Below are 70,786 nucleotides of genomic sequence, written 5' to 3'. Positions count from 1 at the left end.
TAACATAGCATCTGCAAATAGTAATATTTTGACTTCTTTCTTTCAAATATGTATCTCTTTGACTTCCTTTTGTTGTCTGATTGTTCTGGTTACGACTTTGAGTGCTACATTGCATAAGTAAGGAGAGGGTGGGCAACCTTGTCTAGTCCCTGATTTTAGTGGGATTGCTTCAAGATTCTCTCTATTTAGTTTGATGTTAGTTACTGGTTTGCTGTATCTGGCTTTTACAATGTTTAGGTATGGGACTTGAATTCCTGTTCTTTCAAGGACTTTTATCATGAAGGGGTGTTGAATTTTGTCAAATATTTCCCAGCATCTAATGAAATTATCATGTGGTTTTTATCTTTCAGTTTGTTTATATAGTGTATTATGCTGATTGTTTTCCATATATTAAACCATCCCTGCATCCATGGAATGAAGCCTACTTGATCATGATGGATGATTGTTTTGATGTGCTCTTGGATTTGGTTTGCAAGAATTTTATTGAGTGTCTTTGTGTTGATATTCATAAGGGAAATTGGTCTGAAGTTCTCTTTCTTTGTCGGGTCTTTGTGTGGTGTAGGTATAAGAGTAATTGTGGCTTCATAGAAGTAATTCAGTAGTGCTCCATCTGTTTCAATTTCGTGGAATAGTTTGGATAGTATTGGTATGAGGTCTTCTATGAAGGTTTGATAGAATTCTGCACTGAACCCAACTGGACCTGGGCTCTTTTTGGTTGGGAGACTTTTAATGACTGCTTCTATTTCTTTAGGATTTATGGGGTTGTTTAAATGGTTTATTTTTTCCTGATTTAACTTTGGTACCTGGTATCTATCTAGGAAATTGTCCATTTCCTCCAGATTTTCAAGTTTTGTTGAATATAAGCTTTTGTAGTAGGATCTGATGATTTTTTGAATTTCCTCTGCCTCTGTTGTTAAGTCTCCCTTTCCATTTCTGATTTTGTTAATTTGGACACACTCTCTGTGTCTTCTGGTTAATCTGGCTAAGGGTTTATCTATCTTGTTGATTTTCTCAAGGAACCAGCTTGTGGTTCCGTTGATTCTTTGTATAGTGCTTTTTGTTTCTACTTGGTTGATTTCAGCTCTGAGTTTGATTATTCCCTGCCTTCTACTCCTCCTGGGTGTGTTTGCTTCTTTTTGTTCTAGAGCTTTTAGGTGTGCTGTCAAGCTGTTGATATATGCTCTCTCCTGTTTCTTTCTGCAGGTACTCAGAGCTATGAGTTTTCCTCTTAGCACAGCTTTCATTGTGTCCAATAAGTTTGGATATGTTGTACCTTCATTTTCATTAAATTCTAAGAAGTCTTTAATAACTGTCTTTATTTCTTCCTTGACCAGGTTATCATTGAATAGAGCATTATTTAACTTCCATGTATATGTGGGCATTCTTTCCTTATTGTTATGAAGACCAGCTTTAGCCCGTGCTGGTCTTATAGGATGCATGGGATTATTTCTATCTTTCTGTATCTGTTGTGGCGAGGCTATCTGCTATTTCTATCTGTTCTGTATCTGTTTTATGACCGATTATATGGTCAATTTTGGAGAAAGTGCCATGAAGTGGTGAGAAGAAGGTATATTTATTTGTTTTAGGGTAGAATGTTCTATAAATATCTGTTAATTCCATTTGGTTCATGACTTCTCTTAGTCCGTCTATGTCTCTGTTTAATTTCTGTTTCCATGATCTATGCATTGATGAGAGTGGGTTTTTGAAATCTCCTATTATTGTGTGAGGTGCAATGTGTGGTTTGAGCTTTGGTAAGGTTTCTTTTATGTATGTAGTTGCCATTTTATTTGGAGCATAGATATTTAGGATTGAGAGTTCATCTTGGTGGATTTTTCCTTTGATGAATATAAAGTGTCCTTCTGGTTGAAACTTTTGGTTGAAAATCGATTTTATCCAATATTAGAATGGCTAGTCCAGCTCGCTTCTTCAGACCATTTGCTTGGAAAGTTTTTTTCCAGCCTTTTTCTCTGAGGTAGTGTCAGTCTTTGTCTCTGAGGTGTGTTTCCTGTGGGCAGCAATATTTTGCGTCCTCATTGTGTATCCAGTTTGTTAATCTGTATCTTTTCATTGGGAATTGAGTCCATTGATGTTGAGAGAAAATAACGAATAGCGATTGTTAAGGAATAGTGATTGTTGCTTCCTGTTATATTCATGTTTGGATGTGAGATTATGTTTGTGGTTGTCTTCTCTTTTTTTTCTTACTTTTTCCTAGGGTGTAGCTTGCCTCCTTGTGTTGGGCTTTACCATTTATTATCCTTTTTAGGGCTGGATTTGTAGAAAGGTATTGTGTAAATTTGGTTTTGTCATGGAATATCTTGGTTTCTCCATCTATGTTAATTGAGAGTTTTGCTGGATAATGTAACCTGGGCTGGAATTTGTGTTCTCTTAAAGTCTGAATGGCATCTTTCCAAGATCTTCTGGCTTTCATAGTCTCTGGGGTAATGTCTGGTGTAATTCTGATAGGTCTGCCTTTATATGTTACTTGACCTTTTTCCCTTAGTGCTTTTAATACTCTTTCTTTGTTTTCTGCATTTGGTGTTTTGACTGTTATGAGATGGGAGGGGTTTCTTTTCTGGTCCAATCTATTTGGAGTTCTGTAGGCTTCTTGTATATTCATAGGCATCTCTTTCTTTAGGCTAGGGAAGTTTCGTTCTATGATTTTGTTGAAGATATTTACTGGTCCTTTGAGTTGGGAGTCTTCACTCTCTTCTATACCTATTATCCTTAGGTTTGATCTTCTCATTGTGTCCTGGATTTCCTGTATGTTTTGGGCCAGTATCTTTTTCCATTTTCCATTATCTTTGACACTTGTGTCGATGATTTCTATGGAATCTTCTACTCCTGAGATTCTCTCTTCTATCTCTTGCATTCTGTTGGTGATGGTTTTATCTGCAGCTCCTTGTCTCTTCCTTTGGTTTTCTATTTCCTGGGTTGTCTCCATTTGTGCTTTCTTTATTGCTTCTATTTCCATTTTTAATTCCTTCACCTGTTTGATTGTGTTTTCCTGTAATTCTTTCAGGAACTTTTGCATTTCCTCTCTACAGGCTTCTGCTTGTTTATTTGTGTTTTCCTGAATTTCTCTAAGGGAGTTCTTTATGTCTTACTTGAAGTCCTCCATCATCATGATCAAATGTGATTTTAAATCTAGATCTTGCTTTTCTGGTGTGTTTGGATATTCTGTGTTTGCTTTGGGGGGAGAATTGGGCTCTGATGATGCCATGTAGTCTTGGTTTCTGTGGCTTGGCTTCATGTGCTTGCCTTTTGCCATCATGTTGACTCTGGAGTTACCTTGTTCTGCCATTTCTGACAGTGGTTAGCCCATCCTATAGGCCTGTGTGTCAGGAGTACTGTAGACCCGTTTTCCTGTTCTATTTCAGTCAGTTATGTGAACAGAGTGTTCTGCTTTCATGTGTGTAGTTGTTCCTGTCTCCTGGTTTTCAGGTGTTCCTGTGAGTGTGTGTCCTGAGTCAACCAGACAGGTCACTTGGAGCAGAAATGTTGGTTTTACCTCTAGTCCCAGGTGTGGAGTTGCTTCTCAGAGCCGGGTTTCATCTATGCGTGAGGGCAGCCTCCAGAAGGGCCTGTCCCAACTTCACTTGGGCCCCTGTGCACAGGGGGCCCAGATGGCATTAGGCATTTTCCTCTAGAGTCAGAAATATGGGCAGACAGTAGTCTCCTCTGGCTTCCCAGGCATGCCTGTCCGTCTGAAGGTCTAGCTCTCCCTCCCATGGGATTTGGGTTCAGGGAGCTGTTTGACCGGGTCCCTTCAGATCCAGAGGGTATCTGGACCCCAGCGTTCAGTCTACCTGATCCTGATTTAACCTTGGTACCTGGTAGCTGTCTTGAAAATTGTCCATTTCCTACAGATTTTCCAGTTTTCTGTAATATAGTCTTTTTTTTGTTTTTTTGTTTTTTGTTTTTTTTTTTTTTTTTATTAACTTGAGTATTTCTTATTTACATTTCGAGTGTTATTCCCTTTCCCGGTTTCTGGGCAAACATCCCCCTTATCCCTCCCCCTTCCCTTCTTTATGGGTGTTCCCTTCCCCATCCTCCCCCCATTGCTGCCCTCCCCACAACAATCATGTTCACTGGGGGTTCAGTCTTAGCAGGACCCAGGGCTTCCCCTTCCACTGGTGCTCTTACTAGGATATTCATTGCTATCTATGAGGTCAGAGTCCAGGGTCAGTCCATGTATAGTCTTTAGGTAGTGGCTTAGTCCCTGGGAGCTCTGGTTTCTTGGCATTGTTGTACATATGTGTTCTCGAGCCCCTTCAAGCTCTTCCAGTTCTTTCTCTGATTCCTTCAACGGGGGTCCTATTCTCAATTCAGTGGTTTGCTGCTGGCATACGCCTCTGTGTTTGCTGTATTCTGGCTGTGTCTCTCGGGAGAGATCTACATCCGGCTCCTGTCCGCCTGCACTTCTTTGCTTCATCCATCTTGTCTAATTGGGTGGCTGTATATGTATGGGCCACATGTGGGGCAGGCTCCGAATGGGTGTTCCTTCAGTCTCTGTTTTAATCTTTGTCTCTCTCTTCCCTGCCAAGGGTATTCTTGTTCCCCTTTTAAAGAAGGAGTGAAGCATTCACATTTTGATCATCCGTCTTGAGTTTCATTTGTTCTAGGCATCTAGGGTTATCCAAGCATTTGGGCTAATAGCCACTTATCAATGAGTGCATACCATGTGTGTTTTTCTGTGATTGGGTTACCTCACTCAGGATGATATTTTCCAGTACCGACCATTTGCCTACGAATTTCATAAAGTCATTGTTTTTGATAGCTGAGTAATATTCCATTCTGTAGATGTACCACACTTTCTGTATCCATTCCTCTGTTGAAGGGCATCTGGGTTCTTTTCAGCTTCTGGCTATTATAAATAAGGCTGTGGTGAACATAGTGGAACACGTGTCTTTTTTATATGTTGGGGGATCTTTTGGGTATATGCCTAAGAGAGGTATAGCTGGATCCTCAGGCAGTTCAATGTCCAATTTTCTGAGGAACCTCCAGACTGATTTCCAGAATGGTTGTACCAGTCTGCAATCCCACCAACAATCAAGGAGTGTTCCTCTTTCTCTGCATCCTGGCCAGCATCTGTTGTCACCTGAGTTTTTGATGTTAGCCATTCTCACTAGTGTGAGGTGAAATCTCAGGGTTGTTTTGATTTGCATTTCCCTTATGACTAAAGATGTTGAACATTTCTTTAGGTGTTTCTGAGCCATTTGGCATTCCTCAGCTGTGAATTCTTTGTTTAGCTCTGAACCCCATTTTTTAATAGGGTTATTTGTCTCCCTGCGGTCTAACTTCTTGAGTTCTTTGTATATTTTGGATATAAGGCCTCTATCTGTTGTAGGATTGGTAAAGATCTTTTCCCAATCTGTTGGTTGCCATTTTGTCCTAACCACAGTGTCCTTTGCCTTACAGAAGCTTTGCAGTTTTATGAGATCCCATTTGTCGATTCTTGATCTTAGAGCATAAGCCATTGGTGTTTTGTTTAGGAAATTTTTTTCCAGTGCCCATGTGTTCCAGATGCTTCCCTAGTTTTTCTTCTATTAGTTTGAGTGTGTCTGGTTTGATGTGGAGGTCCTTGATCCACTTGGACTTAAGCTTTGTACAGGGTGATAAGCATGGATCGATCTGCATTCTTCTACATGTTGACCTCCAGTTGAACCAGCACCATTTGCTGAAAATGCTATCTTTTTTCCATTGGATGGTTTTGGTTCCTTTGTCAAAAATCAAGTGCCCATAGGTGTGTGGGTTCATTTCTGGGTCTTCAATTCTGTTCCATTGGTCTATCTGTCTGTCTCTGTACCAATACCATACAGTTTTTATCACTATTGCTCTGTAATACTGCTTGAGTTCAGGGATAGTGATTCCCCCTGAAGTCCTTTTATTGTTGAGTATAATTTTAGCTATCCTGGGTTTTTTGGTATTCCAGATGAATTTGCAAATTGTTCTGTCTAACTCTATGAAGATTTGGATTGGTATTTTGATGGGGATTGCATTGAATCTGTAGATCACTTTTGGGAAAATGGCCATTTTTACTATATTAATCCTGCCAATCAATGAGCATGGGAGATCTTTCCATCTTCTGAGGTCTTCTTCAATTTCTTTCTTCAGAGTCTTGAAGTTCTTATTGTACAGATCTTTTACTTGCTTGTTTAAAGTCACACCGAGGTACTTTATATTATTTGGGTCTATTATGAAGGGTGTCGTTTCCCTAATTTCTTTCTTGGCTTGTTTCTCTTTTGTGTAGAGGAAGGATACTGATTTATTTGAGTTAATTTTATACCCAGCCACTTTGCTGAAGTTGTTTATCAGCTTTAGTAGTTCTCTGGTGGAACTTTTGGGATCACTTAAATATACTATCATATCATCTACAAATAGTGATATTTTGACTTCTTCTTTTCCTATCTGTATCCCCTTGACCTCCTTTTGTTGTCTGATTGCTCTGGCTAGAACTTCAAGAACTATATTGAATAAGTAGGGAGAGAGTGGGCAGCCTTGTCTAGTCCCTGATTTTAGTGGGATTGCTTCAAGTTTCTCTCCATTTAGTTTAATGTTAGCAACTGGTTTGCTGTATATGGCTTTTACCATGTTTAGGTATGGGCCTTGAATTCCTATTCTTTGCAGGACTTTTATCATGAAGGGGTGTTGAATTTTGTCAAATGCTTTCTCAGCATCTAATGAAATGATCATGTGGTTTTGTTCTTTCAGTTTGTTTATATAATGGATCACGTTGATGGTTTTCCATCCCTGCATGCCTGGGATGAAGCCTACTTGATCATGGTGGATGATTGTTTTGATGTGCTCTTGGATTCGGTTTGCCAGAATTTTGTTGAGTATTTTTGCGTCGATATTCATAAGGGAAATTGGTCTGAAGTTCTCTTTCTTTGTTGGGTCTTTGTGTGGTTTAGGTATAAGAGTAATTGTGCCTTCGTAGAAGGTATTCGGTAGTGCTCCATCTGTTTCAATTTTGTGGAATAGTTTGGATAATATTAGTACGAGGTGTTCTATGAAGGTCTGATAGAATTCTGCACTAAACCCGTCTGGACCTGGGCTCTTTTTGGTTGGGAGACCTTTAATGACTGCTTCTATTTTCTTAGGACTTATGGGGTTGTTTAACTGGTTTATCTGTTCCTGATTTAACTTCAGTACCTGGTATCTGTCTAGGAAATTGTCCATTTCCTCCAGATTTTCAAGTTTTGTTGAATATAGGCTTTTATAGTAAGATCTGATGTTTTTTTGAATTTCCTCTGAATCTGTAGTTATGTCTCCCTTTTCATTTCTGATTTTGTTAATTTGGATACACTCTCTGTGTCTTCTCATTAGTCTGGCTAAGGGTTTATCTCTCTTGTTGATTTTCTCAAAGAACCAACTTTTGGTTCTGTTGATTCTTTCTATGGTCCTTTTTGTTTCTACTTGGTTGATTTCAGCTCTGAGTTTGATTATTTCCTGCCTTCTACTCCTCCTGGGTGTATTTGCTTCTTTTTGTTCTAGAGCTTTTAGGTGTCCTGTCAAGCTGTTGACATATGCTCTTTCCTGTTTCTTTCTGCAGGCACTTAGCGCTATGAGTTTTCCTCTTAGCACAGCTTTCATTGTGTCCCATAAGTTTGGGTATGTTGTACCTTCATTTTCATTAAATTTTAAGAAGTCTTTAATTTCTTTCTTTATTTCTTCCTTGACCAGGTTATCATTGAGTAGAGCATTGTTCAATTTCCATGTATATGTGGGCATTCTTCCCTTATTGTTATTGAAGACCAGTTTTAGGCCGTGGTGGTCCGATAGCACACATGGGATTATTTCTCCTTCTGTACCTGTTGAGGCCCATTTTTTGACCAATTATATGGTCAATTTTGGAGAAAGTACCACGAGGAGCTGAGAAGAAGGTATATCCTTTTGCTTTAGAATAGAATGTTCTATAAATATCTGTTAAGTCCATTTGGCTCATGACTTCTCTTAGTCTGTCTACGTCTCTGTTTAATTTCTGTTTCCATGATCTGTCCATTGATGAGAGTGGGGTGTTGAAATCTCCTACTATTATTGTGTGAGGTGCAATGTGTGTTTTGCGCTTTAGTAAGGTTTCTTTTACGTATGTAGGTGCCCTTGTATTTGGGGCATAGATATTTAGGCTTGAGAGTTAATCTTGGTGGATTTTTCCTTTGATGAATATGAAGTGTCCTTTCTTATCTTTTTTGATGAGTTTTAGTTGAAAATTGATTTTATTTGATATTAGAATGGCTACTCCAGCTTGCTTCTTCCGACCATTTGCTTGGAAAGTTGTTTTCCAGCCTTTCACTCTGAGGTAGTGTCTGTCTTTGTCTCTGAGGTGTGTTTCCTGTAGGCAGCAGAATGCAGGGTCCTCGTTGCATATCCAGTTTGTTAATCTATGTCTTTTTATTGGGGAGTTGAGGCCATTGATGTTGAGAGATATTAAGGAATACTGATTATTGCTTCCTGTTATATTCATATTTGGATGTGAGGTTATGTTTTTGTGCTTTTCTTCTCTTTGTTTTGTTGCCAAGACGATTAGTTTCTTGCTTCTTCTAGGTTATAGCTTGCCTCCTTATGTTGGGCTTTACCATTTATTATCCTTTGTAGTGCTGGATTTGTAGAAAGATATTGTGTAAATTTGGTTTTGTCATGGAATATCTTGGTTTCTCCATCTATATTAATTGAGAGTTTTGCAGGATACAGTAACCTGGGCTGACATTTGTGTTCTCATAGGGTCTGTATGACATCTGTCCAGGATCTTCTGGCTTTCATAGTTTCTGGCGAAAAGTCTGGTGTAATTCTGATAGGTCTGACTTTATATGTTACTTGACGTTTTTCCCTTACTGCTTTTAATATTCTTTCTTTATTTTGTGCGTTTGGTGTTTTGACTATTATGTGACAGGAGGTGTTTCTTTTCTGGTCCAATCTATTTGGAGTTCTGTAGGCTTCTTGTATGCCTACGGGTATCTCTTTTTTAGGTTAGGGAAGTTTTCTTCTATGATTTTGTTGAAGATATTTACTGGTCCTTTGAGCTGGGAGTCTTCACTCTCTTCTATACCTATTATCCTTAGGTTTGATCTTCTCATTGAGTCCTGGATTTTCTGTATGTTTTGGACCAGTAGCTTTTTCTGCTTTACATTATCTTTGACAGTTGAGTCAATGATTTCTATGGAATCTTCTGCTCCGGAGATTCTCTCTTCCATCTCTTGTATTCTGTTGGTGAAGCTCGTATCTACAGCTCCTTGTCTCTTCTTTTGGTTTTCTATATCCAGGGTTGTTTCCATGTGTTCTTTCTTGATTGCTTCTATTTCCATTTTTAATTCCTTCAACTGTTTGATTGTGTTTTCCTGGAATTCTTTCAGGGATTTTTGTGATTCTTCTCTGTAGGCTTCTACTTGTTCTCTAAGGGAGTTCTTCATGTCTTTCTTGAAGTCCTCCAGCATCATGATCAAATATGATTTTGAAACTAGATCTTGCTTTTCTGGTGTGTTTGGATATTCCGTGTTTGCTTTGGTGGGAGAATTGGGCTCTGATGATGTCATGTAGTCTTGGTTTCTGTTGCTTGGATTCCTGTGCTTGCCTCTCGCCATCAGATTATCTCTAGTATTACTCTGTTCTGCTATTTCTGACAGTGGCTAGACTGTCCTATAAGCCTGTGTGTCAGGAGTGCTGTAGACCTGTTTTCCTGTTTTCTTTCAGCCAGTTATGGGGACAGCGTGTTCTGCTTTCCGGCGTGTAGTTTTTCCTATCTACAGGTCTTCAGCTGTTCCTGTGGGCCTGTGTCTGGTGTTCACTAGGCAGGTCGCTAGGAGCAGGAAGGTTTGTCTTACCTGTGGTCCCGAGGCTCAAGTTTGCTCGTGGGGTGCTGCCTACGAGCTCTCCGCGGTGGCAGCAACCAGGAAGATCCACACCGCCCTTTCCGGGAGCCTCAGTGCACCAGGGTTCCAGATGGCGTTTGGTGTTTTCCTCTGGCGTCAGAGATGTGTGCAGAGTGCAGTCTCTTCTGGTTTCCCAGGCTTGTCTGCCTCTCTGAAGGTTTAGCTCTCCCTCCCACAGGATTTGGGTGCAGAGAACTGTTTATCCGGTCTGTCCTTTCAGGTTCTGGCGGTCTAATATAATCTTTTGTAGTAGAATTTGATGAGTTTTCGAATTTCTTCAGATTCTGTTTTTATGTCTCCCTTTTCATTTCTGATTTTATAGTCTTTTGTAGTAGAATTTGATGAGTTTTCGAATTTCTTCAGATTCTGTTTTTATGTCTCCCTTTTCATTTCTGATTTTGTTAATTTCAATAGTGTCTCTGTGCCCTCTGGTAAGTCGGGCTAAGGGTTTATCTATTTTGCTGATTTTCTTATAGAACCAGCTCATGGTTTTGTTGATTATTTGTATAGTTTTTTTTTTGTTTCTACTTGGTCTATTTTAGCCATGAGTTTGATTATTTTCTGTTGTCTACTCCTCTTGGGAGTATTTGCTTCTTTTTGTTCTAGAGCCTTTAGGCATAATGTCAAGCTGCTAGAGTATGCTCTCTCCAGTTTCTTTTTGTAGGCACTCAGAGCTATGAGATTTCCTCTTAGCACTAATTTCATTGTGTCCCATAAGTTTGGGTATGTTTTACATTCATTGTTACTAAATTCTGAAAAGTCTTTAATTTCTTTATTACTCCCTTGACCAAGTTATTATTGAGTAGGGCATTGTTCAAATTCTATGTATATGTTGGCTTTCTGTCATTTTTGTTGTTAGTGAAGATGAGCCTTAGTCCATGGTGATCTGAAAGGGTACTTGGGATTGTTTCAATCTTCTTGTATCTGTTGATGCCTGTTTTGTGACCGATTATATGGCCCATTTTGGAGAAGGTACCATGAGGTTCTGAGAAGGTATATGTTTTTGTTTTACGGTGAAATGGTCTATAGGTAACTGTTAAATCCAATTTGGTTCATAAATTCCCTTAGTTTCTCCATTTAGTTTGTTTAGTTAGTCTCTCTTTAGTTTGTTTCCATGATCTGTCCGTTGCTGAGAGTGGTGTCTTGAAGTCTCACATTATGATTGTGTGCTTTGAGCTTTAGTAAGGTTTCTTTTATGAATTTAGGTGGTCTTGCATTTGAAGCATAGATATTCAGGATTGAGAGTTCATCTTGGTGGATTTTTCCTTTGATGAATGTGAAGTGTCCTCCTTATCTTTTTTGACAACTTTTGGTTGAAAGTTGATTTTATTCAATATTGGAATGGCTACTCCCGCCTTTCTTGGGACCATTTACTTGTAAATTTGTTTTTCAGCTTTTTCATCTGAGGGAGTGTCTGTCTTTGACCCCGGAGAGTGTTCCTGGTATGCAGCAAAATTCTGGGTCCTCTTTACATATCCAGTATATTCATCTATATCCTTTTTATTGGGGGATTGATTCCACTGATGGTAAGAGATATTAAAGAGTAGTGAGCATTGTTTCCTGCTATTTTTGTTGTTAGAGTTGGAATTATGTTTGTGTCGCTCTCTTCTTTTGGGTTTGTTACAAGAATATTATCTTCTTGCTTTTTCACCATGTATTTCCCCTCCTTGTGTTGGAGTTTTCCATTTATTATCCTTTGTCAGGCTGTGTTTGTGGAAAGGTAATTTGGTTTTGTCATGGAATATCTTGGTTCCTCCATCTATGTTAATTGAGGGTTTTGCTGGATATAACAGCCTGGGTTGGCATTTGTGTTTTCTTTGGGTCTGTATGATCTCTGCCCAGGATCTTCTGGCTTTCATATTCTCTGTTGAGAAGTCTGGTGTAATTCTTATAGGTCTGCTTTTATATGTAACATGCCTTTTTCCCCTTACTGCTTTTAATATTTTTTCTTTCTTTTAAGCATTTGGTGTCTTGACTATTATATGACAGGAGTAATTTCTTTTCTGGTTCAATGTATTTGGAGTTCTGCAGGCTTCTTGTATGTTTATGTTCATCTCTTTCTTTAGGTTAGGGAAGTTTTCTTCTAAGATTTTGTTGAAGATATTTACTGGCCCTTTAAGTTAGGAACTTCACTCTCTTCTATACCTATTATCCTTAGGTTTGATCTTACCATTGTATCCTGGATTTCCTGTATGCTTTAGGCTAGGAGCTTTTTCAGTTTTACATTATCTTTGACAGTTATTCAGTGTTTTCTATGGTATCTTCTGCACCTGAGATTCTCTTTTCCATGTCTTATAATCTGTTGATGATGCTTGCATCTATGTCTCCTGATCTCTTTCCTAGATTTTTCTATCTCCAGGGTTGTCTCCCTTTGTGACTTCTTTATTGTTTCTATGTCCATTTTCAGATCCTATATGGTTTTGTTCAATTCCTTCACCTGTTTGGTTGTGTTTTCCTGTAATTCTTTAAGGGTTTTTTGTGTTTCCTCTTCAAAAGCTTCTACTTGTTTACCGGAGTTGTCCTGTATTTCTTTAAGGGAGTTATTTGTGTCCTTCTTAACGTCTTCTATCATCCTCATAAGTTGTGATTTTAAACCCAAATCTTGTTATTCTGGTGTGTTTAGATATCCAGTATTTATTGGTGGGAGAACTGGGCTCTGACAATGCCAAGTAGTCTTGGATTCTGTGGCTTATTTTCCTGGGCTTGGCTCTTGCCATCTGGTTGTCTCTTGTGTTACCTGGTCTTCTTGTACCTGACAAATCCTTGATAATCTTGTAGCCTGTGTGTCAACACTCCTGCAGACCATTTTTCTCCCACCAGGTTCTAGGTACAGATTGTTGTGTCACAGGGTCAGCTCTGGGTTCAGGTGGATCCTGTACCAGACTGCTCCTCAGTTCCTGTGACCAGAGGGCTCCAGGCGGGTTCCTCTTGGGCCAGGAATGTGAGCAGAAGTGGCAGTCTCCCCTGAGCTCTCAGGATTTTCAGAAAATTCAGTTCTCTTTACCAAGGGATTTGGCTACAGAGAGCTGTGGGACCGGGTCACCTTCGGGCACAGGCAGAAACCCTATTTTTTTTTCAACAGTCCAGGTGTTACCCACTCCTGGTCTACACTCCAACAGTTCCACATCCCATTCCTCCCCTCCACTGTCTCCAAGAGGATGCCCCACCCTTGCCTGGCATCCCCACTCCCTGGGGACTCAGGTCCCTCAGGGGTTATACTCATCTTCTCTGAGACCAGACCAGGCAATCCTCTGCTGTATATGTGTCATGGAACTTGGAACAACTGGTTTATGCTGCCTGGTTGGTGGCTTGGTGTCTGAGAGATCTCAGGGATCCAGTTTAATTGAGCCTTCTTGTCTTCCTATGGAGTACTGTCCTCCTCAGTTTCTTCCAGCCTTTCCCTAATTCAACATCAGTGGGCCCTGGTCTGTACATTGGTTGGGTATAAGAACCTGCATCTGTCTTCGTCAGCTGCTTGTTGGACTATGCTAGGCTCCTGTCTGAAAGCACATAATAGCATCAATAATAGTGTCAGGCTTAGGAGCCTCCCCTTGAGATGGCTCCCAAGTTAGGGTGGTTACTGGACCTCCTTTCCCTCATTCTCTTCTCCATTTTTGTTCCTGAAGTTCTTTTATATAGGAACAATTGTGGTCAGAAATTCTGACTGTGGGACAGCATCAGCATGCTTCCAATTGATGCCCTGTCTTTTGAATGGAAACTCTACATGTTCCTTCTCCCCTCTGTTGGGCATTTAGGCTCAGGTCTCTCCCTTTGAGTCCTGAGGGTCTCTAAACTTCCAGGTCTCTGGTATATTCTAGAGGGCTCCCACCACAAACCTATTCTTTCTGCTGGCTCTTGGAGCTTCTCTCCTATTCATGTCCCAACCCTCAATACTCATCATATTACCCCTTTCCCCTGCCCTTCCCTCTTTTACCTAGATCCCTCCCTCCCTCCCTCTGCCTCCTCAAAATTAAATGAATGATTCCTTAAAAATGTTTTAAACAAAAGCCAAAGGTAGAAAATCCTTAGTAACCATTGGTTGGGTCCTTGGGATAAGGCAAGTGTTGCCTGAAGGCATACAATGTTAGTCAGCAGAGAGGATAGATTTACAGAATGTCGACCTGTGCTGTATTGTATGTTGACAAATTGACAACAACAGACTAACTTCCCACTACAAAAATCAGTTGTATGTGAATTAAGTATGTGTGGTAGCCAATTCTCTTGTTATACTTTATTAGAAGATCTTATAAAAGCAACTTAATGGAGGGAAAATCATTTCCGTTCATGGCTTGAAAACTGTTTTAGCTTCATTTCTGTTGCTGTTATAAAATATTCTGACACACAAGAAAATGAAACTTAGGGGATACAGGGTTTATTTTAGCTCAGAATTTCAGGTTGCAGTCCATCAATGTGGGGAAGTCAAGGCAGGAACTTCAAGCAGCTGGTAAATCACAAGGGAAAAGAAAAGCCAATGCTATACTTAATTCACTTGTTTATTTTGCTTGTGCTCATCTTGATTTATGCAGTTTTATACAGTGCAGGACTCTCTGCCTTGGTCATGGTTCTTCCCACAGTAGACTGGTTCTTCCCACATTATTGAACCTGAGAAAGACGTTCACCCATAGACTAGCCCACAAGCCAACTGAATGCAGAAAATCCCTCATTGAGATCCTCTTTATAGGTGACTGTAGATGTTGGCAAGTTGACAAACCAACTCTCTCAAGGGCTAATGTTCATTGTGGTAGGGAAGACATAGAAACAGATGACTCCATGGGGGCAGGAGCTCAAGGCATGGCTCTTTACCTCCTTACATCTGGATGGAACAATATCTGAAAATGTGCATAAGACACAAATGGGCCAGGCTATAAATCTTAAGACCTTTCCGTCACATAGCGTCTTTCTCTAGCGAGGCTTTAGCCCCCCCCCCCCCCAACATTCTACAACCTTCAAATCCAGAGCCATGAACTGAAGACCAAGTGTTCAAATACATGAGCCTGTGGAGACATTTAGCAGCCAAACCATAGCACTCTGTCCCTGACTCTGAAAAAGCCCATAGCTCACAATTCAAAGGTTTGCATTTCACTTTAAAAGTCCCTGCGACTCAGCAGTCACAGTGCTGTACAAAAGCTCAAAGTCTCTTCTGGGACCCAAGACTATCTCTTAATTGTGATCTCTTATGAAAATTAAGCACCAAGTGATACACTTCTCACATACAAAGGTTCAGAGTAACTGTCCCTGTTCTGAAGGGAGATATTCGGGCTGCCTTAGTTTCATTTCTGTTGCTGTGATCAAATAGCCTTACAAAAAGCATCTTGAGAGGGAAATCATTTATTTGGCTTTACATTCCAAGTTACAGCCTTCCATTGAGGGAATGGACTTAGGGTAATCACATCATAATCACCATCAAGAGCTGAGCCATGGGCACGATTGTTCACTTGCTTTCTGTCAGCTTGATCTCTTCAAGATTTTGGCTTCCTGACTAGGGAGTAGTACTGCCCACCGAAGTCTGGGCCTTTCTGTATCAATGAATTTAATTAAGACACATTCAGCCATAGATCTGCCCACAGGGCAATCACATGTGCACAAGACCTCATTGAGATCCTCTTCTCAAGTGGTTTCAGGGAGTGTCAAGTTGGCAATTACAGGTAACCACCACAGGGACGCAGTTAATGAAGATTAAGCCAAAGCCAGACTAGTATTCAGCAGGGTAAACATCAAATGTCAAGTTGTATGTTTGGTTGGCATCTTTAGCTCATGATGGCATCACCTGGGCTTAGCGGGCCTAGCAAGTCCCACTTCTCTAGGTCTATTGACTGACCAGGCTACTCAGCACCTGTAGCTTTCCTTGACAGACCTTGACATTTCTGGTATCTCTTATATCCTGAGGTTGCCACTCTATCGTGGGATTCCTCCTCACTGTTTCCTGAACAGCTCACTCAAGAGTTTCATACTGTCTGGAATCAGCAACTTTTTGGAAACGTGGCACCGTCTCTTTTACCTTCATACTGGTACATGCTGCATGTCTACTAAATCAGCATCTTGCCAAAGTTCTGCTGCCAACTTGAGGTAGAACCAAGGGTCCCTTTTATCCCAGCTATAATAGTGTCTGAGCATCTCCCCGCATGGAAACGGGAAACTTTTCCCTAGATGATCTCCCAGAGAAGGATGCTCTGGGAACCCTCTGTAGAGTCCCGTTGGTTTGGAGTGAAAGCCTCCAAATGAGTTTGCATCTATCCTGAGTCTCAGTAAAAACTGGACTTTTAAGCTCTCCAAGGGTTGGGTCTTAGCCTCTACATGCTGCTCCTATTCTTCAAAAGCAAGAGTGAGGATTCTCCTGTGTGGATCTCTAACAGGCATGCGTGTTTTGACCAAATTAAACTTGTCTCCCCTGTGTGCAACATTAACTCCAATTATGCCCCTTTCTTTCATCAAAAAACAAATTTTCACATTTTTTTCTTCTTCTCATAGTAGAACTCCAAGAGTAGTGAGCAACCTACCCAGCCTGGATGCTATGCTGTCTTGGAGTCGCTTCACTGAACAACTTAGTCTATTACTCTTGATTTGGTTACCTTCAAATTTCCAAGCCATGAGTAGAAATAGCTATATGCTTCCTAAACTACATAATACAATAGCCTCTGACTTCAGTCACAGCAAGACATTGGTCTTCTCCAGAGCCTCATTAGCTTGGACCTCATTACCCTTATACTAGAGAACATGAGACAGGTTTTATTTTAAGGTTCTGCAGGAGTGCTACCATACAGAAAATACAAGAGTAACAGGCATCAAATTGTGCTTTCTATAGTCCCTAAACCAAAATCTATTCCTACTGTCTTTTATCCCAAAAGGGTAGTACACCAGAGAGTTATGAGCATCCCATGCTGGACCAGCATAGCCCGATACCCAATGTCCTGACCTCTGGGGCTGAAGATTCCCTCCCTCCCTTCTTGGCCTGCAACTCTTCAGTGCTAAGATGAACTGCGAGCAGCTACCCAGGCAGACAGCGGGCGCTAGCTAGGGACGTCAGGAAGCTAGCACCTCCCACTTGTTTGTGATTCTCTGATGGGTTCTAAATGTATCTCGTCTTGCAAGCAGGCCATAAAGAGTCACTTCTTGTTTTAGTAGAGAAAACCCAGACACCAGAGTGGCTATGGTTGTGGCTTTAAGTGGGGAGGTTGGGGAAGCGACAGAGTCAGGTCAGAAGACAAGAGCTGATGTCACTGGAGCTGAAGGGGAAATTGAGGCTTTCCTTCACAAGTCTGGAGAATGGCTCCATCAGAATCTTAAAGTAGGATAAGAGAGGCAGCTGTGACATGCAGGAGTTGGGACTGAAGGGGGGAGTCTGAAAGGGAACCTTCAGAGACACCCCCTGAGCAAAAGAAAGGCCTGACTTCTAAAGGTTTCAGAGTGGAAATGGGAAATAGCACTGATGAACTCTGCCAAGGACCCAGATACTGGACAAGACGACAGATTGATCTTGCAGCTCTGAGGGAGAGGGTCAGGGCTTACACGACTCCCGTCTTTTACTGGAGCTGAATGCTCTTCCACAGTAGCAACGTTCTTTCTCCTCCCCAGGGTGAGAGTCCTCACATGCACATATTTAATTTTTTTTTTTTATCTTTTGAGCTTTTATTTCCCTGACCAAAAGAATGCAGTTAATGGATTTATGACTAACATCAGGTTTGCACCTCCACCTGAATCTGCTGTTAGTTTTAAACTGGCCTTAATCGCTATTTCTTCAGGCTCATCTGTGAATGTTTTCTATCCTGATATATGAAGTAAGTTAACTCTTCCTGTGACTGTCTGGTAGTAAGAATAATAATGTTCATGAGCTAGGTTCCTTTATGACTAAAGCCCTTTGGATTCTCACACTTCCTGTTCTACCTTGAGACCGTATTTTCAATTTGATCTTTAAGTAAGTCACAGTATAGGGCAGCAGGACAACCTAAGAAGGTGGTCTATACGAATCCTCCATAGGACTTTTTTTCAGCTCTAAGTCAAACTTGAACGAAAGCTCACAGTTCATTAGTGCCAGGGTATTTGCCCACTGCCAATTTTTCTGACACAAAGATCTCCCTAAAAAATTCAGAAATAAACCCATACAAATCGAGATTCACCCGAAGTGGTCCCACTATCCAATTCTAGAAAGCAGTTCCACTATCCACATTATACAAAGTAGTTAAGGGACCTTGAGAAAGTGCTGTCCCATACACAGCAATACGTGTCCCCTAATCCCATTTATCTAAATTATTACCACAGGGTTGGCTTAAAAAACACAACCAAATACACGTGACTCTCAACTCCCATACATATAACTTGGTCTTTGTTCATTCTCAGGTGACAATCTGTCTCAAGATGATGAAGAGAATTGGGAGTTAATCCCCCCATAACCATTTCTTTAACCACCTCAGTAGCAGCTCTTCTCTCCTTGAATTACTTTTCCAAAGAGGTAATGCTGAGATCAGTCAGAAAGGCTTTCTGAGAAGACACATTTGGACTTCTGGGTCTGCTCCAGTCTATTTAAGATGAACTGGCTTGTACCAATGAAACATTCAACGCAGTTCACAAAATAGCCCTCAGCCTGACTGTCCAACTTAGGCCAGGCTTATCTATGCCCTTCTCCCAGCAAAGTTCCATCATCTGGTGCACCAGCTGCTGGAAGCGCGGCTTCTGGGTCTCCATCTTGATGAAATGCTGCCGCTGAGTGTCCATGGTGCCCAAAGCCGAGCCCGACGAGGACGAGGAGGACTCCATCCCAGCCCGACCACGCGGGCCGAAGCGAGCACGGAACCGTCTCGCCGACCTTCGCCTGTCTACATATTTACTCTTATTGTGGAGCCTTGAATGACTCATCCTGATTAAAAATCACTAGCCAGATAAGAAGAGTGGGTTTTTTAACTGTTCTGATTTACATTTAAGGGTCAGCTCCTAAAATTTTTGAGGAACCCGTTTGCCTCAGGGGCATAGCTTAATCAGTCTGGGAGCAGGGTAGCTACACCATCTGTGATCTAATGGAGTCTTGCAGCAAGCAGCTGTAAAACATAGCAAGCAGCCAGGTCCACAAAGCAAGTCCCAGAACAGCCAGGGTCACACAGAAAGTCCTCGTCTGGCAAGAACAACAACAAAAATCTCTTCTTTATTAGAAACATCAGAAGATCAGAAATGTGTTTGCAAATATACATGTATGCACATATGTACATGCACGTTTGCATCCATGTGTGCATGCATGTGCACACATTCGTGTATGTGTGTACACTTGTACATTTGACTATAGATTGGCTGTCCAACAATCTCTGGTATCTGTCACTCTCAGCTCCCATGGTGCTGGGATTAGACTCCCACACTAATGTGCCTAGCTTTCACAGGGTTCTGAGAGATCTGAAATCTGGTTCTCATACTCAAACAACTATGCATCCCATTACCCTAGGACAAATGGAGTTCATTGTTATTTCTCAATTTGAAAAGAAAAGAGAAATTCTAAAAGCGAACACTTAACCGTGAATCAGGACAGTGAGTAAAGACCCACTCCCTAAATCTGGCTAGGGAATTTTAAACTAGGATGATCATTCAAGGTTCCACAAAGGGAAAATAAGAGCACCTGACGGCTCTCACCCTGGAGGAGGAAAAAGAAGGCTCTGACCACAATTGGACTATTTTTGAGTGTTAAAGTAGAGTCTGCACCCTCCCACCCACCAGCAGGCATTGCAGAGGTAGGACAAGGGAGAAAGCCTCTACCTCCAGAAGAACCATCAGTTCAGAATACATTTCTAGGGCAAGTCCAGGGACACATCCTGCAGTGGCATTGTCAGTCAGCGATTCATGTCTTCAAGACAAGATAAAAGGCCACGGACTAAACACAGGAAGAGAGGAGGATGGCAATGGCTCTCAGGGTGACAGCAGATGTGTGGGCAAGACCCTGGCAGTGCCTGCACAGGACGAGGGCACTGGGCAGTACGGCAACACAGGCCCCCAAGACACTGAAGCCCTTTGAAGCCATACCACAATACTCCAGGAACAAGTGGCTGAAGATGATACAGATCCTGAGGGAGCAGGGCCAAGAGAACCTACACCTGGAGATGCACCAGGCCTTCCAGGAACTAGGGCCCATTTTCAGGTAAGGGCTTTCCTTCCCCATAGCCAAGCACAGACATAGCTTGCTGTCCTCCGTTTGCCCAGGCTCTGCAGGGTACGAGGTGCTGCATTCTCCTGTAGGCACCAGGCATTCCTTCTTTAGGAAGACAGGGAGGGAGAACAGGAGGTTCTGGGACTGACTCGTGGGCTCTCCACAGGGACAGAGAAAGGCACTTCTCACTGCTGAGAGGACAGAGTGCTGAAGTGGAGTGCAGACACTGGGAGAGTCCTCCTGTGGGGGAAGCAAGGGCTAGGAGAGGATGAGATGAGAGAGCACACTGACAGGGCTGGCTGTGCAGCGAGCTCAGGTGGAGGACACTCCACTTACAGCAGGGCTGTGTGCTTCACCACAGGCACAGTGCAGGGGGAGCACAGATTGTGTCTGTGATGCTGCCTGAGGACGCTGAGAAGCTGCACCAGGTGGAGAGTATCCTCCCGCGTCGGATGACGCTGGAGTCGTGGGTGGCCCACAGAGAACTCCGTGGCCTGAGACGTGGTGTGTTCTTGCTGTGAGTGGACATTGGGAATGAGGAGGGAGGTGAGATTGGAGTCCTGAACACAGGATGCAGAACTGGCTGGGGTGGATATGAAGACCAGTCTCTGACAAGCATAAATTTGTAGTATGTCATGAGGTTTTGAGGGGTCTGGGGAGGAGGGAGATGGCCAAACAGCACTTGCTCTCAACATCCCTTTCCCAGTCTCCTTCCCTTAGGTCAAAACACTGCTCCAGGAAGGTGGGGGTAAAAGACCCCTGGATGAAGGTCACAGCCAGCTTCCTCCATAGCCTGATATCCAACAACATGGATTTGTTTCCCTAGGGGATGCTTTACTCACAGAGATTTGGGCTAGACGGTCCTGGGGACGAAGGGGTGGAGAGAGGGAGTTGGCAGCTCTTGTGGGCTCACAATCAAACATTAAATAAGGTGGTGAGAGAGGGGCTCCTATTGGCTTAGTCTGTGTGAACTGCAAAGGTGTCCTTCCTGCTGAGAATGAAAAAGGAGGTGATGGACAGCTACCCGAGACCACATAAAGAGCAGTGTTTTCTCAGTAATGGCTAGAGAGATGAGGACCTTGGAACCTTGTCTGAAATCACCTGGAAGCATGGAAATGCTCAAGAGGCACTGGGGACACGAATGTGCATGTGTCATATATGTTGTATACTTGGGGTACTTGACTTGTATTTTTTTGAAAGCGTGACCCTGTGACGTGTCCAGATATAGAACTTGACTCTCTAAAGGAATATGTATGGCTGCTCAGAGTACTAGGATGTTCACACATATTTTTGAGGTCACGTGTGGCTGCACACACAAATGTACATATGGTCACTGTAAATGGTTGCAGGCTTTAGCACACAAACGTACATGCTTTCTGCTTGTGGGGTTCAGTGTGCAAACACCTGCCCACTGTTAACTGGAGAATCTCCATGGTAGCCCTGTAGCCTGGACCTCAGTTTGTGGATGTTCTTAGTGGTCCTCTGCGGAGGCTTGTGCCCCAGGGAAGATGGGATCCCTTAGCTGAGTTAGGCAGAGCTGACGTCTCAGAGACCACACACTACAGCATGGCAGGGTCAGTGAACTCACTTAAGCTTCTCTTCTGTGGGGTGGTAGTGTAGGCCAGGTAGGCAGAGCTCGACAGCAGAGTCTCTTTTCTCCCTGGATATGGATGTGCTAATCAACTTCAGACTTAGTGACCTCTGCCCCAACACAGGGAGGCTGCTTTGGAAGAAAGGACCTGCAGAGTCTGCCTCTGAGCCCAACACTTCTTTTCCTGGATTTCTTTGAGAGTCAAGGAGATGGACATAGGCTTGGGGCCAGGTCTACCCATTGTAGTGTCTGTAGCTCTGCTTTCTGTTCTACAGAAATGGGGCAGACTGGCGCTTCAACCGACTGCAGCTGAATCCAAATATGCTGTCACCAAAAGCCGTTCAATCTTTTGTCCCCTTTGTGGATGTGGTAGCAAGGGACTTTGTGGAAAACCTGAAGAAGAGAATGCTGGAGAATGTTCATGGAAGCATGTCTATGGACATTCAGTCCAATGTGTTCAACTATACCATGGAAGGCATGTGTGGGGAAGGGTCCAGCTTGAGGGAGGCAGGGACGGCAGAGGCCAGGAAGGAGGAAAAATATTGAGAGCAATGACTGCCTTGGTTCATTGATAATATTCTCTCTGCAGCCAGCCATTTTGTTATTTCCGGAGAGCGACTGGGCCTCACAGGCCATGACCTGAAACCTGAGAGCCTGAAGTTCATTCATGCTCTGCACTCAATGTTCAAGTCCACCACACAGCTCATGTTCTTACCCAAGAACTTGACTCGTTGGACAAGCACCCAGGTGTGGAAAGGACACTTTGAGTCCTGGGATATCATCTCTGAGTATGGTAAGGACCCCTGCCTTGAGCTCGGCCACAGGCAGTGGACGATGGTCCCCTGATACCCCATTCACTTACTTCAAGAGCTGTGGCTGCTCTTGGAGGAATTAGAGACAAAGGGAGTCAGGAACTCTTTGTGTGGTTCCACTGTGACTTTAGGATTGCCTAACCCAGCAATGGTAGAACAGCACCAGGAAGACTGAGGTTCTGGGGATACAACATCTGGGGGATGAAGCAGAGGTTTATCCCAGGATTATGACTCCATGTTTCCTCTTCCGCAGTCACAAAATGTATCAAGAATGTGTATCGCGAACTGGCAGAGGGTCGCCAACAGTCCTGGAGTGTCATATCCGAGATGGTAGCACAGAGTACTCTGTCAATGGATGCCATCCATGCCAACTCAATGGAACTTATTGCTGGAAGTGTTGACACGGTCAGGATCCCAGGGTGCATGAATCCTACAATGACACCCCAGAGTGTTCCCCAAAGCACAGTCACTCACAGTTCCTCCCTCCCCAGGGCCATCTAATACGATTCCTCTATTGTGTTTGTTTGCTGTGATGCTAGTAAAATGTCTGAGCAAAAGAAAAGGGGTGACCTGACTAGATAGTGCGTAGACAAGGCCTGCATATCCAAGGTCCAGGCACAAGTTAGGTTAGACAGGCAGCAGCTTACCCCTCATGTCGCCCAATGCATGAGCATGCTGTGGGCCAGGAAGGCTCAGGGTCCTCTCTATTGGACTGTAGAGCAGGCCTCCAGGTCAGTGTGTACTCGAGGCCGATGAAAGGAAAGACAAAGCCAAAGGAGTGATAAGCACTCAGATTACCCACTGTAGCAGAAGGGAGAATATGGCTGTGCAATTTAGTAAGGAATGTGGGCCCAGGTCAGTTTTCCTGCCTGTCCTTGGGTCTAGGCTGTGCTAAGCTTTTTGATTAGGAACAGAGGCCTCAAGTTCTAGAGAAGAAAGAATAAGGACAGAAGCGACTGTGCTCCTACCATGGAGTAGTACTTGAGAGAGGATGAAGACCAGCCTAAGGCCTTGGAACTGAGAAGCCAGAGGCATGGGAACAGTGCAAAAAGGGAACAGAGAGCCCATGAAAGGGAGTCTGACAAGTGAGAATTGTATGCCTACACTCCAGGGCAGCAAGCTACGTGAAGCAGGGACACACGGCCAGATGAGGCCAACAAGAATCTGGGCCCCATAAGGAAGGGCCATTTACCATGTCCAATGCCAATCAGGCAGCATAAACCCAGGTTGATATGTTCAGTGTACAGCATAGAAACCTAATGGTGACTTCAGAGGAGAATGAGAGAGAGAGAGAGAGAGAGAGAGAGAGAGAGAGAGAGAGAGAGAGAGAGAGAGAGAGCTCTCAGAGACTGTTTAGTGGATCTAGAGGCTCAGGGCTTACAGAGGTCAGGAGGGGTCAATGTGAAATGTTGTGACCAATTAGAGATATGGACCATAAGGACAATTCCAAGGGGCATGTGGAAGGCCAAGTCCCTCTCAATGGGCACCAGATCAGGTCTAAATCAGCAAAACTCTGAAGTTGCTGAGGTGTTGGTGGGGAATACCATGTGAGGGATTTTTTTCCCTCAGGATGTAGGGCAAGGAGTTCAGGTGAATATTAGAGTGGGTCAGAGTCCCACTTTGCTATGTCCATGCACTTTCCTCAGGGGAGGGCATCTTTGTAGTAGTGATGCCCTTTGGGAGGCTGTCTGAGATTGCTCTCTGGCTCCTGCAGACAGCAATCTCCTTGGTAATGACCCTTTTTGAGCTGGCTCGGAACCCAGATGTTCAGCAGGCCCTGCGGCAGGAGAGCCTGGCAGCTGAGGCCAGCATCGCTGCTAATCCCCAGAAGGCCATGTCAGACTTGCCCTTGCTGCGGGCTGCCCTTAAAGAGACCTTGAGGTAGGTGCTGACTGCCCTTCCTTCCCTCCTGTCCAGTATTCAATCTTTTCAGGGGCAGAGGACGGCCATGTTCTCTACTCTCCTTCCTGTGGTTGGGAGCTGTTGTTCCTCTGGAGGTTGGCTGAGCTCCACAGAGCTGGGAGCCACACCCTTCAAGTATCTGAGGGAGGAAGGTGCAGATGTGGGCAGGAGAAGCCCTCATTTCTGAGGCCTCTGTTGTTGCTCCCTCATCTCCAGGCTCTACCCCATTGGTAGCTCTTTGGAGAGAATCGTAGACTCAGACCTGGTGCTTCAGAACTATCATGTCCCTGCTGGGGTGAGTGATCTTCATGCCCTCACCAATTGCCCTTCCCTCTATCTCCTCAAAAAGCAGCTGAACTTACCCTTGGAATCTGCACACAGACGTTGGTCATAATTTATCTGTACTCCATGGGCCGAAACCCTGCAGTGTTCCCAAGACCTGAGCGCTACATGCCTCAGCGCTGGCTGGAGAGGAAAAGGAGTTTCCAGCATCTGGCCTTCGGCTTTGGGGTGCGCCAGTGCCTGGGGCGGCGCCTGGCAGAGGTGGAGGTGTTGCTCCTGCTTCACCATGTGAGCACTTATGGGTGGGGATGTGCCTGTGCGATTTAGGGTGCTGATGGGCAGTATTTGGAACAAAAGCATAGGCCTTCAGGCTTCTATTTGGGCTTCGTGTGTTTGGTGAATTCTCTAGAGCAGGACTGGACCCTCAGGCCTCCAAAGGATGTCCTAGTTTCAGCATGGTGGCTGCACTAAACAATTTAGCAGTAGATGGGCCAGTGCTCTGCCCTGCTGAGGAGGCCATAAGGACCCCCCCTTTGTGTTCCAGATGCTGAAAATCTTCCAAGTCGAGACACTGAGGCAAGAGGATGTGCAGATGGCCTATCGCTTTGTTTTGATGCCCAACCCTAGACTCGTCCTCACTATCCGGCCTGTGAGCTAGTCACTTTACATCTGGGGCCCTAGTCAGTCCACCAGCCTACCTCTGTCCTGACACCCAAGGTCATGCTTCTCTGCCAGCAGAATTTTTTGTGGGGAGGAGGTCACACTGTCATCATTCAACACAACTGTACACAGTTTACAGCTGAAGACCTCCAGCATCAGGTACATGCAAGGCCAGGGAAGAGATTAGGAGTATCTTCAGGGCAATAGGTAGTCTCTCCTGAGTGGTCTTCCCCATTCTTTCCAACGGTCACTCCAGGTGGCCACAGCCTTCAAAGGGTCTCAGAGTAAAGCCAGAAGTAATCTTCTCCTTATGGATCCATTATTTTGATATGACCCACAAAAACATTTTCACACACATATGGGTTTTTGGGGGGCAAAAGATACATAGATGATAGATATGATATATGATATTGATAGATGATAGATAGAAATATAGATAAAATGATAGATAGATAGATAGATAAATAGATGATGGATAGTCAGTCAGACATCTCGGTGTTTTGTTTGAAGCCTTTCACAGTGGAGCTGGCACATACGAGCTGGTGAGTCTACAGTGTTTTAAGAGTAGACACAGCTGCACTTGCTAAGGACTGGGTGGTGGTGGTGGAATCAGAGATGCAGGCAGGAGGACCTGCTGGAACCCAGATACTGTGTGAAGTCCCCACAGGGACAGTGGTCTTCCATGAGGTCAAGGTATTTCCTGACTTCTGCCAGTGCATGCTGCTTGGGCAAAGGTAATTCTCTTGACTTGTGAAAGTGGCCCAAAGCATAAGAATTTTTTCAGGTATCCTTTCAGCTGCAAGTCGGTAGGGCGAAAAGTTTTGGCCAAGAACAACCACTTCACAGGATCTCCTGTGCTCAGCACCAAAGCACAAATCTACTGGAGATGTGTGTGCCAAGTTCCAAGGTCTTAGGCCTTTGCGTATTAGGCAGTATCGAGTCAGGGCCTTTAATGATATAATTAATGTGAAATGAGGTTACTGGGTTGTGCCTAATCCAGTGCCCAGAGAGCCTCCCAAGAAGAGAGTGAGGTGCCAGGTCACAGAGACAGACCCAAGTGGAAGACAAGAAGTTGGTCTTCTGTAAGCCGAGGAAAGCAGTTGAAAGTCCTACAGTCTTGGCTCCATCACTCAATCACCTCCTTGGCTGTGAAAAATAAACTTGTGTTGTTGAAGTCCCGGTTTGAAGTCTTTTGCCATGATGGTCTGTTTTATGGGGGTATAGCTCAGTGGAAGGAGGTCTGGTCTTCATGGTTGTGTTCTTGATGGGGCTGTAGGATCCAGGACTCAGGTCTTCCATTTCCTGAGACCACAATGTGAGCTCCCTCCTCTGCCTGTCCCCCGCTTAGAACATGCTGTCTCAAGGCAACTGGCCTATGTGCTATAGTGATTAATTCTTCAATATTAATACCTTTTAAGTCAGTACGCAAAGCATTGACTGCATTGTGTTGTCCTCATATGTGGTTGACCTCAGTCTCCACTGTGAGATGCGGCTCTATACCTGGGAAAACCCCAGAGACTTCACACAGCTCTGAGCTGATCGTTGCTTCTAGGAGTCTGACAAGAAGAGTGTGCATCGATTCTTAACTTCCTCAGGCAAAAATCACAATGACTTTTCACTCACAGTCATTCACAATACCCCTTAGCAATACAGTAGCCAGGGAAATGAAAACTGACAACAGTGAAGATTACATAAAAAGTTAAAGAGAAACCAAGGTCAGTGATCTGCACGTAGATTTCTCTCTGGGTGTTGATTTCGTTCCTCACTGGGTTTACAATGTTGTGTTTTCATTTCCTTCCAGGTTAGACATTTTCTGACTTCCCAGCTCCTACATTTAACTATTGGGGCCAAGTGTGCTTTGAATATGTTATTTGTGTTTTAGGAATTCCATCCTCACCTGCAGGATTCACTCCTATCCTTATTCTCTGTGTCTATAAAGAGGCTTCCATAGACATTCGTGTTCTTGATCTTGGAATGTTCATCAGCTGAAGATGTCATCCACAAATATCTAGTATAAATCTCCTGGCCCATGAATTTCATGAAACAGCATATACAAGCTACTATGTCAACTGATATGCATGCCATGTGGTAGGGGAGGAGAAAGCAAAATGAATCATTTCCCTTCCTCCCTTGTCATCTGGGCACTGATCTATGGTTCAGTGACCATAACCAGTCACTTCAATCTCATACTTCTCCATAGGAAACAGACAACAGAGCTTTGAATTCACAAACAAAAGTATAGTACACTAAAAACACCTATAGGATCACAGGGAACCGACCAAAGGCTGTAGAGACAATCGAGAGACTTGAAGAAAAATAGTAGCGAACCACATGCCCTATATCCTCACATAAGACACATCAACACACACACACACACACACAGTCACACAGTCACACAGTCACACACACACACACACACACACACACACACACACACACACACACCTTCCAAAGTATGACAGCCTCTAAAGGCAGCACAGTCAACTGGGGACCCAGTGTTCAATTAACTCAATTAGCAGGAAAACAAAGGAGAGAGTTAGCAAATGGGAGAAAGGTCTGAATAGATAGTCTTAAGAGAAAACACACAAGTCAGAGAGGAGACATAAAGGACATTCAACCCTACTAGTCATCCAGACTCAACTAACTGTGAGAAACATCTGATGTTGGAAGAGTGGCAAATGAAAAAATGATAAAAGACCAGAAACACCGAGAAGGGAGGGAGGAGGTAAGAGGAACCTCTGAACACAGTTGGTGGGAAACCAAATTGTCACTGGCACAAGGAAGAGCAGGAGGACCTCAGAAAGTAAGCCCATGGCTTGCTCTCTCAATCATGTGCTGGTCTCACAGTTTACACCCAAAGGAAACAAACTCTTTATATCAAAGGGAGCTCTTTCACCACCATAATTGAAGCATAGTCACAGAGCCAAGACATGCATTCAAAGTAGTGAGTAGAGAAAATAATCCAAGCCAGACAATAGGTGACACAAGCCTTTAGTCCCAGCCCTCAGGAGGCAGAAGCAGGAAGATCTCTGTGGGTTTGAGGCCAGCCTGCTCTACAAAGTGACTTCCAGGACAACCGGAGCTGTTACACATAGAAAACCTGTCTCAAGAAACCAACCAACCAAACTATCCAACCAACAAATAAATAAGTAAATAAATAGATAAATAATAAAAGTGGTCCACACATTAGGGAATACTACATACCCTGAGCAAAGAGGGAAGGAAGCATAGCAATTGTGTCAACTGGAAGGACCTAGGGGGTGTTATATTAGGTAAAGCGAGTGAAGCACAGGGAAACTAAGAGTGGGCAGGTGAGTTGAAGAAAGCTACACTTAAAATAGCAAAAGGTAGAGGACTTGAGAGATAGCTTAGCAGTTAAAGAGCACTGACTGCTCTCCCAGAGGTCCTGAGTTCAATTCCTAGCAACCCCATGGTGGCTCACAACCATCTGTAATGGGATCTGATGCCCCCTTCAACTCTGTCTGAAGACAGCTACAGGGTACTCATGTACATAAGATGAATAAATAATTTTTAAATCCTTTTTAAATATTGATATTTTTAATTTACATTTCAAATGTTATCCCCTATCCCCCACCTAACCACCTACCACATCCTGCCTCCCTGCCCTGACATTCCCCTACACTGTGGGGTCCAGCCTTGGCAGGACCAAGGGCTTCTCCTCCCTTTGGTACCCAATAAGGCAATCCTCTGCTACATACACAGCTGGGGCCATGGGTCTGTTCATGTATAGTCTTTGGATGGTGGCTTAGTCCCTGGGACCTCTGCTTGGTTGGTATTGTTGTTCTTATTGCAAACCCCTTCAGCTCCTCCAATCCTTTCTCTAACTAAACTAGTGGTTGAGCTTCTCAGTTCAATGATTGGCTTAGAGCATTCGCCTCAGTATTTGTTATGCTCTAGCAGAGCCTCTCAGGCAACAAGTATAGCAGGTTCCTCTCAGCATGCACTTCTTGGCATCAGCAATATTATCTGGGTTTGGTGGCTGTATGTATATGAGCTGGATCCCCAAGTGGGGCAGGCTCTGAATGGCCGTTCCTTCAGTGTCTGCTCTAAACTTTGTCTCCATACCTGTCCCGCGCTACATCTCGCCAGCAGGAACGACGCCGCACACACAGGATCCTACTGCAGAAAAGCTTTAATGAGTCTTGAGAGGGAGAGCATAAGCTTACAATGCGGAGACGCTGAGTGAGGAATAACCGTCCCTTATATAAAAACTATCCTCGCCTAGGACGTGTCACTCTCTGACTGGTCGCTGCCAATTATGCCAGATGACGTACCAAAGCGTACGTGTCCCTTTGAGTAGGGAAGTTACCAGGCGCTTGCTTATTGCCCTTTTTACTAGGTGCCTTCTGCTGGATGCTGGTGCCATCTTGTAATGGAGTATGTGAGGACAGCTCCTCACATATGTGAGGACAGCTCCTCGGACAGCTCCTCACCTCTGTGAGGACAGCTCCTCGGACAGCTCCTCACCTCTGTGAGGACAGCTCCTCGGACAGCTCCTCACATCTGTGAGGACAGCTCCTCGGACAGCTCCTCACATCTCCCCCTTTTCTGTTTTTTTTTTTTTTAAAGCAAACAGGACACCAAGATATAGGAGGGCGAAGACAGACGTCATATCCTCGTACGAAGGTGGCGAACCTGTAGAAGAGAGATACCCTTAGGCTGTAGTTGGGACCCAGGGCACTCCCGACCTGTCACACTGCCATTTTTCGAGGGAGGGAAAACTGGGGCAGAAACCCTCATGTAATATGACATGCCTTCCAGGGAGCGTATTTGGTAGAACTTCCCTGTGCGATGCTAAGCTCGTCACCCCTCATGGGCTGCTCAAGCCGGACTCTCTAATCCTGTGCAATGAACCGAGGTTCTAGGAGTGCAAGAGCTGTCCAGCTGGCGACCTGTTGCTTGAGCATGGTCAACCAGATATTGGCTGATGCTCCTTGTTCAAGGGCTACAAGCGCCTGGGCGATCACTACTTTGTAAACCTTTCTTGTTTGAGATCTCAATTTGCAAAGCAACCAGAGGAGTAACACTAATCCACAGCAGAGGATCACTCCAAAAAGTCCCACTCCCACCCATTCCTTGAAATAAGAGACTGCTGAGGTGATCCAGGACGACAATCCCTCCGTCAAAGACAGGTCCAGTCAGGTAGAATTTACCTGAATGATGGTCGCTCTTAGCTCTCGAAGTGTCTGTTCAAACTCCAAGGTCCAATTCTGTAACAGATGCTGTGAAAGACTCTTAGACAGATTAGCAGCTCGGGTAAATTTGTCATATTATATGGAGGTGACACAAAGGCCTGGGAGTTTTTGCTCACAGCCAAGCTGGGCCAGTTGCCATAGAATGTTTAATTGCTCTTGGACCAGATCTATATGTTGGTTGACAAGCATAAGGCCTCCCTATATCTGAGTATTGGCCGAGGCCTGTCTGTCCCGAGCCACAGAGACGGTGGCTGATAAATCATTGATTGTTTGGGTTGTCTGTACTGAATTTGACAAGGCCAATGCCGAGGCAGTAACCGAGGCAGCGACTGCTGTCGTAGCAATAATGCCAGCAATAATTGCAGAAGTACCAAAATCTCTTTTTCCTCTAAATAAGGTCATGGTCCCCGGGGCATCAACAGGGATCGGGATAAAGCGAGGCATGCGGGTAACTACTGCGATATTTTATATGAGTAGCTGTCCAGACAGAGGCAGCAGGTTTGATGTTCCCCGTCCAGGAAAATGACAACCGTCCCTTTTCGCCCTTTCCTCCAAGTAGCATCGCCATGGGCGTAAGATCAGTGCAGCTACCGTTAACGCAATGTAAGGCCACCACCATAGAGAACTGTGGTGTTAGCCACAATGTCCTCCTCACCAGTTCCCCATGTGGCCTCCCTTAACCAAGCAGAAGATTGATTACATAACATAATGCAAGGGAGATCAAAAGATGTTTTGTTGAATATGCCAAAACAAAGGCTGCCCTTAAGGGGAATAGTCCTATTTTCTTTTAGTTGTTCAACCTGTGGATCCTTAGGTAAATAGGCCAACCCTAAATCCCTGTTAGTGGTACATCACCGGCATCGGGAGTGGAAAGGTTGACATTATTCCCCATCGTAGCTCGCCCTGCACCGTTGCTGGCATCCATGGAAGAAGAATGAGGAGGTGCAGGAGTCCCAGTCCCTTCTTGATCACTTGCTGTGATGCTCTGAGTAAGTCGTCCTGGGATCCATATGGGATTTTCATTGTCCTGTGGAAAAACACAGACAGCTCCCCTGGATCTTATTAAAACAGGATCCGGGTCTTTCCATTCATTTGTCAATACATCCTTCCATTTGACTAATTCTTTTGTCCTCTTGGGCTCTGAGCAATGTCGCTCAGCCGCTGTTTGTCCAGCTTCATCAAGATTTAAAAAATTTAAGGTAAAAAGGGCCAGAGCAGTGGCCACTTGGGGTGTTGGGGGGAGTTCTATCATAATTCCCCCTCTTTGTTTTATTAAATATGATTTGAGCGTCCGATGAGCACGCTCTATGATTCCCTGTCCTTGAGGGTTGTAGGGCAGGCCCGTCAGGTGGGTAACCTGCATCTGAGCACAAAACTGACGGAATTTTTGAGATGTGTAGGCGGGGCCATTGTCAGTTTTTACACATTTTGCCTTTCCCCAAGCACTCCATGCTTCAAGGCAGTGCTGAATGACATGTGTTGTTTTTTCTCCTGTAAGTGGGGTGGCATGTAGAATGCCAGAACATGTGTCTATAGATACATGCACATACTGTAATTTTCCAAAAGTAGAATTATGAGTAACATCCATTTGCCAGATTTGCAATGGCTGTATTCCTCTCGGGTTGACCCCGATGTGAGGAACTGGGAGGAACTGGCAGCACTGTTGGCATTGGGTGACTATATCACATGCCTCTTTTCTAGTTAAAGAGAAGCGACGGTGTAAAGTTTCTGAGGTGACATGGAAATTGCCATGAAAGGCTTTAGCGGCCTCTAAAGGAGAGGCCAGGGCCACAGCTATCATTTTTGTGGCTTTGTCAGCCAAATCATTCTCTGAACTCATTGGGCCAGGGAGTCCAGAATGGGCCCGTATATGAGTAATGTATACAGGGAATTTTCTATTTAATAGGATAATTTGGATTTTTCGGAAAATATCTGCCACCTTACTAGTGGTTTTAATTATACCGGCGGTTTCAAGAATACTAACAGCATTAACCACATAGGAGAAATCTGAAACAATATTTAGAGGAACCTGGAATTTTTCAATGACCTCCATGACCACTAGGCATTCTACCACTTGGGGTGAGGTTTCAAAATGTTGTCGTGAGAATACTTGGGAGTTTACCACATATCCTCCCACCCTTGTTTTTGACCCATCTGTATACACTGTTATCCCCTCCTTTAATGGTCTGTGGGATGTGACGCGAGGGAAAACAACAGGTTGTGATCTTGCAAAACACAATAGGGGGTGTTTAGGATAATGATTATCTATCTTCCCTGAAAGGATGTAAGCAGCACTGCCCAATCATCAGAGGTAGCGGCTAGAGTTTGGACCTGGTAGGGTGTATATGGGATAATCAAGGATTGGGGTGGAGTCCCAAAATGACAGATGGCAGCTTTTAGGCCCTTAATAGCCAGATGTGCTACTGCGGCTGGATACCAATCAATAATCTTCACAGGGGAAGCATGTGGATGGATCCATAACAGTGGACCTTGTTGCCATAAAACTGCAGTGGGTAAATCCTTGGTATCTAGTACACAGAGTGAAAAAGGTAGAGACCAATCAATGCGTTGCAATTGGGCCTGTTTTATGGCATCTTCTACTTTTAGTAAGGCCTTGGTTGCAGCGGGAGTTAGCACACGAGGGGAGGTGATGTGGCCGTCCCCTTCCAATATTTAGAACAAAGGTTTTAATTCCGCGGAAGGGATTTTCAAAAATGGTCTCAACCAGTTGATATCTCCCAAGAGCTTCTGAAAGTCATTAAGAGTATGGGGGTGGTCTCTACGGATTTCCAGTTTCTGGGGCATAATCTTATCAGGGAAAATAATGGATCCTAGAAAATGACCTGTGTCAGCAATTTGGACCTTTTCTGTAGCAATATGTAAGTCCCATTGTTTAAGGGTTTTTTGTAATAAGGAATAGGCTTGTTTGAGTAATTCTAAGTCTTTATGACACATCAATATATCATCCATGTAATGGATTAACAGTAAATTTGGATAGGTCTCCCTGACTGGTTTGAGGGCTTCCTGAACATATAACTGACACATCGTAGGGCTGTTGGCCATGCCCTGAGGTAGGACCTTCCACTGGTATCTTTTATCAGGTTCAGTATGATTAATTGATGGGACAGTAAAAGCAAACCTGGGCCTATCAGGGGGGTAAAGCAGAATAGAGAAAAAACAATCCTTGATATCTATTATTACCAAATTCCAATCTTTTTGTAGGGCCGAGAGTATAGGAAGGCCCTGCTGAATGGGTCCAAGGGATTCCATCTGATCGTTAATGGCCCTCAAGTCATGGAGTAGTCGCCATTTTCCTGATTTTTTCCTTATTACAAAAATTGGGGTGTTCCAAGGAGAGGTGGAGGGCTCCAAATGTCCCAATCTTAATTGTTCATCCACCAGTCCTGTAGCTGCCTGTAATTTCTCAGAGGTTAATGGCCATTGGGGAACCCACACCACATCCTCCGTCCTCCATGGTATGGGTCGTGCTGCCCCAATGGCGCCTAGGAAAAACCCAGGCCTTGTTTATGGGGGTTGGCAATCGGTTCAATGGGCGTGAGACAACCCTGTTCTAATCGCCCTAGGCCTTTCCCTTCCTTATAGCCCATCCTTGACATCATGTGGGCCACTTGTGGGGGGGTATTCATTAGATAAGGTCAGTCCCATGGTCTGCATAACATCCCTCCCCCAAAGATTAACAGGCAGGGGAAGTACATAAGGAATAAATTGTCCCTGTCGGCCATCGGCAGTTGTCCAAGTTAGAGTGGCAGAGCTGATCATAGGGCATGACTGGTAGCCTAATCCTTGTAGTGAGTGAGAAGATTTTGTGGTAGGCCATGATTGAGGCCACCATTTTGAGGAAATTATACTTTTATCAGCCCCAGTATCCAGTATGCCTTCGAATTTCTTTCCATTAATTTCTAAGCTCAATTTTGGGCGGTTGTTAAGGTGAACCACCAAATATGCCGAATCATGACCAGTGGACCCCATGGGTCCCTTGGTATCCTGTATCGTGGCCTGGGAGCACAGAAGGAGTAATAGCTGTGCTATTCTATCTCCTTTACTTATGGAAAAAACCCCATCGGGACTTGAACAAAGAATCTGAACATCAAGAGAGCGCTGAGCTTCAACAAGGCCTGGATGGACTATCAGTCCTTGTAGGGCGAGAGATCCTCTCCCAAGGACAAGGCCTATGGTTCCCGGGGGTAGAGGCCCCACAGTCTGAGCAAGAATTGGCTGAATGCCCATCTGGGGCATTAGAAAGAAGTCTGAGGCGGCACGCAGGTCCAATTTTGTGTCGCCTCTTGGGGGACCTCCTCTGCCGGGGTCGTGGCCCTGTGAAAGCGGTTCCCATATCTTTGAGGGCCCTGGGACCGGGGGCCCACCAGCCCGTTTTTTGACATCTCATTAGGTCGAGTCTCCAAAGGAGGGAGTAGTTTGCCTTTAATGTCTCTCACTGATCGGCACTGGTCAGCCCTATGGTAGCCTTTGCCACATCGGACACAGAGGGTTGCAGACCCCCTGTCTCTTTTTGTCATCCTGCAGTCTCTTTTTAGATGGCCTGTTTTCCCACATTGAAAGCATGATCTTTTATCCGTCCCTTTAACGGGGTGTTGCTGGGACTGGAGAATGGCGGCCGCCAGGCCTGAGTTAGTAAGGGGCCCTCCAAGTTCCCTGCAAACTCTAAGCCAATCCTGTAGCCCTTTATTTCTTCGGGGGGCTATGGCTGCTCGGCACTCCTGGGTGGCTTGCTCGAAAACGAGCTGTTCTATAAGCGGTGCTGCTTGTTCAGGATCGCCAAAGATTCGTCCTGCAGCCTCTGTCATTCTAGCTACAAAATCTGAGAAATTTTCCTGGGGTCCCTGAACGATTTTTGTAAGTTGATTATCAATCCCTCCTCTCCTGGACAGTGCCTTCCAGGCTCTAATAGCCGTGCTGGAGACCTGAGCATAGGCGCCCCAGTGGTAAGCAGACTGATCAGCTGCAAAGCGGCCCTGTCCTGTTAAGAGTTCGAAAGTCCATTCCTGTTGCTCAGGTATTAAGGCCGTAGCATTCGCTCTGGCCTGTGTTTGGGCTGCCTCATACCAGAGCGCTTTCCATTCCATGTATTGGCCCATGCTGGCAAGGGCTGCCTTAGCAATCATCCGCCAATCAGCTGGTGTCAAAGCTGTCATGGCCAACCTGTCGAGTTGTGTTAGAGTAAAGTTGGCCGTGACTCCATACTTTCTAACTGATTCCGCTAATTCCTTAATCTGATTATATTCAACAGGGGCATGGACCCGTCCTCCCTCCAGAGTCTCAAAGATAGGAAATGTCATACTCAGCTTTCTTCTCACCCTCTCGGGGACTAGTGAGAAGGCGCGTGAGCGTGTCTCATATGGAGGGGGCGCCGTTGGTGGCGGCCGCGCTAGAAGGCTTCTATTACTTCCCCTACATTCACTGGGGTAATATCTTTCCTCCTCATATTTAACTGCTTCCTCATCTAGCTCGACCTCCTCCTCTGAGTCTAAGGTTTTATTTTCAGAGCTTTCAGAACTGTCGAGGTTCAGCGCTTCTAGCTCGTTCACAGGGTATAGGCTGGCTCCCCCTCCTGGTTTATGTGTAGAGGAGGAAGTGCTGGAATCTGAAAATTTCAACGCTCCCTTGTCTGTGGACTTACCGGGAGGGCTTTTTTTTTTCTTTCTTAGGACGTCCTTTTTCTTGTGCGCGCCCAACCTCTCACTACGTTCGGTTTCTGACATACTTTCCCGGACTACCTCGAGAGTGGCCTGTCCTTCTACTACTGCTGCCTTACACGTTTCATCCTTTAAACAATTCTTAACCAGCTTCCATATAGCTTTGGTCCCTAGGCGCAGATCCTCTTCCGCCAATTTTCTGTCAAGGTCTTTTCCAAGTTTGTTCCATGAGGCAATTGTAAATGAGCCTGAACAGGCAAACCAAGGAGCCACCCTCTCTACCTCCTTCACAAAGTTTTTAAGTGTTCTTCCTCCAATTTTGATGTCCCTCTGCTTTAACACTGTTTCCAAGGCTGTGACCACAGACTGTGAGGATCCCATGATGGGCCAGGAACGCCGGCGGCTTATCTACGTCCGTCTGACAAGGCGTGAGGTGAAAGGGTAGAGACGGACACGCTGCTCTCTTATGTACGGGAGTCTTACACACACCTCCCCGGACGGTGCCGCTTATCTACGTCGGCCTTATCGTGTCCTTGCTCCTCAACAGTCAAAATCTAAGGTAAAAGGGAGCTGCGCGAAGCTCACTTATATACGAGAGACTGAGACGCGCCTTCAGCTGCTGTGATCGTCCTTTTAACAGCGAAAACGGTGAAAACAGAACATAAAGAGTAGGGTGGCTCCCAGGACAAATACTATAGCCTCAACAAATCCTTCCCAAGGCAGTGACAACCCCAGACCAAAGTCCAAGAGAGGGCTGCCTCTCCGAACGTACCTACCTGCAGTTCTGAATCCTCCTTGTCGCCAAGGGATCTCCGAAGGTGCTGACGATGGCGAGGTCTTTCCCAGGTTTTCGGCACCAGATGTCCCGAGCTACGTCTCGCCAGCAGGAACGACGCGGCACACACAGGATCCTACTGCAGAAAAGCTTTAATGCGTCTTGAGAGGGAGAGCATAAGCTTACAATGCGGAGACACTGAGTGAGGAATAACCGTCCCTTATATAGGAAACTATCCTCGCCTAGGACGTGTCACTCTCTGACTGGTCACTGCCAATTATGCCAGATGACGTACCAAAGCATACGTGTCCCTTTGAGTAGGGAAGTTACCAGGCGCCTGCTTATTGCCCTTTTTACTAGGTGCGTTCTGTTGGATGCTGGTGCCATCTTGTAATGGAGTATGTGAGGACAGCTCCTCACATATGTGAGGACAGCTCCTCGGACAGCTCCTCACACATACCTTCTCCTATGAATTTTTCTTCACCTTTCTAAGAAGGACTGAAGCACTCACACTTTGATCATCCTTTGGTGTATGGATTGTATGTCTGGTAATCCAAGCTTTGGGGCTAATATCCACTTATCATTGAGTGCATACCATGTGTGTTTTTCTGTGATTGAGTTACCTCACTCAGGATGATATTTTCCTGTTCCATCTATTTGCCTATGCATTTCATAAAATCAGTGTTTTTGATAGCTGAGTAGTACTGCACTATGTAGATATACCACATTTTCTGTATCTATTCCTCTGCTGAAGGACATCTGAGTTCTTTCCAACTTCTGACTGTTATAAAGAAGTCTGCTATGAACATAGTGGAGCATGTGTCCTTGTTATATGTTAGAACGTATTTGGGTATATGCCCAGGAGTTGTACACCTAGATCCTCAAGTAGTACTATGTCCAATATTCTGAGGAACCTCCACACAGATTTCCACAATGGTTATAGAACCTTGCAATCCCACCCAAAATGGAGGGATGTTCCTCTTTCTCCACATCCTTGTCAGCATCTGTTGTCACCTGAGTTTTTGATCTTAGCCATTCTGACTGGTATGAGGTGGAATTTCACTGTTGTTTTGATATGTATTTCCCTGATGACTAAGGATGTTGGACATTCTTTAGGTACATCTGATACTCCTCAGCTGAGAATTCTTTGTTTAACTCTGTACCCCATTTTGTGATAGGGTTATTTGATTCTCTGGAGTCTAACTTCTTGAGTTCTTTGTATACATTGGATATTAGCCCTCTATCAGATGTAGGATTGGTAAACATCTTTTCCCAATCTATTGGTTGCTGTTTTATCCTAATGACAGTGTCCTTTGCCTTACAGAAGCTTTGTAATTTTATGAGGTCCCATTTGTCCATTCTTCATCTTAGAGCATGGTGTTCTAAAACATTGGTGTGCTCTTCAGGAAATTTTCCCTGTGCTCATGTGTTTGAGGCTCTTCCCCACTTTTTCTTCTATTAGAGTATATTGGTTTCATGTGGAGGTCCTTGGTCCCCTTGGACTTGAGCTTTGTACAGGGCAATGAGAATGGATCAATTTGTGTTCTTCTCCATGCTGACCTCCAGTTGAATCAGCACAATTTGCTGAAAATGCTATGGTTTTAGCTCCTTTGTCAAAGATCAAGTGAACAAAAGTGTGTGTGTTCATTTCTGGATCTTCAATTCTATTCCATTGAGCTACCTGTCTGTCTCTGTACCAATACCATGCAGTTTTTATCACTGTTGCTCTGTAATACATTTTGTGGTCAGGAATGGTGACTCCCCCAGAAGTTCTTTTATTGTTGAGGATAATTTTCACTATCCTGAGTTTTTGTTATTCCAAATGAATTTGCAAATTGCTCTTTCTAACTCTATGTAGAATTGAATTTGAATATTGATAGAATCGCATCAAATTTGTAGATTGCTCTCTGCAATATGGCCATTTTAACTATATTATTCCCGCCAACCCATGAGCATGGGAGATCTTTCCATCTTCTGAGATCTTCTTCAATTTCTTTTTTGAGAGACTTGAAGTCCTTGTCATACAAATCTTTCACTTGCTAGGTTAGGGTCACACCAGGGCATTTTATATTATTTGTGACTATCGTGAAGGGTGTCATTTCCCTAATTATTTTCTCAGCCTATTTATTTTTCCTTTGAGTAGCGGAAAGCTAATGATTTGAGTTAATTTTATATCCAGACATTTTGCTGAAGTTCATTATCAGCCTTAGGAGTTCTCTGGTGGGAATTTTGGGGCCACATAAGTTATACTATCATATCATCTGCAAATAGTAATATTTTGAGTTCTTTCTTTCAAATATGTATCTCTTTGACTTCCTTTCGTTGTCTGATTGTTCTGGTTACGACTTTGAGTGCTACCTTGCATAAGTAAGGAGAGGGAGGGCAACCTTGTCTAGTCCCTGATTTTAGTGGGATTGCTTCAAGATTTTCTCTATTTAGTTTGATGTTAGTTACTGGTTTGCTATATATTGCTTTTACTATGTTTAGGTATGGACCTTGAATTCATGATCTTTCCAAGACTTTTACCATGAAGGGGTGTTGAATTTTGTCAAATGCTATCTCAGGATCTAATGAGATGATCATGTGATTTTTCCTTTGAGTTTGTTCATATAGTGGATTACATGGATGGATTTCCATATATTGAACCATCCCTGAATCTTTGGATGAAGCCTACTTGATCATGATAGATGATCATTTTGATGTATTCTTGGACTTGATTTGCAAAATTTTTATTGACTATTTTTGCATCAATATTCATAAGGGAAATGGATCTGAAGTTCTCTTTCTGTGTTGGGTATTTGTGTGGTTTAGTACTAAGCATAATTGTGGCTTCATAGAAGGTATTGGGAAGTGTTCCTTGTGTTTCTATTTTGTGGAGTAGTTCGGACAATGTTGCTATGATGTCTTCTATTAAGGTCTGAGAGAATTCTACAGTAAACCCTTCTGGTCCTGGACTTTTAGGTTGGGAGACTTTTAATGATTGCTTCTACTTCTTGAGGGGTTATAGGACTGTTTAGATGGTTTATCTGATCCTGATTTATTCCTCCATATTTATTACCTTTGATATTTCTTATTTACATTTCAATTGCTATTCCCTTTCCCAGTTTCCGGTCCAACATCCCCCTATCCCCTCCACCTCTGCTTCTATATGGGTGTTCCTCTCCCCATTCTCCCCCCATTACCAACCTCCCCCCAACAATCATGTTCACTGGGGGTTCAGTTGTGGCAGGTCCAAGGGCTTCCCCTTCCACTGGTGCTCTTACTAGGCTATTCATTGCTACCTATGCAGTTGGAGCCCCAGTTCAGTCCATGTATAGTCTTTGGGTAGTGGCTTAGTCCCTGGAAGATCTGGTTGGTTGGCATTGTTCATATGGGCTCTCAAGCCCCTTCGAGCTCTTTCTGTCCTTTCTCTGATTCCTTCAGTGGGGGAACCCATTCTCAGTTCAGTGGTTTCCTGCTGGCATTTGCCTATGTATTTGCCGTATTCTGGCTCTATCTCTCAGGAGAGATCTACTACGGCTCCTGTCAGCTTGCACTTCTTTGCTTCATCCATCTTATCTAATTGGGTGGCTGTATATGTATGGGTCACATGTGGGGCAGGCTCTGAATGGGTGTTCCTTCAGCCTCTGTTCTAAACTTTCTTCTCTATTTCCTCCCAAGTGTATTCTTGTCCCCTTTTAAAGAAGGGGTAAAACATTTGCATTTTGGTCATCCTTCTTGAGTTTCATGTGTTCTGTGCATCTAGAGTAATTTGAGCATTTGGGTTAATATCCTCTCACCATTGAGTGCATACTATATGTGTTTTTCTGTGATTCGGTTACCTCACTCCAGATGATATTTTCCAGTTCCATCCATTGGCCTATGAATTTCATAAAGTCATTGTTTTTGATAGCTGAGTAGTATTCCATTGTGTAGATATACCACATTTTCTGTATCCATTTCTCTGTCAAAGGGCATCTGGGTTCTTTCCAGATTTTGGCTATTATAAATAAGACCGCTATGAACATAATGGAGCACGTGTCTTCGTTATATGTTGGAGCATCTTTTGGGTATATGCCCGAGAGTGGTATAGCTGTGTCCTCAGGTAGTTCAATGTCCAATTTTCTGAGGAACCTTCAGACTGATTTCCAGAATGGTTGTACGAGTCTGCAATCCTACTAACAATGGAGGAGTGTTCCTCGTTCCCCCCATCCTCGCCAGCATCTGCTGTCACCGAAGTTCTTAATCTTAGCCATTCTGACTGGTGTGGGGTGGAATCTCAGGGTTATTTTCATTTGCATTTCCCTTATAACTAAAGATGTTGAACATTTCTTTAGGTGTTTCTCAGCCATTCGGCATTCCTCAGCTGTGAATTCTTTGTTTAGCTCTAAACCCCATTTTTAATAGGGTTATTCGTCTCCCTGCAGTCTAACTTCATGAGTTCTTTGTATATTTTGGGTATAAGCCCTCTATCAGTTGTAGGATTGGTAAAGATCTTTTCCTAATCTGTTGGTTGCCGTTTTGTCCTGACAACAGTATCCTTTGCCTAACAGAAGCTGTGCAGTTTCATGAGATCCCCTTTGTCCATTCTTGATCTTAGAGCATAAGCCATTGGTGTTTCGTTCAGGAAATTTTCTCCAGTGCCCATGTGTTTGAGATTCTTCCCAACTTTTTCTCCTATTAGTTTGATTGTATCTGGTTTGATGTGGAGGTCCTTGATCCACTTGGACTTAAGGTTTGTACAGGGTAACAAGAATGGATCGATCTGTATTCTTCTACATACTGACCTCCAGTTGAACCAGCACCATTTGCTGAAAATGCTCTTTTTCCATTGGATGGTTTTGGCTCATTTGTCAAAAATCAAGTGACCATAGGTGTGTGGGTTCATTTCTGGGTCTTCAATTCTAGTCCACTGGTCTATCTGTCTTTCTCTGTACCAATACTGTACAGTTTTTTATCACTATTTCTCTGCAATACTGCTTGAGTTCAGGGATAAAGATTCCCCCGGAAGTCTTTTTATTGTTGAGGATAGTTTTAGCTATCCTGGGTTTTTTTCTTATTCCAGATGAAAATTTGCGAGTTGTTCTGTCTAACGCTATGAAGAATTGGGTTGGAATTTTGATGGGGATTGCATTGAATCTGCAGATCGCTTTTGCTAAAATGGCCATTTTTACTATATTAAATCTGCCAATCCATGACCATGGGAGATCTTTCCATCTTCTGAGATCTTCTTCAGTTTCTTTCTTCAGAGGCTTGAAGTTCTTATCCAACAGATCTTTTACTTGCTTGGTTAAAATTACACAGATGTATTTAATATTATTTGGGACTATCGTAAAGGGTGTCATTTCCCTAATTTCTTTCTCGGCTTGTTTCTCTTTTGTGTAGAGGAAGGCTACGGATTTATTTGAGTTAATTTTATACCCAGCCACTTTGCTGAAGGTGTTCATCAGGTTTAATAGTTCTCTGGTGGCACTTTTGAGATCACTTAAGTATACAATCATATCATCTGCAAATTGTGATATTTTGACTTCTTCCTTTCCAATCTGTATCCCTTTGATCTCCTTCTGCTGTCTGATTGCTCTGGCTAGAACTTTGAGAACGATATTGAATAAGTAGCCTTGTGCAGTCCCGGATTTTAGTGAGATTGTTTCAAGTTTCTCTCCATTTAGTTTAATGTTAGCTGCTGGTTTGCTGTATATGGCTTTTACAATGTTTAGGTATGGGCCTTGAATTCCTGTTCTTTCCAGGACTTTTATCATGAAGGGGTGTTGAACTTTGTCAACTGCTTTCATGGCATCTAATGGTATGATCATGTGGTTTTTATCTTTTGGTTTGTTTATATAGTGGATTACGCTGATGGTTTTCCGTATATTAAACCCTCCCTGCATCTCTTGAATGAAGCCTACTTGATCATAATGGATGATTGTTTTGATGTGCTCTTGGATTCAGTTTGCAAGAATTTTATTGAGAATCTTTGCGTCAATATTCATAAGGGAAAGTGGTCTGAAGTTCTCTTTCTTTGTTGGGTCTTTGTGTGCTTTAGGTATAAGAGTAATTATGGCTTCATAGAAGGAATTCAGTAGCGCTCCATCTGTTTCAATTTCGTGGAATAGTTTGGATAATATTGGTATGAGGTCTTCTATAACAGTCTGATAGAATTCTGCACTGAACTCATCTGGACCTGGGCTCTTTTTGGTTGGGAGACTTTTAATGGCTGCTTCTATTTCTTTAGGATTTATGGGGTTGTTTAAATGGTTTATTTTTTCCTGATTTAACTTTGGTGCCTGGTATCTGTATAGGAAATTGTCCATTTCCTCCAGATTTTCAAGTATTGTTGAATATAAGCTTTTGTAGTAGGATCTGATAATTTTTTGAAATTACTCTGGCTCTGTTGTTAAGTCTCCATTTCCATTTCTGATTTTGTTAATTTGGACACACTCTCTGTGTCTTCTGGTTAATCTGGCTAAGGGTTTATCTATCTTGTTGATTTTCTCAAAGAACCAGCTTTTGGTTCCGTTGATTCTTTGTATAGTGCTTTTTGTTTCTACTTGGTTGATTTCAGCTCTGAGTTTGATTATTTCCTGCCTTCTACTCCTTCTGGGTGTGTTTGCTTCTTTTTGTTCTAGAGCTTTTAGGTGTGCTGTCAAGCTGTTGATATATGCTCTCTCCTGTTTCTTTCTGCAGGCACTCAGAGCTATGAATTTTCCTCTTAGCACAGCTTTCATTGTGTCCAATAAGTTTGGATATGTTGTACCTTCATTTTCATTAAATTTTAAGAAGTCTTTAATTTCTTTCTTTATTTCTTCCTTGACCAGGTTATCATTGAATAGAGCATTATTTAACTTCCATGTATATGTGGGCATTCTTTCCTTATTGTTATTGAAGACCAGCTTTAGCCCATGGTGATCTGATAGGATGCATGGGATTATTTCTATCTTTCTGTATCTGTTATGGCGAGTCCTGTTTTATGACCAATTATATGGTCAATTTTGGAGAATGTACCATGAGGTGCTGAGAAGAAGGTATATCTGTTTTAGGATAGAATGTTCTATAAATAACTGTTAATTCCATTTGGTTCATGACTTCTCTTAGTCTTTCTATGTCTCTGTTTAATTTCCATTTCCATGATGTGTGCATTGATGAGAGTGGGTTGTTGAAATCTCCTATTAATATTGTGTGAGGTGCAATGTGTGCTTTGAGCTTTAGTAAAGTTTCTTTTATGTATGTAGTTGCCCTTTTATTTGGAGCATAGATATTTAGGATTGAGAGTTCATCTTGGTGAATTTTTCCTTTGATGAATATGAAGTCCTTCCTTATCTTTTTTGATGACTTATGGTTGAAAACCGATTTTATTTGATATTAGAATGGCTAGTCCAGCTTGCTTCTTCAGACCATTTCCTTGGAAAGTTGTTTTCCAGCCTTTTACTCTGAGGTAGTGTCTGTCTTTGTCTCTGAGGTATGTTTCCTGTAGGCAGCAAAATGATGGGTCCTCATTGTGTATCCAGTTTGTTAATCTGTGTCTTTTCATCGGGGAACTGAGTCCATTGATGTTGAGAGATATTAAGGAATAACAGTTGTTGCTTCCTGTTATATTCGTGTTTGAATGTGAGACTATGTTTGTGTTTGTCTTCTCTTTGTTTTGTTGCAAAATGATTAGTTTCTTTCTTTTTCTAGGGTGTAGCTTGCCTCCTTGTGTTGGGCTTTACCATTTATTATCCTATGTAGGGCTAGATTTGTAGAAAAATATTGTGGAAATTTGGTTTTGTCATGGAATATCTTGATTTCTCCATCTATGTTAATTGAGAATTTTGCTGGATAATGTAACCTGGGCTGACATTTGTGTTGTCTTAGGTTGTGTGACATCTGTTCAGGATCTTCTGGCTTTCATAGTCTCTGGTGAGAAGTCTGGTGTAATTCTGATAGGTATGCCTTTATATGTTACTTGACCTTTCCCCTTACTGCTGTTAATATTCTGTCTTTGTTTTGTGCATTTGGTGTTTTGACTATTATGTGATGGTAGTAGTGTCTTTTCTGGTCCAACCTATTTGGAGTTCTGTAGGCTTCTTGTATGTTTATGGGCATCTCTCTCTTTAGGTTAGGGAAGTTTTCTTCTATGATTTTGTTGAAGATATTTACTGGTCCTTTGAGTTGGGAGTCTTCACTCTTCTTCTATACCTACTATCCTTAGGTTTGATCTTCTCTTTATGTCCTGGATTTCCTGTATGTTTTCTGTTTTACATTATCTTTGACAGTTGTGTCGATGATTTCTATGGAATCTTCTGCTCCTGAGATTCTCTCTTCTATCTCTTGCATTCTGTTGGTGATGCTTGTATCTACGGCTCCTTGTCTCTTCCTTTGGTTTTCTATATCCAGGGTTGTCTCCCTTTGTGCTTTCTTTATTGCTTCTATTTCCATTTTTAATTCCTTCACCTGTTTGATTGTGTTTCCCTATAATTCTTTCAGGAATTTTTGCATTTCCTCTCTATAGGCTTCTGCTTGTTTATTTGTGTTTTCCTGAATTTCTCTAAGGAAGTTTTTTTATGTCTTACTTGAAGTCCTCCATCACCATGATCAAATGTGATTTTAAATCTAGATCTTGCTTTTCTGGAGTGTTTGGATATTCAGTGTTTGCATTGGTGTGAGTATTGGGCTCTGATGATGCCATATAGTCTTGGTTTCTGTGGCTTGGCTTCCTGTGCTTGCCTTTTGCCATCATGTTGACTCTGGAGTTACCTTGTTCTGCTATTTCTGACAGAAGTTAGCCCATCCTATAGGCCTGTGTTTCAGGAGTGCTGTAGACCTGTTTTCATGTTCTCTTTCAGCCTTTTATGGGATCAGATTGTTTTGCTTTCAGGCATGTAGTCGTTCCTGTCTCCTGGTCTTCAGTTGTTCCTGTGGGTGTGTGTCCTCAGTCCACCAGGCAGGTCACTTGGAGCAGAAAAGTTGGTTTTACGTCTAGTCTCAGGTGTGGAGTCACTTCTCACAGCCAGGTTTCAGCTCTGCATGAGGGCAGCATCCAGAAGGGCCTGTCCCAACTTCGCTTGGGCCCCTGTGCACAGGGGGCCCAGATGGCACTAGGTGTTTTCCTCTAGAGTCAGAAATATGGGCAGAGAATAGTCTCCTCTGGCTTCCCAAGCATGTCTGTCTGTCTGAAGGTCTAGCTCTCCCTCCCATGGGATTTGGGTGCAGGGAGTTGTTTGACCGGGTCCCTTCAGATCCGGAGGGTGTCTGGACCCCAGCATTGATTCTATCTGATCCTGATTTAAGCTTGGTACCTGGTAGCTGTCTAGAAAATTGTCCATTTCCTACAGATTTTCCAGTTTTGTGTAATATAGCCTTTTGTAGTAGAATTTGATGATTTTTCAGATTTCTTCAGATTCTGTTTTTATGTCTCCCTTTTCATTTCTGATTTTGTTAATTTCAATAGCATCTCTGTGCCCTCTGGTTAGTCGGACTAAGGGTTTTGTTGATTATTTGTATAGTTCTTTTTGTTTCTACTTGGTTGATTTTAGTCATGAGTTTGATTATTTTCTGTTGTCTACTCCTCTTGGGAGTATTTGCTTCTTTTTGTTCTAGAGCCTTTAGGTATAATGTCAAGCTGCTAGAGTATGCTCTCTCCAGTTTCTTTTTGTAGGCACTCAGAGCTATGAGATTTCCTCTTAGCACTAATTTCATTGTGTCCCATAAGTTTGGGTATGTTTTACATTCATTGTTACTAAATTCTAAAATGTCTCAATTTCTTTATTACTTCCTTGACCAAGTTATTATTGAGTAGGGCATTGTTCAAATTCCATGTGTACGTTGGCTTTCTGTCACTTTTGTTGTTATTGAGCCTTAATCCATGGTGATCTGAAAGGATACTTGGGATTATTTCAATTTTCTTGTATCTGTTGAGGCCTGTTTAGTGACCGATTATATGGCCCATTTTGGAGAAGGTACCATGAGGTGCTGAAAAGGCATACTGTTTAGTTTTAGGATGAAACCTTCTATAGGTAACTGTTAAATCCATTTGGTTCATAACTTCCCTTAATTTATCTATGTCTCTGTTTAGTTTGTTTCCATCATCTGTTCATTTCTGAGAGTGGTGTCTTGAAGTCTCCCACTATTATTGTGTTCTTTGAGCTTTAATAAGGTTTATTTTTATCAATGTAGCTGGTCTTGCATTTGGAGCATAGATATTCAGGACTGAAAATTCATCTTGGTGGATTTTTCTTTGATGAATGTGAAGTGTCCTTCCTTATCTTTTTTGACAATTTTTGGTTGAAAGTTGATTTTATTCAACATTAGAATGGCTACTCCCGCATGTTTCTTGGGACCATTTGCTTGGAAATCTGTTTTTCAGCCTTTTACTCTGAGGTAGTGACTGTTTTTGACACTGGGGCATATTCCTGGTATGCAGCAAAATGCTGGTCCTCTTAACATATCCAGTATGTTTGTCTATGTCTTTTTATTGGGGAATTGAGTCCACTGATGTTAAGAGATATTAAAGAATAGTGATCATTGTTTCCTGCTATTTTTGTTGTTAGTGGTGGAATTATGTTTGTGTCACACTCTTCTTTTGAGTTTGTTACAAGAAGGTTACCTTCTTGCTTTTTCACCATATATTTCCCCTCCTTGTGTGGAGTTTTCCATCTATTATCCTTTGTAGGGCTGTATTTGCAGAAATGTAATTTGGTTTTGTCATGGAATATCTTGATTTCTCCATCTATGTTAATTGAGAATTTTGCTGGATATAACAGCCTGGGTCGTCATTTGTGTTTTCTTAGGGTTTTTTTTACCTTTGCCCATGATCTTCTGGCTTTCATAGTCTCTGTTGAGAAGTCTGGTGTAATTCTGATAGGTCTGCCTATATACGTAACTTGCCTTTTTCATCTTACTGCTTTTAATATTCTTTCTTTTTTTGTGAATTTGGTGTTTGGACTATTATGTGACAGGAGTAATTTCTTTTCTGGTACAATCTATTTGGAGTTCTGTAGGCTTCTTGTATGTTTATGGTCATCTCTTTCTTTAGGTTAGGGAAGTTTTCTTCTAAAATTTTGTTGAAGATATTTACTGGCCCTTTAAGTTAGGAACTTCATTCTCTACTATACCTATTATCCTTAGGTTTGATCTTACCATTGTGTCCTGGATTTCCTATATGCTTAAGGCTAGGAGCTTTTTCCGTTTTACATTTTCTTTGACAATTATGTTAGTGTTTTCTATGGTATCTTCTGCACCTGAGATTCTCTCTTCCATGTCTTGTAGTCTGTTGATGATGCTTGCATCTATGTCTCCTGATCTCTTTCCTAGATTTTTCTATCTCCAGGGTTGTCTCCCTTTCTGATTTCTTTATTGTTTCTATGTCCATTTTCAGATCCTATATGGTATTGTTCAATTCCTTCACCTGTTTGGTTGTGTTTTCCTGTAATCCTTTAAGGGATTTTTGTGTTTCCTCTTGAAAGGCTTCTACTTGTTTACTGGTGTTGTCCTGTATTTCTTTAAGGGATTTATTTATGTCCTTCTTAAAGTCTTCTATCATCCTCATAAGTTTGATTTTAAACCCAAATCTTGTTTTTCTGGTGTGTTTAGATATCCAGTATTTATTGGTGGGAGAACTGGGCTCTGATGATGCCAAGTAGTCTTGGATTCTGTTGCTGAGTATCCTGGGCTTGGCTCTTGCCATCTGGTTGTCTCTGGTGTTAGCTGGTCTTGCTGTCTCTGACAAATCCTTGTTCCTCTTGTGAGCCTGTGTGTCAGCACTCCTGCAGATATGTTTTCTCCCAACAGTTTCTGGGTGCAGAGAGCTGTGTAACAGGGTCAGCTCTGGATGCAGGTGGAAGCGAGAAGGATCCTGTACCAAACTGCTCCTCAGTTCCTGTGACCAGAGGGCTCCAGGCGGGTTCCTCTTGGGCCAGGAATGTGAGCAGAAGTGGTGGTCTCCCCTGAGCCCTCAGGATTGTCTGTCCTTCAGAAAATTCAGTTCTCTTTCCCAAGGGATTTGGCTATAGAGAGCTGGGGGAGTGGGTCACCTTCGGGCACAGGCAGAAACCCTACTTTTTAAAATTCTTTTTACACTCCAGGTGTTACCCACTCCTTGTCCACCCTCCTACAGTTCACATCCCATTCCTCCCCTCCACTGTCTCCAAGAGGAAGCCCCACCCTAGCCCTGCATCCCCACTCCCTGGGGCCTCAGGTCCCTCAGGGGTTATGCTCATCGTCTCTGAGACCAGACCAGGCAGTCCTCTGCTGTATATGTGTCAGGGACCTTGCAACAGCTGGTTTATGCTGCCTGGTTGGTGCCTCGGTGTCTGAGAGATCTCAGGGATCCAGGTAAATTGAGCCTTCTGGTCTTCCTATGGAGTATTGTCCTCCTCAGTTTCTTCCAGCTGTTCCCTAATTCAACTACAGGGGGCCCTTGTTTCTGTCCATTGGTTGGGTATAAGAACCTGCATCTGTCTTCGTCAGCTGCTTGTTGAACAATGTTAGGCTCATGTCTGAAAGCACATAAAAGCATCAGTAATAGTGTCAGACTTAGAAGCCTCCCCTTGAGATGGCTCCCAAGTTAGGGTGGTTACTGGACCTCCTTTCCCTCATTCTCTTCTCCATTTTTGTCCTTGAAATTCTTTTAGACAGGAACAATTCTGGGTCAGAAGTTTTGACTGTGGGACCACAACTGTATACTTCCACTTGATGCCCTGTCTTTCGAATGGAAACTCTACAAGTTCCCTCTCCCCACTGTCTGGCGATTAAGCTCGGGTCACTCCCTTTGAGTGCTGAGAGTCTCTCCACTTCAAGGTCTCTGGTATATTCTAGAGGGCTCCCACCTCAAACCCATTCTTTCTGCTGGCTCACAAGCTTCTCTCCTGTTCCTGTCCCAACCCTCAGTACTCATCATATTCCCCCTTTCCCCTGCCCTTCCCTCTCCTACCCAGGTCCTTCCCTCCCTCCCTCTGCCTCCTCAAAATTAAATGAATGATTCCCTAAAAATGTTTTACACAAAAGCCAATGGTAGAAAAACCTTAGTAACCATTGGTTGGGTCCTTGGAATAAGGCAAGTGTTGCCCCAAGGCATACAATGTTAGTCAGCAGAGGGGATAGATTTACAGAACGTCGACCTGTGCTGTAGTGTATGTTGACAAATTGACAAACAGCAGACTAAGTTCACACTACAAAAACAGTTGTATGTGAATTAAGTGTGTGTGGTAGCCAATTCTCCTGTTATACTTTATTAGAAGATCTTATAAAAGCAACTTAATGGAGGGAAAACCATTTCCGTTCATGGCTTGAAAATTGTTTTAGCTTCATTTCTGTTGCTGTTATAAAATATTCTGACACACAAGAAAATGAAACTTAGGGCATACAGGATTTATTTTAGCTCAGAATTTCAGGTTGCAGTCCATCACTGTGGGGAAGTCAAGGCAGGAACTTCAAGCAGCTGGTAAATCACGAGAAAAAAAAAACAGATGCTATACTTAATTCACTTGTTTGCTTCGCTAGCTCATCTTGATTTATGCAGTTTTATACAGTGCAGGACTCTCTGCCTTGGTCATGTTTCTTCCCACAGTAGACTGGTTCTTCCCACATTATTGAACCTGAGAAAGACGTTCACCCATAGATTAGCCCACAAGCCAACTGAATTCAGAAAATCCCTCATTGAGATCCTCTTTATAGGTGACTGTAGATGTTGGCAAGTTGACAAAGCAACTCTCTCAAGGGCTAATGTTCACTGTGGTAGGGAAGACATAGAAACAGATGACACCATGGGAGCAGGAGCTCAAGGCTTGGCTCTTTACCTCTTTACATCTGGATGGAACAATAACTGAAAACATGCATAAGACACAGATGGTCCACGCTATAAATCTTAATACCTTTCCTTCACATAGCCTCTTTCTCTAGCGAGGCTTTACCCCCCCCCAACATTCTACAACCTCCAAATCCAGAGCCATGAACTGAAGACCAAGTGTTCAAATACATGAGCCTGTGGAGACATTTAACAGCCAAACCATAACACTCTGTCCCTGTCTCTGAAAAAGCCCATAGCTCACAAATGAAATGTTTGCATTTCACTTTAAAAGTCCCTGCGACTCAGCAGTCACAGTGCTGTACAAAAGCTCAAAGTCTCTTCTGGGACCCAAGACCATCTCTTAATTGTGATCTCTTATGAAAATTAAGCACCAAGTGATACACTTCTCACGTACAAAGGTTCAGAGTAACTGTCCCTGTTCTGAAGGGAGATATTCGGGCTGCCTTAGTTTCATTTCTGTTGCTGTGATCAAATAGCCTGACCAAAAGCAACTTGAGAGGGAAAGTGTTTACTTGGCTCTCAATTCCTAGTTACAACTTTCCATTGAGGGAATGGACTTAGGGTAATCACATCATATCCACCATCAAGAGCTGACCCATGGACACGATTGTTCACTTGCTTTCTGTCAGCTTGATCTCTTCACAATTTTGGCTTCCTGCCTAGGGAGTAGTACTGCCCACCGAAGTCTGGGCCTTCCTGTATCAATGAATTTAATCAAGACACATTCACCCATAGATCTGCCCACAGGGCAATCACATGTGCACAAGACCTCATTGAGATCCTCTTCTCAAGTGGTTTCAGGGAGTGTCAAGTTGGCAATTATAGGTAAACACCACTGGGACGCAGTTAATGTAGATCAAGCCAAAGCAAGACTAGTATTCAGCAGGGTAAACATCAAATACTAAGTTGTATATTTGGTTGGCATCTTTAGCTCATGATGACATCAACTGGGCTTAGCGGGCCTGGCAAGCACCACTTCTCTAGGTCTATCGACTGTAGTACATGATCTCTACTGACCAGGCTCTACTCAGCACCTGTAGCTTTCCTTGACAGACCTTGACATTTCTGGTATCTCTTATATCCTGAGGTTGCCACTCTATTGTGGAATTCCTCCTCACTGTTTCCTGAACAGCTCACTCAAGAGTTTCATATTGTCTGGAATCAGCAACTTTTTGGAAACGTGGCACCGTCTCTTTTACCTTCATACTGGTACATGCTGCATGCCTACTAAATCAGCATCTTGCCAAAGTTCTGCTGCCAGCTTGAGGTAGAACCAAGGTTCCCTTTTATCCCAGCTATAATAGTGTCTGAGCATCTCCCCGCATAGAAACTGGAAACTTTTCCCTAGATGATCTCCTGGAGAAGGATGCTCTGGGAACCCTCTGTAGAGTCCCGTTGGTTTGGAGTGAAAGCCTCCAAATGAGTTTGCATCTATCCCGAGTCTCAGAAAACACTGGACTTTTAAGCTCTCCAAGGGTTGGGTCTTAGCCTCTAAATGCTGCTCCTATTCTTCAAAAGCAAGAGTGAGGATTCTCCTGTGTGGATCTCTAACAGGCATGTGTGTTCTGACCAAATTAAACTTGTCTCCCCTGTGCGCGACATTAACTCCAATTATGCCCCTTTCTTTCATCAAAAACAAAATTTTCACATTTTTTCTTCTTCTCGTACTGGAACTCCAAGAGTAGTGAGCAACCTATCCAGCCTGGATGCTATGCTGTCTTGAAGTCGCTTCACTGGACAACTTAGTCTATTACTCTTGATTTGGTTACCTTCAAATTTCCAAGCCATGAGTAGAAATAGCCATATACTTCCTAGAACACATAATACAATAGCCTCTGACTTCAGTCACAGCAATACCATGGTCTTCTCCAGAGCCTCATTAGCTTGGACCTCATTACCCTTATACTAGAGAACATGAGACAGGTTTTATTTTAACATTCTGCAGGAGTGTTACTGTACCGGAAATATAAGAGTAACGGGCATCAAATTGTGCTTTCTATAGTCCCTAAACCAAAATCTATTCCTACTGTCTTTTATCCCAAAAGGGTAGTACACCAGAGAGTTATGAGCATCCCATGCTGGACCAGCATAGCCCGATACCCAATGTCCTGACCTCTGGGGCTGAAGATTCCCTCCCTCCCTTCTTGGCCTGCAACTCTTCAGTGCTAAGATGAACTTCGAGCAGCTACCCAGGCAGACAGCGGGCGCTAGCTAGGGACGTCAGGAAGCTAGCACCTCCCACTTATTTGTGATTCTCTGATGGGTTCTAAATGTATCTCGTCTTGCAAGCAGGCCATAAAGAGTCACTTCTTGTTTTAGTAGAGAAAACCCAGACACCAGAGTGGTTATGGTTGTGGCTTTAAGTGGGGAGGTTGGGGAAGCGACAGAGTCAGGTCAGAAGACAAGAGCTGATGTCACTGGAGCTGAAGGGGAAATTGAGGCTTTCCTTCACAAGTCTGGAGAATGGCTCCATCAGAATCTTAAAGTAGGATGAGAGAGGCAGCTGTGACATGCAGGAGGTGGGGCTGAAGGGGGGATTCTGAAAGGGAACCTTCAGAGACACCCCCTGAGCAAAAGAAAGGCCTGACTTCTAAAGGTTTCAGAGTGGAAATGGGAAATAGCACTGATGAACTCTGCCAAGGACCCAGATACTGGACAAGACGACAGATTGATCTTGCAGCTCTGAGGGAGAGGGTCAGGGCTTGCATGACTCCCGTCTTTTACTGGAGCTGAATGCTCTTCCAGAGTAGCAACGTTCTTTCTCCTCCCCAGGGTGAGAGTCCTCACATGCACATATTTACTTTTATTGTGGAGCCTTGACTGATTCATCCTGACTTAGAAATCACTAGCCATATACGGATGGTGGGATTTTCTAACTGTCCCGATTTATATTTAAGGGTCAGCTCCTATATTTTTTGAGGAACCCGTTTGCCTCAGGGGCATAGCTTAATCTGTCTGGGAGCAGGGTAGCTACACCATCTGTGATCTAATGGAGCCTTGCAGTAAGCAGCTTAAAACGTAGCAAGCAGCCAGGTCCACAAAGCAAGTTCCAGAACAGCCAGGGTCACACAGAAAGTCCTCGTCTGGCAAGAACAACAACAAAAATCTCTTCTTTATCAGAAACATCAGAACATCAGAAATGTGTTGGCAAATACCCATGTATACACATATGTGCTTGTGTGTGTGTGAGCAGGTGTGCACATGCGTGTGTACATGTGTACATTTGCTGTCGGAAAGCTCTGGTATCTGTCCCTCTCGGCTCTCACAATGCTGGGTTTAGACTCCCACACTAATGGCCTAGCTTTTTACAAGACTCTGAGAGATCTGGACTCAGGTTCTCATAGTTGACCAACTAAGTCATCCTCTTACCCTATGGCAAATGGAGTTCATTGTTATTTCTCAATTTGAAGAGAAATGAGAAATTCTAAAAGCCAACACTTAACCGTAAATCACGACAGTGAGTAAAGACCCACTCCCTAAATCTGGCTAGGGAATTTTAAACTAGGATGAATCATTCAAGGTTCCACAAAGGGAAAATATGTGCATCTGACGGCTCTCACCATGGGGGAGGAGAAAGAAGGCTCTGACCACCATTGGACTATTTTTGAGTGTTAAAGTAGAGTCTGCACCCTCCCACCCACCAGCAGGCATTGCAGAGGTAGGAAAAGGGAGAAAGCCTCTACCTCCAGAAGAACCATCAGCTCAGTATACATTTCTAGGGCAAGTCCAGGGACACATCCTGCAGTGACATTATCAGTCAGCGATTTATATCCTCAAGACAAGATAAAAGGCCACGGACTAAACACAGGAAGAGAGGAGGATGGCAATGGCTCTCAGGGTGACAGCAGATGTGTGGCTGGCAAGACCCTGGCAGTGCCTGCACAGGACGAGGGCACTGGGCACTACGGCAAAAGTGGCCCCCAAGACACTGAAGCCCTTTGAAGCCATACCACAATACTCCAGGAACAAGTGGCTGAAGATGATACAGATCCTGAGAGAGCAGGGCCAAGAGAACCTACACCTGGAGATGCACCAGGCCTTCCAAGAGCTGGGGCCCATTTTCAGGTAAGGGCTTTCCTTCCCCATAGCCAAGCACAGATATAGCTTGCTGTCCTCTGGTTGCCCAGGCTCTGCAGGGTAGGAGGTGCTGCATTCTCCTGTAGGCACCCGGCATTCCTTCTTTAGGAAGACAGGGAGGGAGAACAGGAGGTTCTGGGACTGACTCGTGGGCTCTCCACAGGGACAGAGAAAGGCACTTCTCACTGCTGAGAGGACAGAGTGCTGAAGTGGAGTGCAGACACTGGGAGAGTCCTCCTGTGGGGGAAGCAAGGGCTAGGAGAGGATGAGATGAGAGAGCACAGTGACAGGGCTGGCTGTGCAGCGAGCTCAGGTGGAGGACACTCCACTTACAGCAGGGCTGTGTGCTTCACCACAGGCACAGTGCAGGGGGAGCACAGATTGTGTCTGTGATGCTGCCTGAGGACGCTGAGAAGCTGCACCAGGTGGAGAGTATCCTCCCGCATCGGATGCCCCTGGAGCCGTGGGTGGCCCACAGAGAACTCCGTGGCCTGAGACGTGGTGTGTTCTTGCTGTGAGTGGACATTGGGAATGAGGAGGGAGGTGAGATTGGAGTCCTGAACACAGGATGCAGAACTGGCTGGGGTGGATATGAAGACCAGTCTCTGACAAGCATAAATTTGTAGTATGTCATGAGGTTTTGAGGGGTCTGGGGAGGAGGGAGATGGCCAAACAGCACTTGCTCTCAACATCCCTTTCCCAGTCTCCTTCCCTTAGGTCAAAACACTGCTCCAGGAAGGTGGGGGTAAAAGACCCCTGGATGAAGGTCACAGCCAGCTTCCTCCATAGCCTGATATCCAACAACATGGATTTGTTTCCCTAGGGGATGCTTTACTCACAGAGATTTGGGCTAGACGGTCCTGGGGACGAAGGGGTGGAGAGAGGGAGTTGGCAGCTCTTGTGGGCTCACAATCAAACATTAAATAAGGTGGTGAGAGAGGGGCTCCTATTGGCTTAGTCTGTGTGAACTGCAAAGGTGTCCTTCCTGCTGAGAATGAAAAAGGAGGTGATGGACAGCTACCCGAGACCACATAAAGAGCAGTGTTTTCTCAGTAATGGCTAGAGAGATGAGGACCTTGGAACCTTGTCTGAAATCACCTGGAAGCATGGAAATGCTCAAGAGGCACTGGGGACACGAATGTGCATGTGTCATATATGTTGTATACTTGGGGTACTTGACTTGTATTTTTTTGAAAGCGTGACCCTGTGACGTGTCCAGATATAGAACTTGACTCTCTAAAGGAATATGTATGGCTGCTCAGAGTACTAGGATGTTCACACATATTTTTGAGGTCACGTGTGGCTGCACACACAGATGTACATATGGTCACTGTAAATGGTTGCAGGCTTTAGCACACAAACGTACATGCTTCCTGCTTGTGGGGTTCAGTGTGCAAACTCCTGCCCACTGTTTACTGGAGAATCTTCATGGGAGTCCAGCAGCCTGGACCTCATTTTGTGGATGTTCTTAGAGGTCCTCGGCGGAGGCTTCTGCCCCAGGGAAGATGGGATCCCTTAGCTGAGTCAGGCACAACTGACGTCTCAGAGACCACACACTACAGCATGGCAGGGCCAGTGAGCTCAGTTAGGCTTCTCTTCTGTAGGGTGTTGGTGTAGGCCAGGTAGGCAGAGCTCTACAGCAGAGTCTCTTTTCTACCTTGCTATGGATGTGCTAATCCACTTCAGACTTAGTGATATCTGCCCCAACACAGGGAGGCTGCTTTGGAAGAAAGGAGTGGGGTCAGGACCTGCAGAGTCTGCCTCTGAGCCCAACACTTCTTTTCCTGGATTTCTTTGAGAGTCAAGGAGATGGACATAGGCTTGGGGCCAGGTCTACCCATTGTAGTGTCTGTAGCTCTGCTTTCTGTTCTACAGAAATGGGGCAGACTGGCGCTTCAACCGACTGCAGCTGAATCCAAATATGCTGTCACCAAAAGCCATTCAATCTTTTGTCCCCTTTGTGGATGTGGTAGCAAGGGACTTTGTGGAAAACCTGAAGAAGAGAATGCTGGAGAATGTTCATGGAAGCATGTCTATAAACATTCAGTCCAATATGTTCAACTATACCATGGAAGGTATGTATGGGGAAGGCTCCAGCTTGAGAGAGGCAGGGACGGCAGAGGCCAGGAAGGAGGAAAAATATTGAGAGCAATGACTGCCTAGGTTCATTGATAATATTCTCTCTGCAGCCAGCCATTTTGTTATTTCCGGAGAGCGTCTGGGCCTCACAGGCCATGACCTGAAACCTGAGAGCGTGACATTCACTCATGCTCTGCACTCAATGTTCAAGTCCACCACACAGCTCATGTTCTTACCCAAGAGCTTGACTCGTTGGACAAGCACCCGGGTGTGGAAAGAACACTTTGATTCCTGGGATATCATCTCTGAGTATGGTAAGGACCCCTGCCTTGAGCTCAGCCACGGGCAGTTGACAATGGTCCCCTGATACCCCGTTCACTAACTTCAAGAGCTGTGGCTGCTCTTGGAGGAATTAGAGACAAAGGGAGTCAGGAACCCTTTGTGTGGTTCCACTGTGACTTTAGGATTGCCTAACCCAGCAATGGTAGAACAGCACCAGGAAGACTGAGGTTCTGGGGATACAACATCTGGGGGATGAAGCAGAGGTTTATCCCAGGATTATGACTCCACGTTTCCTCTTCCGCAGTCACAAAATGTATCAAGAATGTGTATCGCGAACTGGCAGAGGGTCGCCAACAGTCCTGGAGTGTCATATCCGAGATGGTAGCACAGAGTACTCTGTCAATGGATGCCATCCATGCCAACTCAATGGAACTTATTGCTGGAAGTGTTGACACGGTCAGGATCCCAGGGTGCATGAATCCTACAATGACACCCCAGAGTGTTCCCCAAAGCACAGTCACTCACAGTTCCTCCCTCCCCAGGGCCATCTAATACGATTCCTCTATTGTGTTTGTTTGCTGTGATGCTAGTAAAATGTCTGAGCAAAAGGAAAGGGGTGACCTGACTAGATAGTGTGTAGACAAGGCCTGCATATCCAAGGTCCAGGCACAAGTTAGGTTAGACAGGCAGCAGCTTACCCCTCATGTCCCCCAATGCATGAGCATGCTGTGGGCCAGGAAGGCTCAGGGTCCTCTCTATTGGACTGTAGAGCAGGCCTCCAGGTCAGTGTGTACTCGAGGCCGATCAAAGGAAAGACAAAACCAAAGGAGTGATAAGCACTCAGGGTAACCAGTGGAGCAGAAGGGAGAATATGGCTGTGCAATTTAGTAAGGAATGTGGGCCCAGGTCAGTTTTCCTGCCTGTCCTTGGGTCTAGGCTGTGCTAAGCTTTTTGATTAGGAACAGAGGCCTCAAGTTCTAGAGAAGAATGAATAAGGACAGAAGCGACTGTGCTCCTACCATGGAGTAGTACTTGAGAGAGGATGAAGACCAGCCTAAGGCCTTGGGAATGAGAAGCCAGAGGCATGGGAACAGTGCAAAAAGGGACCAGGGAGCCCATGAAAGGGAGTCTGACAAGTGAGAATTGTATGCCTACACTCCAGGGCAGCAAGCTACCTGAAGCAGGGACACACGGCCAGATGAGGCCAACAAGAATCTGGGCCCCATAAGGAAGGGCCATGTACCATGTCCAATGCCAATCAGGCAGCATAAACCCAGGTTGATATGTTCAGTGTACAGCATAGAAATCTAATGGTGACTTGAGAGAGAGAGAGAGAGAGAGAGAGAGAGAGAGAGAGAGAGAGAGAGAGGGAGAGAGAGCTCTCAGAGACTGTTTTGTGGATCTAGAGGCTCAGGGCTTACACAGGTCAGGAGGGGTCAATGTGAAATGTTGTGACCAATTAGAGATATGGACCATAAGGGCAATTCCAAGGGGCATATGGAAGGCCAAGTCCCTCTTAATGGGCACCAGATCAGGTCTAAATCACAAAAACTCTGAAGTTGCTGAGGTGTTGGTGGGGAATACCATGTGAGGGATTTTTTCCCCTCAGGATGTAGGGCAAGGAGTTCAGGTGAATATTAGAGTGGGTCAGAGTCTCACTTTGCTATGCCCATGCTCTTTCCTCAGGGGAGGGCATCTTTGTAGTAGCAATGCCCTTTGGGAGGCTGTCTGAGATTGCTCTCTGGCTCCTGCAGACAGCAATCTCCTTGGTAATGACCCTTTTTGAGCTGGCTCGGAACCCAGATGTTCAGCAGGCCCTGCGGCAGGAGAGCCTAGCAGCTGAGGCCAGCATCGTTGCTAATCCCCAGAAGGCCATGTCAGACCTGCCCTTGCTGCGGGCTGCCCTTAAAGAGACCTTGAGGTAGGTGCTGACTGCCCTTCCTTCCCTGCTGTCCAGTATTCTCTATTATCTGGGGCAGAAGACTGCCATGTTCTCTACACTCCTTCCTGTGGTTGGTGCCGTTGTTCCTTTGGAGGTTGGTTGAGCTCCACAGAAGTCTGAGCCACACCTCTCAAGGATCTGAGGGAGGAAGGTGCAGATGTGGGCAGGAGAAGCCCTCATTTCTGAGGCCTTTGCTGCTTCTCCTTCATCTCCAGGCTCTACCCTGTTGGTAGCTTTGTAGAGAGAATCGTACACTCAGACCTGGTGCTTCAGAACTATCATGTCCCTGCTGGGGTGAGTGATCTTCATGCCCTTACCAACTGACCTTCCCTCTATCTCCTCAAAAAAGCAGCTGAACTTACCCTTGGCCTCTGCCCACAGACATTCGTCATAATTTATCTGTACTCCATGGGCCGAAACCCTGCAGTGTTCCCAAGACCTGAGCGCTATATGCCTCAGCGCTGGCTGGAGAGGAAAAGGAGTTTCCAGCATCTGGCCTTCGGCTTTGGGATGCGCCAGTGCCTGGGGCGGCGCCTGGCAGAGGTGGAGATGCTGCTCCTGCTTCACCATGTGAGCACCTCTGGGTGGGCCTGTGAGTTTCAGGGTGCTGATGGGCAGTATTTGGAACAAAAGCATAGGCCTTCAGGCGTCTATTTGGTCTTCCTGTGTTTGGTGAATTCTCTAGAGCAGGACTGGACCCTCAGGCCTCCACAGGAACTACTAGTTTCAGCATGGTGGCTGCACTAAACAATTTAGCAGTAGATGGGCCAGTGCTCTGCCCTGCTGAGGAGGCCATAAGGACCCCCCTTTGTGTTCCAGATGCTGAAAACCTTCCAAGTGGAGACACTGAGACAAGAGGATATGCAGATGGTTTTTCGCTTTCTTTTGATGCCCAGCTCTAGTCCTTTCCTTACTTTCCGGCCTGTGAGCTAGTCACCTTACATCTGGGGCCCTAGTCAGTCCACCAGCCTACCTCTGTCCTGACACCCAAGGTCACACTTCTCTGCCAGCAGAATTTTTTGTGGGGAGGAGGTCACACTGTCATCATTCAACACAACTGTACACAGTTTACAGCTGAAGACCTCCAGCATCAGGTACAAGCAAGGCCAGGGAAGAGATTAGGACTATCTTCAGGGCAATAAGTAGTCTCTCCTGAGCGGTCTTCCCCATTCTTTCCAACGGTCACTCCAGGTGGCCACGGCCTTTAAAGGGTCTCAGAGTAAAGCCAGAAGTCAACTCCTCCTTATGTCCTCATTATTATGACATGACCCACCAAAACATTTTCACACACAGATGGGAATTTTTGGGCAAAAGATACATAGATGATAGATAGATATATGATATATTACATATGATAGATGATAGATAGATAGATGATAGATAGATAGATAGATAGATAGATAGATAGATAGATAGATAGATAGATGATGGATGACCAGTCATTTATGTCTGTGTTTTGTTTGAAGCCTTTCACAGTGGAGCTGGCACATACGAGCTGGTGAGTCTACAGTGTTTTAAGAGTAGACACAGCTGCACTTGCTAAGGACTGGGTGGTTGTGGTATCAGAGATGCAGGCAGGAGGACCTGCTGGAACCCAGATACTGTGTGAAGTCCCCACAGGGACAGTGGTCTTCCATGAGGTCAAGGTGTTTCCTGACTTCTGCCAGTGCATGCTGCTTGGGCAAAGGTAATTCTCTTGACTTGTGAAAGTGGCCCAGAGCATAAGATTTTTTCAGGTCTCCTTTCAGCTGCAAGTCGGTAGGGCGAAAAGTTTTGGCCAAGAACAACCACTTCACAGGGTCTCCTGTGCTCAGCACTAAAGCACAAATCTACTGGAGATGTGTGTGCCAAATTCCAAGGTCTTAGACCTTTGAGTGTGAGGCAGTATAGAGTCAGGGCCTTTAATGATATAATTCGTGTGAAATGAGATTACTGGGTTGTGCCTACTCCAGTGCCCAGAGAGCCTCCCAAGAAGAGAGTGAGGTGCCAGGTCACAGAGACAGACCCAAGTGGAAGACAGGAAGTCAGACTTCTGTAAGCAGAGGAAAGCAGTTGGAACTCCTACAGTCTTGGCTCCATCACTCAATCACTTCCCTGGCTGTGAAAAATAAACTTGAGTTGTTGAAGTCCCGGTTTGAAGTCTTTTGCCATGATGGTCTGTTTTATGGGGGTATAGCTCAGTGGAAGGAAGCCTGGTCTTCACTGTTGTGTTCTTGATGGGGCTGTAGGATCCAGGACTCAGCTCTTCCATTTCCTGAGACCACAATATGAGCTCCCTCCTCTGCCTGTCCCCCGCTTAGAACATGCTGTCTCAAGGCAACTGGCCTATTGCTATATTGATTAATTCTTCAAGATTAATACCTTTTAAGTCAGTACGCAAAGCATTGACTGCATTGTGATGTCCTCATACGTGGTTGACCTCAGTCTCCACTGTGAGATGCGGCTCTATACCTGGGAAAACCCCAGAGACTTCACACAGCTCTGAGCTGATCGTTGCTTCTAGGAGTCTGACAAGAAGAGTGTGCATCGATTCTTAACTTCCTCAGGCAAAAATCACAATGACTTTTCACTCACAGTCATTCACAATACCCCTTAGCAATACAGTAGCCAGGGAAATGAAAACTGACAACAGTGTAGATTACATAAAAAGTTGAAGAGAAACCAAGGTCAGTGATCTGCTCGTAGATTTCCCTCTGGGTGTTGATTTCGTTCCTCACTGGGTTTACAATGTTGTGTTTTCATTTCCTTCCAGGTTAGACATTTTCTGACTTCCCAGCTCCTACATTTAACTATTGTGGTCAAGTGTGCTTTGAATATGTTATTTGTGTTTTAGGAATTCTATCCTCACCTGCAGCACTCACTCCTATCCTGATTCTCTGTGTCTATAAAGAGGTTTCCGTAGACATCAGTGTTCTTGACCTTGGAATGTTCATCAGCTGAAGATGTCATCCACAAATATCTAGTTTAAATCTCCTGGCCCATGAATTTTGTGAAACAGCATATACAAGCTACTATGTCAACTGATATGCATGCCATGTGGTAGGGGAACAGAAAGCAAAATGAATCATTTCCCTTCCTCCCTTGTCATCTGGGCACTGATCCATGGTTCAGTGACCATAACCAGTCACTTCAATCTCATACTTCTCCATAGGAACCAGACAACACAAATTGAATTCACAAACAAAAGTATAGTAAACTAAAAACACCTATAGGATCACAGGGAACCGACCAAAGGCTGTAGAGACAATCTAGAGACTTGAAGAAAAATAGAAGCAAACCACATGCCCTATATCCTCACATAAGACACATCAACACACACACACACAGTCACATACATACATACATACTCACACACATACACACACACACACGCACACACACACATGCACGCGTGCACGCACACACACACATGCACGCGCGCACGCACACGCACAAACACACACACACACACACACACACCTCTTCCAAAGTATGACAGCCTCTAAAGGCAGCACAGTCAACTGGGGACCCAGTGTTCAATCAACTCAATTAGCAGGAAAACAAAGGAGAGAGTTAGCAAATGGGAGAAAGGTCTGAACAGATAGTCTTAAGAGAAAACACACAAGTCAGAGAGGGGACATAAAGGACATTCAACCCTACTAGTCATCCAGACTCAACCAACTGTGAGAAACATCTGATGTTGGAAGAATGGCAAATGAAAAAATGATAAAAGACCAGAAACACCGAGAAGGGAGGGAGGAGGTAAGAGGAACCTCTGAACACAATTGGTGGGAAACCAAATTGTCACTGGCACAAGGAAGAGCAGGAGGACCTCAGAAAGTAAGCCCATGGCTTGCTCTCTCAATCATGTGTCTCACAGTTTACACCCAAAGGAAACAAACTCTTTATATCAAAGGGAGCTCTTTCTCCACCATAATTGTAGCATAGTCACAGAGCGAAGATGCTCAATCAAACTCGTCAGTAGAGAAAATAATCCAAGCCAGACAATAGGTGACACAAGCCTTTAGTCCCAGCCCTCAGGAGGCAGAAGCAGGAAGATGTCTGTGGGTTTGAGGCCAGCCTGGTCTACAAAGTGACTTCCAGGACAACCGGAGCTGTTACACATAGAAAACCTGTCTCAAGAAACCAACCAACCAAACTGACCAGGCAACAAATAAATAAGTAAATAAATAGATAAATAATAAAAGTGGTCCACACATTAGGGAATACTACGTACCCTGAGCAAAGAGGGAAGGAAGCATAGCAATTGTGTCAACTGGAAGGACCTAGGGGGTGTTATATTAGGTAAAGCGAGTGAAGCACAGGGAAACTAAGAGTGGGCAGGTGAGTTGAAGAAAGCTACACTTAAAATAGCAAAAGGTAGAGGACTTGAGAGATAGCTTAGCAGTTAAAGAGCACTGACTGCTCTCCCAGAGGTCCTGAGTTCAATTCCTAGCAACCCCATGGTGGCTCACAACCATCTGTAATGGGATCTGATGCCCCCTTCAACTCTGTCTGAAGACAGCTACAGGGTACTCATGTACATAAGATGAATAAATAATTTTTAAATCCTTTTTAAATATTGATATTTTTAGTTTACATTTCAAATGTTATCCCCTATCCCCCACCTAACCACCTACCACATCCTGCCTCCCTGCCCTGACATTCCCCTACACTGTGGGGTCCAGCCTTGGCAGGACCAAGGGCTTCTCCTCCCTTTGGTACCCAACAAGGCAATCCTCTGCTACATACACAGCTGGGGCCATGGGTCTGTTCATGTATAGTCTTTGGATGGTGGCTTAGTCCCTGGGACCTCTGCTTGGTTGGTATAGTTGTTCTTATTGCAAACCCCTTCAGCTCCTCCAATCCTTTCTCTAACTAAACTAGTGGTTGAGCTTCTCAGTTCAATGGTAGGCTGAGAGCATTCGCCTCAGTATTTGTTATACTCTAGCAGAGCCTCTCAGGCAACAGCTATAGCAGGTTCCTCTCAGCATGCACTTCTTGGCATCAGCAATATTATCTGGGTTTGGTGGCTGTATGTATATGAGCTGGATTCCCAGGTGGGGCAGGCTCTGAATGGCCATTCCTTCAGTCTCTTCTCCAAACTTTGTCTCCATACCTTCTTCTATGAATTTTTCTTCACCTTTCTAAGAAGGACTGAAGCACTCACACTTTGGTCATTGGTGTATGGAGTGTATGTCTGGTAATCCAAGCTTTGGGGCTAATATCCACTTATCAGTGAGTGCATACCATGTGTGTTTTTCTGTGATTGAGTTACCTCACTCAGGATGATATTTTCCTGTTCCATCTATTTGCCTATGCATTTCATAAAATCAGTGTTTTTGATAGCTGAGTAGTACTCCATTATGCAGATATACCACATTTTCTGTATCCATTCCTCTGCTGAAGGACATCTGAGTTCTTTCTAACTTCTGGCTGTTATAAAGAAGTCTGCTATGAACATAGTGGAGCATGTGTCCTTGTTATATGTTAGAACGTATTTGGGTATATGCCCAGGTGTTGTATACCTAGGTCCTCAAGTAGTACTATGTCCAATATTCTGAGGAAACTCCAGACGGATTTCCACAATGGTTACAGAAGCTTGCAATCCCACCCAAAATGGAGGGATGTTCCTCTTTCTCCACATCCTTGTCAGCATCTGTTGTCACCTGAGTTTTTGATCTTAGCCATTCTGACTGGTGTGAGGTGGAATTTCACCACTGTTTTGATATGCATTTCCCTGATGACTAAGGATGTTGGACATTTCTTTAGGTACATCTGATAATCCTCAGCTGAGAATTCTTTGTTTAGCTCTGTATCCCATTTTGTGATAGGGTTATTTGATTCTCTGGAGTCTAACTTCTTGAGTTCTTTGTATATTTTGGATATTCGCCCTCTACCAGATGTAGGATTGGTAAACATCTTTCCCAATCTATTGGTTGCTGTTTTGTCCTAATGACAGTGTCCTTTGCCTTACAGAAGCTTTGCAATTTTATGAGGTCCCATTTGTCCATTCTTCATCTTAGAGCATGGTGTTCTAAAACATTGGTGTGCTCTTCAGGAAATTTTCCCTGTGCTCATGTGTTTGAGGCTCTTCCCCACTTTTTCTTCTATTAGTTTGAGTGTATTGGTTTCATGTGGAGGTCCTTGGTCCCCTTGGACTTGAGCTTTGTACAGGGCAATAAAAATGGATCAATTTGTGTTCTTCTCCATGCTGATCTCCAATTCAATCAACACAATTTGCTGAAAATGCTATGGTTTTAGCTCCTTTGTCAAAGATCAAGTGAACAAAAGTGTATGTATTCATTTCTGGATCTTCAATTCTATTCCATTGAGCTACCTGTCTGTCTCTGTACCAATACCATGCAGTTTTTATCACTGTTGCTCTGTAATACATTTTGTGGTCAGGAATGGTGACTCCCCCAGAAGTTCTTTTATTGTTGAGGATAGTTTTCACTATCCTGGGTTTTTTGTTATTCCAAATGTATTTGCAAATTGCTCTTTCTAACTCTATGTAGAATTGAATTTGAATATTGATAGAATCACATCAAATCTGTAGATTGCTCTCTACCGTATGGCCATTTTAATTATATTAATCCTGCCAACCCATGAGCATGGGAGATCTTGCCATCTTCTGAGATCTTCTTCAATTTCTTTTTTCAGAGACTTGAAGTCCTTGTCATACAGATCTTTTACTTGCTAGGTTAGAGTCACACCATATTATTTGTGACTATCGTGAAGGGTGTCATTTACCTAAATTCTTTCTCAGCCAATTTATCATTTGAGTAGCGGAAAGCAACTGATTTGAGTTAATTTTATGTCCAGTCATTTTGCTGAAGTTCATTATCAGCCTTAGGAGTTCTCTGGTGGAAATTTTGGGACCACATAAGTATACTATCATATCATCTGCAAATAGTAATATTTTGAGTTCTTTCTTTCAAATATGTATCTCTTTGACTTCCTTTCGTTGTCTGATTGTTCTGGTTACGACTTTGAGTGCTACCTTGCATAAGTAAGGAGAGGGTGGGCAACCTTGTCTAGTCCCTGATTTTAGTGGGATTGCTTCAAGATTCTCTCTATTTAGTTTGATGTTAGTTACTGGTTTGCTATATATTGCTTTTACTATGTTTAGGTATGGACCTTGAATTCATGATCTTTCCAAGACTTTTACCATGAAGGGGTGTTGAATTTTGTCAAATGCTATCTCAGGATCTAATGAGATGATCATGTGATTTTTCCTTTGAGTTTGTTCATATAGTGGATTACATGGATGGATTTCCATATATTGAACCATCCCTGAATCTTTGGGATGAAGCCTGTTTGATCATGATAGATGATCATTTTGATGTATTCTTGGACTTGTTTTGCAAAATTTCTATTGACTATTTTTGCATCAATATTCATAAGGGAAATGGATCTGAAGTTCTCTTTCTGTGTTGGGTATTTGTGTGGTTTTGTACTAAGCATAATTGTGGCTTCATAGAAGGTATTGGGAAATGTTCCTTGTGTTTCTATTTTGTGGAGTAGTTCGGACAATGTTGCTATGATGTCTTCTATTAAGGTCTGAGAGAATTCTACGCTAAACCCTTCTGGTCCTGGACTTTTAGGTTGGGAGACTTTTAATGATTGCTTCTACTTCTTGAGGGGTTATAGGACTGTTTAGATGGTTTATCTGATCCTGATTTATTCCTCCCATATTTATTACCTTTGATATTTCTTATTTACATTTCAATTGCTATTCCCTTTCCCAGTTTCCGGTCCAACATCCCCCTATCCCCTCCACCTCTGCTTCTATATGGGTGTTCCTCTCCCCATTCTCCCCCCATTACCAACCTCCCCCCAACAATCATGTTCACTGGGGGTTCAGTTGTGGCAGGTCCAAGGGCTTCCCCTTCCACTGGTGCTCTTACTAGGCTATTCATTGCTACCTATGCAGTTGGAGCCCCAGGTCAGTCCATGTATAGTCTTTGGGTAGTGGCTTAGTCCCTGGAAGATCTGGTTGGTTGGCATTGTTCATATGGGGTCCCAAACCCCTTCATGCTCTTTCAGTCCTTTCTCTGATTCCTTCAACGGGGGACTCATTCTCAGTTCAGTGGTTTCCTGCTGGCATTTGCCTACGTATTTGCCTTATTCTGGCTGTATCTCTCAGGAGAGATCTACATACGGTTCCTGTCAGCCTGCACTTCTTTGCTTCATCCATCTTATCTAATTTAGTGGCTGGATATGTATGGGCCACATGTGGGGCAGGCTCCGAATGGATGTTCCTTCAGCCTCTGTTCTAAACTTTCTTCTCTATTTCCTCCCAAGGGTATTCTTGTTCCCCTATTAAAGAAGGAGTAAAGCATTTCCATTTTGGTCATCCTTCTTGAGTTTTATGTGTTCTGTGCATCTAGGGTAATTTGAGCATTTGGGCTAATATCCACTTATCAATGAGTGCATACGGTATTTGTTTTTCTGTGATTGGGTTACCTCACTCCGGATGATATTTTCCAGTACCATCCGTTTGCCTATGAATTTCATAAAGTCATTGTTTTTGATGGCTGAGTAGTATTCCATTGTGTAGATATATCACATTTTCTGTATCCATTTCTCTGTCAAAGGGCATCTGGGTTCTTTCCAGATTCTGGCTATTATAAATAAGACTGCTATGAACATAATGGAGCACATGTCTTCATTATATGTTGGAGCATCTTTTGGGTATATGCACAAGAGTGGTATAGCTGTGTCCTCAGGTAGTTCAATGTCCAATTTTCTGAGGAACCTTCAGACTGATTTCCAGAATGGTTGTACGAGTCTGCAATCCCACCAACAATGGAGGAGTGTTCCTCATTCTCCATCCACATCCTCGCCAGCATCTGCTGTCGCCGGAGTTCTTGAACTTAGCCATTCTGACCGGTGTGGGGTGGAATCTCAGCGTTGTTTTCATTTGCATTTCCCTTATGACTAAAGATGTTGAACATTTCTTTAGGTGTTTCTCAGCTATACGGCATTCCTCAGCTGTGAATTCTTTGTTTAGCTCTGAACCCCATTTTTTAATAGGGTTATTTGACTCCCTGTAGTTTAACTTCGTGAGTTCTTTGTATATTTTGGATATAAGCCCTCTATCAGTTGTAGGTTGGCAAAAATCTTTTCCTAATCTGTGGGTTGCTGTTTTGTCCTAACAACAGTGTCCTTTGCCTAACAGAAGCTTTGCAGTTTTATGATATCCCCTTTGTCCATTCTTGATCTTAGAGCATAAGCCATTGGTGTTTCGTTCAGGAAATTTTTTCCAGTGCCCATGTGTTGGAGATTCTTTCCCACTTTTTCTTCTATTAGTTTGAGTGTATCTGGTTCGATGTGGAGGTCCTTGATCCACTTGGACTTAAGCTTTGTACAGGGTAACAAGAATGGATCGATCTGTATTCTTCTATTATGCTGACCTCCAGTTGAACCAGCACCATTTGCTGAAAATGCTCTTTTTCCATTGGATGGTTTTTGGCTCATTTGTCAAAAATCAAGTAACCATAGGTGTGTGGGTTCATTTCTGGGTCTTCAATTCTATTCCATTGGTCTATCTGTCTTTCTCAGTACCAATACTGTACAGTTTTTATCACTATTTCTCTGCAATACTGCTTGAGTTCAGGGATAAGGATTCCCCCAGAAGTCTTTTTATTGTTGAGGATAGTTTTAGCTATCCGGGGTTTTTTCTTATTCCAGATGAATTTTTCTTATTCCAGATGAATAAGCACACACTTCATAGAGTTGCAAGTCTAACTCTATGAAGAATTGGGTTGGAATTTTTGATGGGGATTGCATTGAATCTGCAGATCGCTTTTGCTAAAATGGCCATTTCTACTATATTAATTCTGCCAATCCATGAGCATGGGAGATCTTTCCATCTTCTGAGATCTTCTTCAGTTTCTTTCTTCAGAGGCTTGAAGTCTTATCCTACAGATCTTTTACTTGCTTGGTTAAAATTACACCGATGTATTTAATATTATTTGGGACTGTTATGAAGGATATCATTTCCCTAATTTCTTTCTTGGCTTTTTCTCTTTTCTGTAGAGGAAGGCTACGGATTTATTTGAGTTAATTTTATACCCAGCCACTTTACTGAAGGTGTTCATCAGGTTTAATAGTTCTCTGGTGGTACTTTTGGGATCACTTAAGTATACAATCATATCATCTGCAAATTGTGATATTTTGACTTCTTCCTTTCCAATCTGTATCCCTTTGATCTCCTTCTGTTGTCTGATTGCTCTGGTTAGAACTTCGAGAACTATATTGAATAAGTAGCCTTGTGTAGTCCCATATTTTAGTGAGATTTCTTCAAGTTTCTCTCCATTTAGTTTAATGTTAGCTGATGGTTTGCTGTATATGGCTTTTACAATGTTTAGGTATGGGCCTTAAATTTCTGTTCTTCCTAAGACTTTTATCATCAAGGGGTGTTGAACTTTGTCAACAGCTTTCTCAGCATCTAATGGAATGATCATGTGGTTTTGTTCTTTCAGTTTGTTTATATAATGGATCACGTTGATGGTTTTCCGTATATTAAACCATCCCTGCATCCCTGGAATGAAACCTACTTGATCATGGTGGATGATTGTTTTGATGTGCTCTTGGATTCAGTTTGCAAGAATTTTATTGAGTATCTTTGCATCGATATTCATAAGGGAAATTGATCTGAAGTTCTCTTTCTTTGTTGAGTCTTTGTGTGGTTTAGGTATAAGAGTAATTGTGGTTTCATAGAAGGAATTCGGCAGCACTGCATCTGTTTCAATTTTGTGCAATAGTTTGGATAATATTGGTATGAGGTCTTCTATGAGGGTCTCATACAATTCTGCACTAAACCTCTCTGGACCTGGGCTCTTCTTGGTTGAGAGACCTTTAATGACTGCTTCTATTTCTTTAGGAGTTATGGGGTTGTTTAAATGGTTTATCTGTTTCTGATTTAACTTCAGTACCTGGTATCTGTCTAGGAAATTGTCCATTTCCTGCAGATTTTCAAGTTTTGTTGAATATAGGCTTTTGTAGTAGGATCTGATGATTTTTTGAATTTCCTCTTATTCTGTAGGTATGTCTCCCTTTTCATTTCTGATTGTGTTAATTTGGACACACTCTCTGTGTCCTCTCGTTAGTCTGGCTAAGGGTTTATCTATCTTGTTACTTTTCTCAAAGAACCAACTTTTGGTTCTCTTGATTCTTTGTATAGTCCTTTTTGTTTCTACTTGGTTGATTTCAGCTCTGAGTTTGATTCCTGCCTTCTACTCCTCCTGGGTGTATTTGCTTCTTTTTGTTCTAGAGCTTTTAGGTGTACTGTCAAGCTGCTGATATATGCTCTCTCCTGTTTCTTTCTGCAGGCACTCAGAGCTATGAGTTTTCCTCTTAGCACAGCTTTCATTGTGTCCCAGAAGTTTGGGTATGTTGTACGTTCATTTTCATTAAATTTTAAGAAGTCTTTAATTTCTTTCTTTATTTCTTCCTTGACCAGGTTATCATTGAGTAGAGCATTATGCAACTTCCATGTATATGTGGACGTTCTTTCCTTATTGTTATTGAAGATCAGCTTTAGCCCATGGTGGTTTGATAGGATGCATGGGATTATTTCTATCTTTCTGTATCTGTTGAGGCCTGTTTCATGACCAATTACATGGAGAAAAGTACCATGAGGTGGTTAGAAGAATGTATATCCTTTTGTTTTAGGATAGAATGTTCTATAAATATCTGTTAATTCCATTTGGTTCATGACTTCTCTTAGTCTGTCTATGTCTCTGTTTAATTTCTGTT

At 43.6% G+C, this 70,786-nt stretch overlaps 3 protein-coding genes and 1 pseudogene across 3 annotated transcripts; 2 read left to right on the top strand and 2 right to left on the bottom strand.

Annotated features, from left to right (window-relative positions):
* Positions 1-18,254: 18,254 nt before the first annotated feature.
* Timm8a1-ps2 (translocase of inner mitochondrial membrane 8A1, pseudogene 2) lies at positions 18,255-18,617 on the bottom strand (annotated as a pseudogene).
* A 1,124-nt stretch (positions 18,618-19,741) lies between these two features.
* Positions 19,742-25,231, top strand: Cyp11b3 (cytochrome P450, family 11, subfamily b, polypeptide 3). The gene is given in 9 exon segments (NM_181824.1): positions 19,742-19,977; positions 20,348-20,503; positions 21,853-22,052; positions 22,167-22,370; positions 22,643-22,794; positions 24,104-24,270; positions 24,508-24,586; positions 24,673-24,861; positions 25,118-25,231. Coding segments are annotated over 9 exon segments (1,497 nt in total).
* Positions 25,232-34,693: 9,462 nt separating this feature from the next.
* Positions 34,694-35,776, bottom strand: LOC134479607 (igE-binding protein-like; the record flags this gene model as incomplete). The annotated part of the gene is made up of 1 exon (XM_063264376.1): positions 34,694-35,776. A coding segment is annotated over one exon (1,071 nt), but the record flags the coding sequence as incomplete, so codon positions are not given.
* Positions 35,777-54,487: 18,711 nt separating this feature from the next.
* On the top strand, positions 54,488-61,165 carry Cyp11b1 (cytochrome P450, family 11, subfamily b, polypeptide 1). Its single transcript, NM_012537.3, is given in 9 exon segments — positions 54,488-54,726; positions 55,097-55,252; positions 56,614-56,813; positions 56,928-57,131; positions 57,404-57,555; positions 58,854-59,020; positions 59,257-59,335; positions 59,423-59,611; positions 59,861-61,165. Coding segments are annotated over 9 exon segments (1,500 nt in total). The 3' UTR covers positions 59,975-61,165.
* Positions 61,166-70,786: the final 9,621 nt, after the last annotated feature.

The sequence above is a fragment of the Rattus norvegicus genome, chromosome 7 (assembly GCF_036323735.1).
Source record: "Rattus norvegicus strain BN/NHsdMcwi chromosome 7, GRCr8, whole genome shotgun sequence".
NCBI lineage: Eukaryota > Metazoa > Chordata > Mammalia > Rodentia > Muridae > Rattus > Rattus norvegicus.
The sequence above is the reverse complement of the archived record's forward strand: the minus strand, read 5'-3'. Positions and strand labels throughout refer to the sequence as shown.